The sequence below is a fragment of the Neovison vison genome, chromosome 2 (assembly GCF_020171115.1).
Source record: "Neovison vison isolate M4711 chromosome 2, ASM_NN_V1, whole genome shotgun sequence".
Lineage (NCBI taxonomy): Eukaryota > Metazoa > Chordata > Mammalia > Carnivora > Mustelidae > Neogale > Neogale vison.
In genome coordinates, this window is record NC_058092.1 from 21573614 (window position 1) to 21644361 (window position 70748).

Consider the following 70748-nt stretch of genomic DNA (forward strand, 5'->3'; position numbering starts at 1 on the left):
ATGAGCTTGAGAGAGATTAATTGACTTGCTCAAGGTCACTCTCTGTTCGTTAGAGTAGGAGCGAGACGTGGGATTCACATACAGGTCCTTCAGACTCCAAAGCGGCAAGGGGTGAGGAGGTGACCCCCAGCGGGGGTCGGGGGTGCACCCGAGCCCGCGGAGCATACCTAGGGAGGAGTGGGAAGCTTCTCCGGCCCTGCTCCAAGCTGTTGGTGCAGCGTCCGCCCCCGGTCGCGGGCGCAGACTGGCGGCCGCCTCCGGGCCACGTGGTGCGCGGGGCGGGCGCGTCCAAGGATCCCGCAGCGGCTCGGGCTCAGAGCGCTCGGGGCGAGGAGAGCAGCCGGGCGCCGGGGGGGGGCCGGCGACCAGGCGCGCGGAGGGGACTCGGGGCCGACTGGGCGGCCGTGGCACTGCAGTCCGTGGCGTCGGGGCCGCGCGGCCCTAGCCCTCGCGCGTCGCTCGCGTCGGTTCTCTGCGCCCAGGGCGCACGGCGGGGAGGGACGCGGAACCCCCTGCCCGGCCGCCATGGAGCCGGCCCCCTCTGCCGACGCCGTGCTGCAGCCCCTGCTACCCGCCAACGCTTCGGACGCCTTCCCCAGCGCCAATGCGTCGGGGCCGCCGGCCACCCGGAGCGCCTCGTCCCTCGCCCTGGCCATCGCCATCACCGCGCTCTACTCGGCCGTGTGCGCTGTGGGGCTGCTGGGGAACGTGCTGGTCATGTTCGGCATCGTCCGGTGAGTCTGCTGCGGCCTGCTAACCCCCCCACTCCCCACCCCGGGTGAGAGTGGGGACCGCGGACCGCGGCCCCTGACCTCGGACCTGGGCTCCCCGCACCTCCACACTTCCTGCAGGGGGAGCCCGGGGCCCAGCGAGGAGACCACTTCCATTGAGAGAAGGACGCTGGAGAGATTGAGAGAGAGAGAGTGAGTGACTGTGTGTGTGTGTGTGTGTGTGTGTGTGAGACTAAATAACATTTAATCCTTCGTTCACATTCCCTTGCTTTTGCGGGAGGCTATGTGGGATAGTTTGGCGACAGTCTGTCACAGTGGGTGATTCTGTGTTGGGGACAGTACACAGGAATTGAGGGTTTGGACCTCTACAAGCCTCCTGGGAGGGGGCCTCAGGAGGGCCAGCTGTCCGTGCAGGTGTGGGGATGGGAGAGGGCTGGCGGGTCCGCACCACTCTGTGGACACATTCACAAAGTCCCATTTGATGACCGTTCTCTTAGGGTTCCTATGATGGTGTGTGCTTATCCCACGCCGTCAGTTGGTGATTCTCTCTGTATGAGACCGTGACTATGTGACCGTGTTGTTTTTTGTCAAGTCCCTGAAACCCGTGAGGGAGGAGAGCACCCGGAGTGGCTTTGGAACCTTCTGTTTGTGCACCTGTGTGCGCATTTGCCGAGGAGGAGCCCGTGGCTCCTACATACGGTGGGCAAGGGCTGTGGGCCAGCCAGTCCCTCCCCTGCTTCCATCCTCAGTGGCCATCTGGCCTGGAGCCCTGGGTGTGATTCAGCCAAGTCTCACCCCCTCACAGATGCCCCGTCTCACTCTCTCCTCTTCCCTGATAGGTTTTTCTTTCTGCTGGAGGCAGCACTGGTTTGTCTGGACGGGAGTGGGGTTTGTACTTTTCACCTCAGGAAGCGAAATTCTCTTCTGCAATATCGATGTAGAGTGCCGGGACTTTCTCAGACAATCTAAAACATCATCGGCTTGCCTGGAAGCAGCCTCCTGACCCAGTTCTGCCAGCTCAGACATGGGCAAAAAGGATCGAAAGGAAACTCCTAGCCTTATAACAACAAAGATGCTCTTGTGTTTACTGACACTTGGAAATGGGTCATCCATGCAGGTTGACTGAGGGCAGAGCCCTAAACCTCTCTCTGGGCTGTGGTGCCACCCAGCAGGGCGGAGGGCAGACGGTGGACTCTGAGGTTGGACTTAGATATGAACTGTGGTGTCAGCTCAGTCACTGATGCCCATCACAGTGGGACCCCAGGCCCCTATCCCACCATCCTCCTCATCTGTCTGTTTCCCTGTCTGAAGCGGTCTGTTTCCCAGTCTCCTCAGGTGGGAGTCTGAACTCCAGAGTCTGGGATCTCTGCAGGAGAGAGTGTTGTGCCCTGGAGACCTGGATGAGTGTGTGGGTATTGAGGGAGCATTGGCACCGTTGCTTCCCCAGGATGAGTGGAGGGCACAGGATTTCCTCTGTTTTCAGTGGCTCACCAGCTACGGTGGGAAGATTCCCCCAAGCACGGGCAGGATGGATCTTTGCAGTGCGTTTTGTCAGTGATTCTCCCTACTTTGTCTTTGGAGGTAGTACAGGCTTTAGAGGAGAGCCAACCTGAGTATGAATTCCAGTGACTTGGGTGCATAATTTTCTCTTTTGAGCCTCAGTTTGTTTATCTATAGAATGGGGTAACAATTGAACCTTCTTCAACAAGGTTTTTGTGAAGTGTCAGGGAACAAGCATATAAATTGCAGCTGGCCTGGTGCCTGGACCCAGTAAATGGAAGGTGTCTGTGTTATGACGAGAAGGAATTTTCCAGATTTCTAGTGCTTTTTAAGGAAGGGAGGGTGAAAGAGGCACTTGCTCTAAGGTGGGCCTGAGGATAGCTAAGAGTCCGAGTCCCAGGTTCTGCACATATACCCTCTCTGGGGAGCGCCAGGTGCTGAAGAATGGGGAGAGCTGTGTCAGTGTGTTCTCTCCTGTTCCCAGCTCTTCTCCCGGGACTCTGGCTGTTGGGCTGATGAGCAGAGCTCCTCCACTCCCAGTGAGCCTGGGGATAGCCCCCTCACTTCTGACAGTCCACTTGGGGAATGTTCTGGGCTCAGTTTGCTAGGGCTGCTTCCAGCCAACCTTCCCCAAATCCCATTGTCAAATGCATCTTGCAAGCAGCAGAGCTAGCCCCCATAGGTCCCCATGTTGCTAAGATGTTTCCCGAGCCAATCATGTACGTGATAACTGTCTCTCTAGGTCTGAATGATTTAATCCTCACCTATAAGCTGGTGGCATAAGCATTAGCATCCTCAATATGATCACCTCATTTTGCAGCTATGGAATCTGTGGTTCAGGGAGAGGCAGGATTATTTGTTTTCCAGAGGTCCCACAGCTAGCCCCAGACCTGGAGCTAAAACCCTGTTTTTAGGACTTCAAGTCTATAACTTTTTCAAGAGCTGCCTAGGGTAGGGGAGAGTCAAAGAATTGCATGGAAGGAGGGAGCAGAATTCTGTGCTTCCTTGTGTCTCAGGTCATCTGAGAACAATGGAGACAAAAGGATTGTGAAGCTTCACATTATTTGGCCTAAGTATTTTAGGCTGCTGTCCTGGGGGGAGGACTAATGATGGGGCTGGCACTTAACTCTTGTACCCTGACAGTGAGGCTAAGGGTAGGGCTGCTGCCTGATGCTCTGCTTCTGCTGGCAAAGTCCCAAGAACAGTGGAAGGAGGGCAGCCCAGGATGGAGGGAAGCCCCTGATTTGTCTGGTTTCCTGGCACCCCATGCAGAGCTTGGCACAGCCCCCTGCCAAGCTTGGTAAGTGAGTCACTTGACTGGTTGAACGAATGTATGGTTGAAAGAATGAATTCTGCTTGTCAGTCCTGAGCTTGGGCAGTTGGGGGGCAGGGGCAGGTTTCCAAGGGAAGATCCAGAGAAACTCTTGGGGTGGGAAAGCAGGGTAGTGTGTGTTGGCAGAGATCGGGCTCTGGAGCCAGACTTCTCTAAGTTCCGACCCTGAGTTCAAAACCACTTACTTGCTGTGTGTTTTGGTTAGTGACTTTACTTCTCTGAAACTCATTTCTTCCCTTGTAAAGTGGGAGGAGCAGCAATGTGTCCGAGGCTATGGTGAGGGCTGGAAGGGTTGCAACTAAGCTATTTACCTCCTCTGAGAAAAGGGATTGGCACTCTGTGAAGGAATGAAAAGAATGAACTCATTCAAGAAAATTCTGTGGATACACTGGGCTAGATGCTGAGGTGCAGTGGTGAGGAAAAAAATACACGGTCTCCGCCCTCATGGTGGGAGAAATGACAATCATCAGCTAGTCATCCAACAAACTTGTATTTGTGCTGAGGGAAATGGAGGAGTAGGTGGGCACTTGGGGAGCCCACAGTGTGTGTGTGTGTGGGGGGTCTCACTTGGTCAGGGAGCTCTGAGAAGACCTCTGAGGATCTGCAGGAGAGGAGTGGGTAGCTCAGTAAGTAGCTGAGGGAAGAACCTCTGAAGAGAAGCCTAACACAGATGAGGGGCTGAGAAAAAAGAAGCTCAGAATTCCCCATCATGAGGCACCCTTCATTCCTGCCTCCCCCACACTCCAGCCCTCTACCTACTTCATGGACCCACTTGGGAAGCATCCTTCTGGATGCATGAGAGGGGCCTCTGGGAATTGTGCTTTTAGCGAACAGCCTCTGGTCCCCAAGGCTTCTGTGAAGTATGAGCAGGATTTGGGGGACATATGGTCCCCAGGCAGAGCATCACCACTTAGTCCCACAGTGTGAGTTCAGCCAGTGGTGCGTTCACCACAGCGGTGACACTGTGGGTCCTCAGAGCAGATGCCTGACAAGCCCTCCTTCTGGGTGTCAGTTCCCTGAGCAGGGCCGCCATCTCAGAGTTCTCACTGGTGGCCCACTGGGTAGGGCAGAGTGTGGAGGGCGTAGCAGACCCCCATCTCTGACAGGTGACCCCGGATGTCTTCCTTCTGCATGGCCCAGGACTTCCTGGTTTGCCTGCCCCAGAATCCAGGCAGGAGAACGGAGTCGATGCTTTTCTGCATGGCCTCCTGTCTGTTCCGTAGCCTGCCCTATTTCCCTGCCCGCACCTCTCCCTGTCCTGGATTCAGCAGGCTCGTACCCTGCTGTGTCTCCGACCCCCCTTCCCTCCCCTACCTGCTCCCTGCATGTAATTGGCCTCAGCCTGCCTCTTCTTGACTGTTTCAGGCCCTGTGCTTCTCTGCCCCTCAGTCTCTCCCTTGGCCCCTCTCTCTTCTGACTTCTCCTCAGATTAGATGTGGGCTCTGCTACCTCCCAAGGTTTTTAGTAAGCTGGACTGCCACCCTGCACCTTGGTTTCTTCATTTATAAAGTGTGGATCAGAGTACCTGCCTCAGACAGACAGGACGACATTAGTCAAACAGCACGTTTACCCCTCCCATCGTGAGTGCTTCCCTCCCGGGAGGGGAGGCTGGGCTGGGCAGCCTGGCCTGGGCTGGGGTCATGACAGATGAATGAGGAGCTCTGGCTGTCCCCTCCCTCTACTACTGGGGTGCCAGGGGTTGCTGGGACAGGTGCTCAGGGGTTAACTTTGCAGGATTGGGAGCTCCGAGTCCCCACCGTTTTTCTTTGGAGGCCCAGACCAAGCCCCTTGGCTTCTTGTCTTCCTCCCCTCTCTTACCTGGGGTGGAGTCCACGGACCCAGGGTTCCCAGGCCTGGGGAGACAGAGAGATGCCAGTTCTTAACCTCAGCTCGACCACATCCCAGCGGCGGGCACTGGGGCGAACAGCTTGCCCTCCCTGAGCCTCATGTTTGCCTCTGTCACATCGGGGTGATCAGGGTAGATTTGGGGGAGGGTTAGAGGAACTCGTGTGTGTAAAGTCTGCATCGCAGCACCCAGCACCTAGTAGGCCCTCAGGTGTGCCAGGTGCCATGATGAACCAGTACCCTGCTTCTGTGCCGGGAGGCAGTGCGGCACCCCGGGGCCTCATTCTTTACATTTTCTGTCTTTGGCCCTTGCCTGCTTCCTGAATTATCTGCACATCTGCTTATCCAACATGCATTTGCTGATGCTGAGCCCTGCCAGGCCCGTCTGGCCTCAGCTCACTGAGCCCTGCCAGGCCTGTCCAGCCTCAGCAACCAGGGCCCAGACCTGCAGCTGGAGCTTAGGCACGGCCTCTGGCTTCTCACACCGCCCGGTATCTGGCGTCCTGGAGCCGCGGGGATCCAGGGCAGGCCCCCTGACCCAGCCAGAGGAGGTGTTGCCTGTGCTGCATCGTGAAGGGGCAGGAGCAGTTGACTGCTTGGAGAGGGGTGGAACATTCCTGGCGAAGTCAACAGCATGAGCAAAGAGAGGTTCCCAGGATCTCCCAGCGCTGCAGAGGGCAGGGAATTTCACCTTGGGGCGGAGCTGAGTGAATGCCAGCGGCCAGGGTGTCTGTCAAGTGGGAAGGCTGCAGGGACAAAAACCGGACCCCAAGCAGGTACCCCTTCAGCACGGTGTGGTTGTCAGGCGCACCAGCTGAGCGTTGAGCTTTGGTGTGCCCATTCTGGTGGCGAGGGGCCAGGGACAGAGGAGCGGCCCAGAGTCAGGCCAGCATGGTCATGGTCGTGTCAGGGGCCCGCGGCTGTACTGAGGCAGGAGTTGCTGGTCCAGGTCGTGGGAGCTGAGGCCGGGTGGGCTCTTGGGTCCCATGGTAAGGTGACTCTTCTGGGAAATGAGGGAGCTTTGAACCACAGACCGTGGGGAAGAGGACTTTGGAGGGATCTGTGTTCAAAAGGATGAATGGGGTGCGGGTGGGCCTGGGGTGGGACAGAAGGGGAGGGCCTCAATGAGGGGAAATCCGAGGCCTGGCTCAGGGTGATGGAAGAGAGCTGTGCCACTTTGTCGGGGTCACTGAAACCCTGGCCTCAGTTTCCCCTTTCTAAAATGGAGTGCTAGGGCACCTGGGGGCTCAGTCAGTTAAGTGTCCAACTTTTGATTTTGGCTCAGGTCACGATCTCAGGGTTGGGAGATGGAGACCCGCATTGGGCTCTTTGCTGGATGTGGAGACTGAATAGGATTCTCTCTCTCTCCCTCTGCCACTCTTCCCCTCCCTTTCTAAAAACAAATGACAGGGGCGCCTGGGTGGCTCAGTGGGTTAAAGCCTCTGCCTTCAGCTCAGGTCATGGTCCCAGGGTTCTGGGATCGAGCCCTGCATCGGGCTCTCTGTTCAGCGGGGAGCCTGCTTCCTCCTCTCTCTCTCTCTCTCTGCCTGCCTCTCTGCCTACTTGTGATCTATGTCTGTCAAATAAATAAATAAAAAAAATAAAATAAAATAAATAAAAACAAAATAATAACAAATGACAAACAAAAAACCAATGTCCTTTTAAAAATAAATAAATACATACAATGGAGTGCTGTTAGACCTTCCAGAAGGCAGGAGGCTGGGCCAGATGACCCCTCAACCCCCGCCCCCTGCCTGAGCAGGGAGACAAGCAGTAGCCCCAGCTGGCATCCCCCAGTACTTCCTGGCCTTGTCCCCCTCCCGCGCTTCCCAGTTCTCAGGTTTGTTTCCTGGGGAGTGTGTGTGACTCATAGAGACACTGAAGGACACCCAGAGTCCCCAAGGGCACCAAAAAGCCTCTCTTGAGCCACCGCCGTGGGCCAGAGGCTTCTCTATACCCACGACGGCCCTGCAGTGGGGGCTGTGGGCTCTCATGGATAGATGAGGACGGGAAGGCTCAGAGGGAGCACTGCCTGTTACGGTCAAAAAGGTGCCAACTCAGGTCTTTCCGACTCCAAACCCACTCCATGTCCCCTCCACCACTCGTCCACAAGGCTCATGGAGCGAGGACTAGTGACGTCCAGTTAGAAGAAGGGAGAAGCGGGCAGACTGCAGCCTACAAACCTCTGAGGCCTCTGCGTGGCTTACGGTGGGTGACAGCCTGGACCTCGGATCCAGACTGACCTGGGATCCGGGCTCAGCTGTGCTGTTTCCTGGCAGAGCGAGCCTTAGCCACAGATAACCTCTCTGAGCCTCAGTTTTCTCATCTGTGAAATGGGAGTAGCATTAGAACTTCACAGGGTGGTTTTGAGGCATGATGTGAATGAAGGACTTCAGCACAGAAGCAGGCATTTGGCAAGTTTTCAGTAAACATTTTCTTTTTTTTTTTCCCCTAAAGATTTTATTTATCTATCTGACAGAGAAAGAGAGTGAGCACAAGCAGGGGGTAGGGATAGCAGGAGAAGGAGACTCCCTACTGAGCAGGGAGCCCAATGTGAGACTTGATCCTCGGACCCCAGGATCATGACCTGAGCATGACGCCACCCAGGCGTCCCTCAATAAACATTTTCCATCATCCCCTCCCTCCTTTCCTCCCTCCCTCCCCCTTCCTCCTTCCTTCCTTCCTCTCTCTCTCTCTCTCTTTCTTTCCAGATTTTATTTATTTGTTTGACAGAGTGAGAGTACAAGCAGGGGGAGTGGAAGGCAGAGGGAAAAAGCAGGCCCCCCACTGAGCAAGGAGCCCGATGTGGAGCTCAATTCCAGAGTCCTGGGATCATGACCTGAGCTAAAGGCAGATACTTAGCTACTGAGCCACCCAGGCGTCCCCATCATGTCTGTTTCAAGGGCTTGCTTCTCATTCTTTTGATTAGCATTTATTTTTATTTTTTTATTTTTAATTTTTAAAGATTTTATTTACTGATTTGAGAGAACATGAGTTGGGGGCTAGGGGAGGGGTGGGAGGAGCAGAGGAAGAGGGACAAGCCGACTCCCTGCTGAGCAGGGAGCCTGACACCACATGGGGCTCAATTTCAGGGCACTGAGATCATGACCTGAGCTGAAGGCAGATGCTTAACTGACTGAGCCACCCAAGCGCCCCATCAATCAGTATTTATTGAGCCCCAGAGGAACTGGAATTATTGGGTAGATTGTATAGGGAAGTTTTATTAGCTCAATATTAGAAATTTTCTTTTGCTGTAAAGGTAACACAGTTATTTCAGAAAATATGGAGAGGTTTAACTAGAGACATACATTACCCATAATCTCACTACAAAGAGAAAAGCGTTGTCATTTGGGTGTATTTCCTTCCCATCTCCCTCTCTCTCTTTTTGCCCGTGTGTGTGTGTGTGTGTGTGTGTGTGTGTGTGTGTCTTAATGATACCAGGATCACTGTATTGGAATAGTGATCATGTTATATATTATACTTTGTAAGCTGCTTTTCACTTGACATTATATCATGAGTGTGTTGTCACGTTCTCAAACATCCTTTGAAAACATGATTTTTTGATGGCTGCATTGTATGAATGTGTTTTATTGGGGGGGACTTATGTTTTTTCCAGTATCATGCTGATCTAAACAATGCATCTTGAACATTCTCAAACACTTAGATTTGTGTACGCCTCTTATTATTTATACAAAGAAATTTCCAACAGTCAGAGCTCTCCAGGGGCGCCTGGGTGGTGCAGTTGGTAGAGCATCTGACTCTTGGTTTCAGCTCAGATCATGATCTCAGGGTTGTGAGATCAAGCCCCTGCATCAGGCTCTGTGCTCAGCAGGGAGTCTGCTTAAATTTCTCTCTTCTTCTCTCTGCCCCCACCTGACTTGTGTTCTCACATGTACTCTGTCTCTCTGTCTCTCTCTCTTGCTCGCTCAAATAAATAAATAAATATTACTTTATTTATCTATTTATAATATTTATTTATTTAAGATTTTATTTATCTGTCAGAGAGAGAGAGAGAGAGAGAGAACCCATAAACAGAGGGAGAAGCAGGCTTCCCGCCAATCAGGGAGCTCGATGAGGGGTCAATCCCAGGACCCTGGGATCATAATCCAAGTGGAAGGCAGATGCTTACCCGACTGAGCCACCCAGGTGCCCCTAAAATAAATAAATAAATCTTTAAAAGCTGTCCAAATGGGTGTGGGCTGCTGTGTAATGTAGGGAGCTTCCCATCTCTGAAGGCATGCAAGAGGACCCTGGAAAACCACTGGGTGGAGGCAGGGCACTGGAGATTTGGGTGGAGAAAAGATAAACGTAATTGTAGGCTCCCTTCCCCAGCACTGAGATTCAGAGATGCTGTCATCTCAGATTCCCCTTTTCCCCTTCCTGGCAGATGATGCCTGTCTGGAGGCTATGCAAAGGGCAAAGCATGATTTCATTAACCTCAGAGTCCTGGGACCTCTAAATCCAATTGGCTACCCAGAACATCATAACATGCACAGGAAGAGGGATAATCGTGGGCATGAGCAGAAAGCCTGGCTTAAATTAGCAATTTACCATCATGCAGGCTGCAGCGGCCCTATTACCAGCTGGGGGATATGGGGTGGGATGGGGTGTCTGGGTTGGGTTCTATTGATTTATAGCTCCCAGTGCAGCTGCAGAAATCAACAGCATTGTCTCTGGCCAGGGTGGGTGTATACGGGAAGAATCTTGTCTTCTGGAGCTTTCTGAGTCTTGATACATTGAAAGAACTCAAACTTCAAAGTTCTGTGAGGTCAAAAAGCCCCATCCAGTGAATACAACACAGGGAGAGGTGGAAATGACCTCATTCTTCGCCCCTGCCAAGGTGACCTTTTCACCAAGGTGTAGAGCTTTGAATCATGGATGATGATTCTCTTGACTAAACGCTTATTTTGTGCCAGGCAGTCTGCTTAGAGAGATAGAAGTATTACCCCATTTCATCCTCACAGACCCGTATGAGGTGAGTTTCTTATCCCCATTTATAGGTGAGGACACTTGAGGCACAGAGAAGTTCTGTTACATGCTCCAAGTCCCGTCTGATCTCAGAGCTTACACTCTCAGCCATTGCCCTATCTTTTGCCACCTATATGTCAAATTCAGCCCCTGTGATTGAAAAGTGAGGGAACTGAGGCTTGGAGCAGTTCAGTGTCTCTTGAGTTAGTGGATGAGGCAGGCCTGGAACTTGCCTTTCCTAACCCCTTGTCCCTTTTTTGCATCTCTTTCCATGCTTGGGATTACCTGGGCTAAGGGAGAGCCAAAGGGTAGCTAGAAATAGTCATATCCAGGAGCATGGGGAGTGGGTTCCTGTACAGGGCAGCCCAGTGGGGGGGCGGCGGTACTGACGTCTCCCAGGCCCAGAGAATTCCCAGATTCCTGGGGCAGAGCCAGTATCTGGCGAGGCAGCCTCATCCTTCAGATGCAAAGAGATCAGGGTTCAAACGCAGTTCTGCTTCTTGCTGGCCTCCACCCTTGGGCTCACCTTGCCGAGCCTGTTTTCTCATCTGTACGAGAGGATGATAGAAAACAACCTACCTCGCAGGGTTGTGGCAAACATGTATTCAGCAGCTCCTCCTAATATAGGGCGTTGTTCTGGGGGCTGGGTGTGTAACAGTGATCAAGATACCGTGCCTGCCCTCGTGAAGCCGGCATTCTAGCAGGGGAAAGATAGACAGTAAATGAGTAGATGTTAGGCCAAGGCTATAGGAGACCATGAGAGAGAGCGGTGGGGCTGCGGTTGTATGTGGTGAGGTCGGGGAGGAGGAGACAACCAAGGAGAGGCCTGCCACTGAGAGGAAGTGTTTTAGGCAGAGAGAACGGTGAAGGCGAAGGCGAAGGGAGAAGATGTATGGCCCTAGCTCAGGGCCTGGCCCGGAACAGGAAGTTGTTGGTGATAATGGCGCCTTCTGGCTGGTTTCCCAGCACTCAGGAACTTGGGACAGGATGAAGCCAAGGGAGAGAAACGGCTTCTCCAGCCAGCCCAGATGCCCCTGCAGGACAGATGGAGATAATCTGTTTCCTTTGGTTACAAAAACTCATGCTCCTGAAGTGCTAGGAAGTGCCCCCCATCTGGTGATTTTCCCTTCCTCCCTGGGAGAGGTGGGGCAGGGACACCAAGCAGCCCAGCCTGTGACCAGAGAAGACTGTCCTGCTGGAGGGGCAGGTAGCCTGAAGACACTCCTGTCACCTGTGCAGGCACTGTCATCCCAGCGAAGCGTGGCATATTGACTCCACAGGACTTTACACCAAAAATAGCCCTGCCAACCTTTCTCGAGTGCTGACAAGGTGGCCAGCTCTGTGCTGAGAGGTTCTCTCCTTTAATTCTCCCGACGCTCTGAAGCTGGTAGCACGTTTCTCTCCATTTGACAGATGAGGACACTGAGGCTCAGAGAAGTGAATTCACTTGCCCAGGGCCAGAGTTGGTAAATGGCAGTCAGCCCATGAACCGAGCCTCCCCTGACTTCCAGAGCCTGTGCAAGGAGATTGTGAAGCAGTGCTCAAGAGGGTGGGATTCATGACACCCTCTGATTCCAACTGTGAAAAATGACTTTTTTTGAGCACCCGGGATGAGGAGAGGCCATGGAGCAGGATAGACTGAGTTGTAACATTATTAAAATAATAAATTGTTAATAAATAAAGGTGAAACTTTTGTGTGTCAGGCAGAGGGATATGTGATAAGTAAGGTCCCGCATGGCCAAAGGCCCAGAGGGGAGATACCTGGGTGTTTTGGCACACCTGACTTTGGATCCTGGTTCTGTGCACTCTGTACTCCTAGACAAGCTCATCTGCCCTGTGGGTCATTTGCCTTCTATGAACAAAATGGAAGTATATAGGTACGCACTTCCCACAGTGGGTGTGAGTCGGAGGGGAGAATAGACGTGATGTGCTCTGCACAGGGCTGGCTTTGTCTGTTGTCCTCAAGGAGTGTCCCTTGGGGCCTGGGGACAGGTGAGGCAAACTATATCATCCCCGTATTCCTCATACTGTGGTCACTAAGAATGACAAACTTGCGTGTGGTATTTTTACACGGAATTGTGGGATTTTCACTTGACGATGGTAGGGACCACAAGAATCCATCAAATCCAACAAGGGCAAAAATGAGCGTGTGCTTTGGTAATATCATAAGGCTGCACACAGAGGACCTTGCTTGGAAACTCTCAATCTCTACAACACTTTCCTAGGGGCTGGTGTCTTCGCCCCTTCTCTGGTGAGAACAGTATGTGGCTCTCTGGCATTCATGTTAGCCTAGATCATGGCCTTTCAAGTCTGTATCAGACACGGTCCTACCAGAAAAAAAGAACCATGAGGATATATTTCAGGGAACTGGCTTACGTTGTGGGGGCTGGCAAGGCTGGCCAGCTGGAAGCTCTCGGGCAACAGCGGATTCTGTAGTCAATAGTCAGAATTTCTTCTCCCCCTGGGAAGCCTCAGTTTTGCCCTTTAAGGTTGAGCTTCATTACCAAGGATAACTTCCTTAAAGCCAACTGATGGCAGATATTAACCACATCCACAAAATACCTTCACAGCAACACTGAGATTGCTGTTTGAGTAAATAACTGGGTACTGGAACCCAGCCAGCTTGATACATAAAACTAATCATCACAGAATCAGACAGACTTGGGCATGAGTCCTGGTACTAGAGCCTACAGGCTGTGTGACCTTGGGCAAGTTTCTCTGCCTCGCTGAGCCTCAGGTGCCAAACGCAGTGATAGCACTTACCACGGTCATTTATTGTGAGGAGGAAATGCAACAGTGTAAATCAGGTGCCTTTGCCTGTGCCTCGCATAGAACAAGGGGAGCCACACACAAGTACAGGGTCATGTTCCTGAATCAGTGTTTTCTAGTTGTAATGTAATTGCTCATTCCAGTGTTCGATTTCCCTTTTCCACTGGTTGCTCCTGGAGGGTGGGATCTGTGTCCTGTTCATCTTCTATCCTATTTCCTAGCTCCGTGCCTGACCCGAAGGAGACGTCACTATTTCATAAATATCTAGTTGACACTTTGTTAATGAGGTTCTCTCTATGGAGTACTTGGGATCTATAATAAAAATCCCTCAACAGCAAGACAAGAGGGAAGATGTGCCGGAACCTTGGGCCTCTCTTCTTTCTAGAATAACCCTTTGCTTCTCAGCTTTGCAAACCCCTCCTCCGGGAAGCCTTCTCTGATGCCCCCAGGCCCCCACCGTGTTGCCACAGTGTCCAATGTGTCCCCGATGCGCACATACTTTTTCAAGCACACGATTGCTCATCTCTCCCTCTCTCTCCCGAGGAGCAGGTGTGTGTGTGTGTGTGTGGGCGGGGAATAGACTTTGCTCACAGCTGGAGCCCCAGCCTAGGGTCTGACACTCAGGCAGAAGGTCAGTAGGTGTTTGTAGGAGGGACATGTCCTATTTCCGGAGACCCGTGGGCTGACATGCTACACTTGAGGAACTCTGCTATCTTGGGGCCCCATTCCCTGGCCCAGCCACCCTTAAGCCAGAAGCAGAGCCAAGGCGATGGAGAAGAGCTTCTCTTCCCTGGCTTCCACGTGCATGTTGTGGTCCTTGAGCTGAACAGCCCAGGCTTCTGCCCTGTTTACTGCTGAGCGTGACGTGGCCATCCCGGGCCCCCACTCATGTTCAACTCAGGGCCCTTTATTTCCATGTTCCAGCCTTTAATCTTCTCCATGACATGCCTTGTTATAATTAACCACTTTCCTTCCCCAGGCTGTGCCAAAACTGAGATAGCTAATTAATTTCTGGCGACTTGCCACTCCTGTTAAATGGTGGGCAGGGACAAACCTTGCAGCCCTTGCTGCCCGGCGGGCTTGTTTCCCCAGTGGGAAGAGCAGCCACCCTCTGTATACAAATAGAGGGTTCCCCCAACTGGACCCCGGCTGGTTGGTTGGCAGATGCTTTGTTTAAGCTCTTTATTCTCCACTGTGGGCACAGCATCTGTGACTGGTGCTGTCGCTGTGCCTTGGCTTCCTCCTTTGTAAAACAAAGGGATTGAACTCGATACATAGGGAGAAGAAGATGCGTTAGAGGTTAGGTTGTAGGTTCTGGAGTCCGAGGGACCCAAGGCCCAGCCCCACCACTCCTAGCCCTGGGAATTTTGGTGAGTTACTTCCGCTCTCCGAGCCTCAACATTCCTCACCTGTAGAATGGGGCTAAAGCTCATGCCCTGTGCAGATTCAGCGGGCTCCAGACACACTCGTAGCACTCACAGAGCAGCACAGCTAGTACAGTTGGCACTTAGTAAGTGCTCCGTAAACAGTCTCACCTGCCGCCTTTCCTTTCAGTGCTCACATTCTATATTCCTGATGGGGAAAAAAGTTTTTTAGTTGGGAGAACTGGGGAGTGGTGTGATTTGAACAGACCTGGATTGCTTCTGTGTTTGAGGCCATGGCTAGCAAGATGTTTCACCTCTCTGTATTCATGTCTGCGGGCTGCTGTCACAAATGACCATAAACCGGGTGGCTTGCAATGACAGAAATGTATGCTTCACAGTTCAGGAGGCCCAAAGTTCATGAAATCAACCATGGCAGGCTCCCTGCAAAGGCTCTTGGGAAGACTCCTTCCTCGCCTCACTTCTGGTGGGTGCTGGCAGTCCCTGGCATCCCTCAGACTTGCAAATGCGTCTCTGCACTTGTCGCTGCTGTTTTCCCATGGCCATGTTCCCTCCTTGTGTCTCTGTGTTTCTTCTTATAGGGACACCAGTCATCGTGGAGTTAGGGCCTACCCTGATCTAGTATGACCTCATCTTAATGATGTCTGCAGAGACCGTTTTCAGATATGGTCACATCAGAAGTTCCAGGTCGACGTGAATTTTGTGAATTTTGGGGACACCTATTCAACCCAGGACACTTCCCAAGTCTCCGTACACTCCCTCTTCTGTATAAGGATGATAATAATAGTAGCAATTTCATAGGGTCGTTGGAGTAATTAAATGAGCTAATCTACATGAATGTTATGGTAGAATTCAGTAGAAGACGTCAGGCCCATGTAAGCACCGAGTTGCCATAGCTGCCATGATAGAGATGGCGAAGGTGATGACGGTGATGGGGACGGTCCCATCGTGGACCTGCCCCAAACTGGTTAATCACTGGACGCAGAGACCTAGGATGTAGGCATCTACTAAGAGCCGCCCTCATCAGGAATTCTAAAGCCTTGAACAGGAGCTCCCCTTTTCCCTTTGGCCCCAGCTGCCTTGAGCCCTCATCTGAGAGTTAGCTTCTAGAAGGACAGCTTGGTAGAGAAGAAAGAACGTGCCCTCTCAGGAATCAGGGAACTGACACCCTGAGTCACCTCATGCAACTATCCTTCCCTTTCCGGGCCTCAGTTTCCCAATCTGTAAAGTGGGAGAGCAGGTTGGACCTCAGACCAGGTCCTCAAGTTCCAAGTTACAGACCAGGGATCAAGTTCCAAACAGGGTTCTGAGTCCCACCCCAGTCGTGGCAGGTTACCAAAGGCCAGCACAGGAGTCAGGAGGGAGCTCGGGACTCCCAGGACAGCTCAAGGCATGTCATACCCCTTTTTCCTCCTCCGGACAAGAGAAACTACTATGATATGAGCAGTGTGTTAGGGAAATCATAGGCAGGAACAAATGAGGTTCTTGCCACACCTTCATGTGGTACGATCATTATACCCGGTTCACAGAGGAGTAGACTGAGGCTTGGAAAAGTTAGAACTTGCTCAAGTTTGTGCAGTTAATTAGAGGCAGGGCTGGGGATTTAGTCAAGGTGTATCTGGTGTCAGAGGCTTTGCCCCTGGGCTGCACTGTTCCTATACTTGTTTCCTAGGGCTGCCCTCACACACTAGCATGAGCTTAAAATAACAGAGATGTATCTTGTCACAGTTCTAGAGACCAGGAGTCCACAGAGTGTCTGCAGGGTCACGCTCCCTCTGCAGGCAAATGGGAAGAGGTCTTCCTTGCCTCCTCCAGCTTCTGGCGGCTCCTCGCCTGTCGGGCTGTGTGGCTGCACCCCTCCAGTCTGTACCTCTGTCGTCGCCTGGCCACCTCCTTGTCTCCCCTTCTGCCTGTTTGTCTTTTGCAAGGACACCAGTCCCCGGCGTTAGAGCCTACCCAGACAATCCAGGATGGTCTCATCCCAAGATCCTTAACTTAAACACGTCTTCAAAGACCCTTTATCCAAGTAAAGTCAGTACATTCACAGGCACTAGAGGTTGGGATGTAAACTTGTCCTTGGGGCCACCATCCAGCTGACCATGGTTATTGAAGGCTTGGTGGTGATGGCATCTGCCAAATCCCTAGTCCACGGTGTGGACATGCAGGGGATGGGGAATTTCTGGAGCGGTTTAGAAGGAGAAGGAAAGGAACACAGTTGTGAGCTGAGGAGGCCAGCTCGGGACATGTGTGGCATGGTGGTGCAGTTTAAGCTGTTACTTGCATTGGCAGTGAGCGGTAAGCTCGGAAACACTGAAGACCGCATCTGGATATGGGCACGAACCTGAACACCTGTCCACGGACACTGGCCCTGCTGCCTGGGGTATCAGTCCATGTGAACAGATTCGAGGTTCTAGATCCCAAAGAAGATGGATTTGGCCTCACTTACTTGCCTGGAGAGATGGGAGAAGGCCAGGCCTGAGCACAGTCTGTGTACCCATCACATGGTTGACCTGCGTCATCTTTGGCCCTCTGTTAACCCAAGAGGGTGATATCCTCTGTCCTCAGATGATCACACTCAGGACTGTGCCAGAGCAACCCAAGATGAGGGCACCGAGGAATGGCCATGTGGCCCTCAGCAGGCAGCTAACCAAGCAGCCGTAATGGCCAATGTGGCCCGAGCACTTCCTTGTGTTCACTCTGGCCTCACCACAGCTGCATGAGGTGTGGAATTTAACACCTGCCATTTTCAAACACGTGGAAGGAAAAAGGGTTAGACATTGTGATTCTGTGAGCAGAACCAGTGAGAATCGTACCAGGTGAGAAAGAGGCAGTCCTTGGCTCAAAAAGAGAGAAAACTTGCTTCCTCTGTGTGTGGTCCTAACAACACGGTAGATTGTGCCTGTAGGGGGTGAGTCCCCCATCTCTGGAAATACTCTAGCAGAAACTGCATAGCTATTTGTCTAGAAGGCCTTAGAGGGAATGCCTTCACTGTGAAGTTGCTCTCTAGCTCTGAGCTTCCAGGAACTTTCCCCAGGAGATGCACAGGTATCTGTGTGCACAAGGGTGTTTATCACAGGGTTTTTTGTAATAGCGAAGACGTGGAAACAACCTACATGTCTTTCAATGGGGGATTTATTAAGTAATTTCATGTAGGATCTTCAGTGTCCGTAGGTGAGGCCAGATCCGGCCCACAATCTGTTGTGTGGTCCTTGAGCTATAAATAGTTTTTGTACTTTGAAAGGGTTGTAAAGGAGAAAGAGATCCTCTGTGGCCTGAAAACCTAACATATTTACCCTCTGGCCTTTTACAGAAAATGTCTGTTGACCTCTGGATTAGAATCACAGGCAGGCACCAAAAATTATATTAACTTGTATCTATGGACATAGAGAGATGGTCACAGCATATTTTTGAGAGAGAGAAACAGGTTATAGAACAGTACTAAAGCAAGGTCCCGTTTATGTAAACTGGTATGAGTGTGTGCATCTTATCTGTAACAGTGGTCTGGAATTTGAACAGTGATTTTAATTTTTCTTTATTAAATGATTCTATGTTGTTTGAACTTTTTTTTTTAAAGGAAATTATTCATTTATTTGACAGACAGGATCACAAGTAGGCAGAGAGTGGGGGAAGCAGGCTCCCCGCTGAGCAGAGAGTCCGATGCGGGGCTCGATCCCAGGACCCTGAGATCATGACCTGAGGCGAAGGCAGAAGCTTAACCCACTGAGTCACCCAGGTGCCCCTGTTTGAACATTTTATAGTGAGCAGCTATTATTTTTGAGATCTTTAAAAGGGTTTGGAACCAAGTGAATTCGAAATACGCCAGCAATCCATGCTGTTTGGAACCAAACGAGTTTTGATTGAGCCCGAAACCATTTTGTTCGCTTTGTCCCCGAGGTGCCGCAAGGTCAGTCAGGCTGAGGGTTAGTGCTCTTACCTTGTTGCTGTTCTTGGTTTTGTCTTCAGGTCTCTTGCCCCTGCTTTGATCCTCATGGGCTGTGGTGTCTGGGAAAACATACCCTTAGCTTCATTAGAAACAGATGAGCTACTTTGGATAAATGATTTGACATTTCCTTTGGCCACGGCAGAACTGAGTCACTTCCATCTCAGGCCAAGCGGGGTCAGGCTCAGGGGTCCTTTGGGGGACCCGTGTTTTTCTGGGTTGAGGGAAGGGGGAGGGGGGAGAAGAATTGTCCCAGTCCAAGGTCTTCAGTCTGGGGCTGGTTACTTTCCAGGATCAGACCCCTGGACTCCTCTGTCCCACTGGATGTCCTCCAGTAAACCGTGTCTCCTCTGACCTGGCCCCATGCTGATCCTGGGATACAATACGGAGGGGACATGGTTCCTGCCCGAAGGATGTCCCAATCCAGTGTGGAAGGTGCTTGTGACATTTAGTCATTTACCAAGGGTGTTGAGCACATTATTATTTGTGCGAGGGACTGCTGTAGGTTCTAGGTGCCTAGTGGGGAGCAAGACACACACCATGCCTTCAGGGAGCTTAAATCTTAACTGTCAAAGAGAGTATGTGAGGGGTGCACAGAGCATTTTGGGTCCACAGGGGAGAAGCTGAAATGGAAGTCAAGAGGAAGGCTCTGGGGGAAAGCACTCAGTTTGAATCTCCACTAAGCCTCTTTCTGACTCCACAACCTTTACTGCTCCCTGTTACTGGGGAATCCTAAATTCTCTCTACTCTGTGTGGGTCCTGGGAGGAGGAAATGAAGGAAAATGTTTTCCCTGTACCGGCATGGCATGTCTCAGGCGTAAGGAGCATGTGAACTTGTGCCTGGGAAAGACCTGGCTCGGAGTTGTTGTCCATGAACACCGTTTGCCACCCCGTTGTGACCAGAGGTGTATGTTTTGTTCTGAATTGACCTCTTTCTCTCATGCCTCGCCACGGTGCCTGTGACATTTTTCTGATGTTTGTAGGCCTGTTCTCCCCAGCCCCACCTGGACTGTGAGCAGATTGTCTGTAAACCCCCAAACCATAGCAGGGTGGAGGAACGTTTGAGAAACAAGAAGCCCAGGGAGCCTACCTGCATCCAGATGTGCTGGTCCAGATGTTCGCTCCACTTGGCCTTGGCCTCCAGACCAGGCCCTGCCCCAGGGCCACAGTTTGCTGACCTAGTGCAGGCAGCAGGGGGCCGTGGACTCTGGGAACCCGATCTGAGTTGGCATCCCATCACTGGCACTCCCCAGCCGTGGGTCTCCAGGTGCACCAGCTATCCCCAGCTCCGCTGTGCAGTGGGGACAGCGAGGACCCGGTAGCAATCAGGCTTGCCATGGGGATGAAACACATTCGTGCGTTCATGGTTTCCGGCACAGTGCCTGGCCAATGGAGGAAATGCTCCTCAGAGAACACAAACACAAACAACCCACCCTAAGCCATCAGACCAGTCCCAGGCAGGCCTTGTGCCAGGGAGGGAATGGTTTAGCCTTCCCAGCACCAGCCACTCACTGCTGCTCTAACCGAGTGCTCTGGCTTTGCTGGGAGGAGAAAATTCTACTATGGTCTTAACTTGTCAGCCGAGAATCACAGCTCTCCGGAAGGCCCTGGAGTCCTCCTGGGATGTGACGTGCTTCAGACACAGAGCACACCCCCTCTCGGTCAGGGTGAAGTGGGGATGCTCCCCCCTGCCAGTGGGGCTTGTCTGACAGACGAGGGGATGGGCCTGAAGCTGTGACATGAGCACGGCCCGCCACTCCGTGCTGCTTCTGCAGGAAGCCTCCCCAAGGGCTGAGACATGTGGCTGGGAGCAGGTTCCCTTGCAGCTGCTGAATTCAAGATGACCTAATGGAGGGTTCTGACTTAGAAAAAAAAGCAAAGGATTTCCCAAGGCCTCTCAGAGTCAGTAGAAGTTCACCAGGCTTGCTGTCCTCACCCCCAGGAATGGATCCAGTGGGAACCCTAGGAGAGAAAAGCAGAACGATATCAGGGGATAAAAGCCCAAAAGGGCCGCCTGTTCTTGTCTACATGCCAGCCAGTAAGCTAGACACTTTCCCACATGTTATTCCTAAAAAGCCAATTACATTGAAATTGCCAATGAGGAAGCAGGTTCAGAGAGGTAAAGTCATTTATGCAAGATCACACAGTCCAGTATGTTGTGGAGCCAAGATCTAGAGGGCCTTAAAGGATTCCCACACCACACTCTTCAACTTAGGGAACACACACAGTGATGGCACATTAGTCACGTCTTTTTTGTTTTTTTAATTGTAAAATACACACCACAGAATTTACCGTTTTCACCATTTTTAAGCACATGAAGTACATTTACACTGCTGTGCAGCTGTCACCACCATCCCTCTCTAGAACTTACTTCATCTTCCCCAGCTGAAACTCTGTCCCCATTAAATAACAATTCCCCATTCTCTCTTCCCCCAGCTCCTGATAACCCCCCATTCCACTTTCTGCCTCTGTGAATCGGACTGCTCTATGTACCTCATTATAAGTGGGGTCACACAGGTTTCTGGTCTTTCGTCACTGGCTTACTTCACGTGGTCCGGTGTCTTTGAGGTTCACACCTATTGTAGCAGGTGTCAGAATTTACTTTCTTTTCAAGGCCAAGTTAATGTTCTGTTGTATGCCTAGGCCACGTCTTGTTTATCCATTCATTTGTCAGTAGACACTTGAGTGGCTCCCACCTTTTGGCTCTTATGAAAAGTGCTGGTTTGAATGTCTGCAGACACCTCTTGGAGACCCTGACCTTCGTGCTTCTGGGTATGTACCCATCAGTGGGGTTGCTGGACCTTATGACATTCTGTTTTCAGGTTTTTGAGGAATTGCTATGCTGTTTTCCACAGTGACTGCATCGTTTCATATTCTCACCAACAGTGTACCAATTTCTCCACATCCTTCTCAACACTTGTTATTTTCTGTGGTTTTTTTTTTTTAAGATTTATTTATTTCTTAGAACATATGCACTACCATAAGAGCATTCGCGTGGGTCAGAGGGAAAAGGAGAAAGAGAATCCCAAGCAGACTCCCCTGAATGTGGAGCCTGAATGTGGAGCCTGAATGTGGAGCCTGATGCAGGACTTGATTCCTCCACCCTGAGATCATGCACCTGAGCCAAAGTCAAGAGTCAGATGCTTCACTGACTGAGCCATCAGGTGCCCTTGGTTTGTTGTTGGTGGTTTTTTTTTTTTATAGTAGTCATCCTAATAGGAGTCAGGTGGTATCTCACTGGGGCTTTGATTTTCCTGATGACTAAGATGTTGGGCTTCTTTTCATGTGCTTATTGGCCATTTTTATATTTTCAAAGAGATGTCTATTTAAGTCCTTTGCCCATTTTTAAATCCAGTTGTTTGCTTTCTTTAGTACTGAGTTGTAGAAGTTCTTTTTTTTTTTCTTTTTGAAGATTTTATATATTTATTTGACAGAGAGAGACACATGAGAGAGGGAACACAAGCAGGGGGAGCAGGAGAGGAAGAAGCAGGCTTCCTGCGGGGCTGGGAGTGTGATGTGGGGCTCAGTCCCAGGACCCTGGGATCCTGACCTGAGCCAAAGGCAGATGCTTACTGACTGAGCCACCCAGGCACCCTTAGAAGTTCTTTATATATGCTGCATATTAATCCCTTATTGGATATGTGATTTGCAAACATATTCTCTCATTCTGTGTGATCTTTTTACTCTGTTGACGGTGTCCTTTGATGCACCAAATTGTTTAATTTTTTTAAAAAAGATTTATTGGGATGCCTGGGTGGCTCAGTGAGTTAAGCATCTGCCTCTGGCTCAGGTCATGATCCCAGGGTCCTGGGATTGAGCCCCATATTGGGCTCTTTGCTCAGCGAGGAGTCTGCTTCTCCCTTTCCCTCTGCTACTCCCCCTGCATGTGTGCTCTCTCTCTTTCTGTCAAATAAATAAATAAATAAAAATTTAAAAAGATTTGTTTATTTAGTTTACGGTCAGGAGCAGAGGGAGAGAGGGAAGCAGTCTCCCTACTGAGCGTGGAGCCCAACACAGGGCTCAATCCCAGGACCTCCAGATCAAGCTTAAATCAAGAGTCAGCCACTCAATCAACCCAACTCAGCTGCCCAGGCAGCTGACCAAATTGTTTAATTTTGACATAGTCCAGTTTATCTGTTTTTCTTTTGTTTACCTGTGCTTTTGGTGTCATATCCAAGAAATCATTGCCAAATCCAATGTCATGTAGCTTTTCCTCCAATGTTTTCTTCTATGAGCTTTATAGTCTTACCTCTTACATTTAGGTCTTTCATCTATTTTGAGTTAATTTTTTATATGGTGTAAGGCAAGGGTCTAAGGTCATATCTACACCTTTTTGAAATAGAAAAAAAAATTAGAGACCAGCAGTAGGGTTTTGAGGGGTGGGGCAGTAAATGATTTATCTTTCCAGAAAGTTCAGTCTCTCACTCAACCTCATTCTTCCCTTCCTCTAGCTTCTACACAGTAGTCATAGTGATCTTTTATGAAACATACATAAATCAAACCACATCAGTCCCTTGCTTAAAATCTCCAGTGGCCTCCTGCTGCACTCAGAATAAAATCCAGACTTCTTGCTGTGCATGATTTGACCCTTGCTGACTTCTCCCTGCCGCATCTTCTGTTGCTGCTTCTCAGACTTACTGCCACTTAGTCACACTTAATGTCTGACCATCCCTGCAGCTCATTAAGCGCTTTCCTGTCACAGGGTCTTTGCACATGCTGTTCTTTCTGCCTGAAATATCCTACCTCCTTAACTTCACATGGCTGACTCTTCCTCATTCTTTCCAACTTGGTAGAAATGTCACCTTGTCTTAGCTCAAACCACCATAACAAAATACCATACACTGAGTGGCTTAAACAACAGAAATTCATTTTCTCACAGTTCTGAAGGCTAAATATAGAAGATCAAGGTGCCAGCATGGTCAATTTCTGATGAGAGCTCTCTTTCTGGCTTCTAGATTGCCACTTTCTTGCTCTGTCCTCACTTGGCAAGAAAAGAGAGAGGGAGAGGGAGAGAGGAGCAAGTTTCTAGATATCTCTTCTTATAATTCAGTTCATAGCACACATCTCAGAAAAGCCATTGTTGACCTTCTGGTATAAGCCAGATTCCTTCCACAAACTTCCCTCCCACTCTTGCTGGGTAGTGTCCATTACTTTACCCTGTTCTTTTCCTTCATGGTAAAGCAGTAATAGTGGGTGACTCTATATTAATTAGTGTAGCAGTTTGTTCAAAGTCTGATCCCTCCCTAAGACCATAAATTTCCAGAAACTAGACTGTCATCTTCACACCTATATTCCTTACTCAGCACCTGGCACATACCAGATACTTGATTAATACCTGTCGGAAGAGTGAACAAATAATAAATTCACATTACTTCACTTTTTCACTAACTATGGGACGGGGTGGGGACAGGAAGGGAGGTAACATGCACTGAGGGGCAGTACAGCAAAGTCATTACCACATGTTGGCACTAGACAGCCTGAATTAAATACCAGCGCTGCTGCTTACTGGTCATGTGACCTTGGGCAAATTACTTCCCTCTCTTGTGCCTCAGGTTATGTTCCTTAAGAGATGTCAACACATATTTGGATGATGAAAAGCAATCTGAAGGAGAGTAACAGGCTGAGCAGGGGTGAGGTGTGGAACTGAAAACAGGGGCAGAAGATGGATTATCTATAGAGGGAGCATTGAGACCCTTAGCTCCCCCTCCCCCGCCCTTGTTATGCTGCACAATCAGGTGACTAACCCTCTACTCTGCAAGAGGTTAAGGGTTTTTCTTTCGAGAAGTTAACCTAGAAGAACTCTGAGCGGCAGACACAGAAAGGGTCAGAGTGAGATACCAAATGGAAAGTGCGGTGTGGGGGCGTCCACAGACCCCTCCTCCAGCTCTGCTACCATAATCCTGACAGCTGGAAGTGTGCTCCCTAAGCAGGAGGTTGGAGGATTCTTTCTCAAGGCCCCAGAGAAAACACATGCTGGCACTGATATTTGGATGTTCCCCTGTATAAAAGCTTAGTTTTGGCCCAGTTCCCCTACTGTGAGGCTCACCAGTTGACAGGACCCCCATACTGATGTGTGTACATGTGCACGGACACACACACACACACACACACACACACACAGGGCTGCCATTTACTTATTTAGTGCCTTACTCAAAGATCAACCTGTACGGGGTACCTGGGTGGCTCGGTCAGTTAAGCATCTGCCTTCAGCTCAGGGATTGGGCTGGGATGAAGCCCTGCATTGGGCTCCCTGCTCAGCGGGGAGTGTGCTTCTCCCTCTGGCACTCCCCCTTCTCATGCTTTCTCTCTCTTTCTCTCTCTCTCTCTCAATCTCTCTCAAATAAATAAAATATATTTTTAAAAAACCAACGTTTAGTCTCATATCACTAGATGTTTGAAGGAAGTCTCTAGATAAAAGGGGGGGCGCAAATAAACAAATGTTTGAAGCAAATAGATAATGCAGAAAGCAGAAGAAAATACAAAGCAAAAGTTATTAGTATCCTCAGAGAAACAAGAGAAGATATTGTATTCATGAAATAAGATGCAATAAATGCTATATAAAAAAGAAATAATAAAAGAAAAAGAAATGACACTGGGAAAATAAAATGTGAGAGCCAATATAAAATAAAAAAGTCAATAGAAAGGTTGAGAGGTAATGAAAAGGAAATTTCCCAGAGGATGTACCAAAAAGACAAAGAGATGGAAAATGGAAAAGATAAGAAAATTAAAGGATCAATCAAGAAGCCCAATATCTGACTGACAATTTTCTAGGGATTCCAGAGAAAGCAGAGGGGAGTTAATTATCAAAGAAATGAAGTGAGGATATTTCACACTGAAGGACATGAATCTTCAGAATGAGAGGGCCCAGTACAAATGAAAAAGAACCATCCTAAGGCATATCATCAGAAAATGCCAGAATACCAGGGATAAAGAGAAGATCCTAAAAGTTTTGGAGGTAGGGGGAACGGATTATATACACATCATCAGGAATCAGAATGGTTTCAGATAGCTCAATGGCAGCACTGAAAGCTAGAGGATGAGGGAGCCATGCCTTCAAAATTCTGGTGGAAAATTATTTCCAACATACTATTCCATATATAGTCAAGGAAATTAGAAGTGAGCATAGAATAAAGACATTCTCAGACATGCAAAGATATAAAAATTTTGCTTCCTATGTGCCCTTCCTTAGGAAGTGACTAGAGGATGTGGTTCACCATAATGAGGGCATAGACCAAGAGAGAAAAGACTTGAAGCTGATTCTTCAACATAGTAGAACAGGTATGCAGGTGGCCTAGAAAGCAACCAGTCCCAAATTGAAAGGGAGGAGGAAGGCTCCAGGAGGTGAAGCACTAGGAAAACAAAGGGAGCTGATAGCTTCTGTGACTATGTGGAAAAAGCATTTTACAGATCTCCTAGAATGTTTGAAGAGATTTAGCAATATGTACATAGAACTAAGCAAATGAGGGAAAAAAGGCAACTATTAACTCCAGGAAAAACAAAAATATGTACAGAAAATAAGTGTAATGATAGTATACCATTTGGTTCAGCAATGGACAATATAAAGTCATAAGAAGGTAAACTCTAAAAGAAAGACTGTATAACCCCCAAATTTATTTATTTTTTTAAGAAATTTTATTTATTTATTTGACGGAGATCACAAGTAGGCAGAGAGGCAGGGAGAGAGAGGGAGAAGCAGGCTCCCCGCTGAGCAAGAGTCCGATGTGGGGCTCGATCCCAGGACTCTGGGATCATGACCTGAGGCGAAGACAGAGGCTTTAACCCACTGAGCTACCCAGGCCCCCCTAACCCCCAAATTTAATTTAAGAATTTGGCAGTTGCAATTAAACTATATGAAAGGATGGAGAAAGGAAGTGGAGCTGGGTAGTATAAGAGTTAATACTCATCTACTGTATTGGGAGGGGTTGTGGAAGACATTACTAGTGTTCACTGATACCTGGTCCTTCTTGCTTCGGGCCACATAGAAGACTGTACTTCTTAACCTCTTGTAGTTGGGAGCGGCGCCATGACCAGTCCGGTCCCTAAGCTTTAGGTCGAAATGCTGTGTTGCTTCTAGAAGGAAGCTGAGATGATCCTGCAGCTGTCTCTTCTCCCCCTGTGGTGATCAAGGAGGCCTTGGGTTAAGATGGCAGAACCACAAGATTGAAATGGGGCTGGTATTGCCTCATGGGATATAGTCCCAGAGATGCTGCATGGACTCTGCAAGGATGAGAAAGAAACCTTTATAGTGTGAAACCACTGAGATTTTGGGCTAATTTGTTACTGCCATGTAGCCTGGCTTACCCGATACAAACTTCAACACGTACTGTGTGAAACTGATAAATTAGGAAAATTAAGAAATAGCCATAGAAATGTGTTATTTAGAATTATGGAGATGATCACCAGAAGAATAAAAATATTAAAAGTGGTGGCCTCTGGGGAGCAGGAAAGAGGAGTGAGTAACCTGTATTCATTATAACACTATATGACTTTTTTTTTTTTTACACAATATAATTGTATTACATTGGCAGAAATAACACTTTATAAAATCCTCTGTGTGTGTGTGTGTGTGTGTGTGTGTGTGTAAAGGATTCCCACCAAACCATTACAGTGGCTGGCCATAGCAGGGAGGGCATGCTAGACTGGACATCTGAGGAACCATAGGATGTGGCTGGGCATGGAAGGCCCTGTGGGAAAGGAGGCCACCCGGATGGATTGGCAGTCTGAGGAGTCTGATTTTCATCCAGATGGCGGTGGGGAGCTGTGGAAGAACTGGAAGCAGTAGAGTATCCTGAGTAAATGTACTTTTGTAGTGGGCCCCCTGACTTACCTGGATGATGAATTGTTGGGGAGAGAGTGGGCAGCGTGGTCTCCGTGAGAGCTGACGAGGCCCCCGGACTAAGACCTGGTTCTTTTTTTTTTTTTTTTTTTTTTAATTTTTTTTTCCAATTTATTTATTTTCAGAAAAACAGTATTCATTATTTTTTCACCACACCCAGTGCTCCATGCAAGCTGTGCCCTCTATAATACCCACCACCTGGTACCCCAACCTCCCACCCCCCCGCCACTTCAAACCCCTCAGATTGTTTTTCAGAGTCCATAGTCTCTCATGGTTCATCTCCCCTTCCAATTTACCCAAAAGCACATACCCTCCCCAATGTCCATAAGCCTACCCCCCTTCTCCCAACCCCTCTCCCCCCCGCAACCCACAGTTTGTTTCATGAGATTAAGAGTCACTTATGGTTTGTCTCCCTCCCTATCCCATCTTGTTTCATGGATTCTTCTCCTACCCACTTAGGCCCCCATGTTGCATCACCACTCCCTCATATCAGGGAGATCATATGATAGTTGCTAAGACCTGGTTCTAACAAGTGTCTGTCAAGGGCCTGCTGTTTTCCAGGCGCTATTGGTAAATCCCAGCCATTTAGCAGGGAACAGGAGGGACCGATCCCCCTGCCTTCGGGGAGCATACATGAGCAAGAGAGGCAAATGTGGAGGAAAAAAGTAAAAGTCAGGTGGTGGCTCATGCTGTAAAGAAAAATGCATCAGCTTGAGACAGAGAGATGGGGGGAGGGATACTCTACATAGGGTGGCCTGCTGTGGGCTCCCTGAGAAGGTGACATTTGAATAGAGCCCTGACTTAAGAGAAGGGACAGGCCATGCAAAATGTGGGTTCCGGGCAGAAGGAACAGCAGCCCGGAGGACCCAAGGTGGGAGTAGGCTTGATATGCCAAGGCACAGCAAAGAAGTCCATCGTGGGGTTGCGGAGGCGGGGCCCATCCATCAAGGGGAAAGTTCTGGGACCAATTCATGGAATAGGGAGAGAACCTCAGGGAGCCACTGGTGGGGTTGAGAGCAGGAGAGCAGCCTGATTTGACTGAGGAGGCCAGTAGGGCCAGGCTTGGCAGTCCTTTAGCTGGGGTGGGGGGAGGAAGATTGGCTGGCTTTTTAGGAGGGAGCCTCTGGGGCTCTGCCCAGCCATCAGTGCGGTGCCTCTCAGGCCGCCTGGACCAGCGACAGCAGCTTCATCACCCGCTTCCCAGCATCCCAGCCCCCTCTGGGAATTGAAGGATCCTCACAAATCAAAATAGCAGGCAAAGAACAGCCTCTAATTGTTCTGCGTAAAAGAAGCGAAATTAGACGAGTCAGCTGTGGGCTTGAGACCGCCTCCCACACAGCTGTGATCCCGCACCCCGCGGAAGACAGACTTCCCGAGACTTGAAATTCTGCTGTCGCCCAGCAAAACTTTTTGCTTCTCCAGCCCCAGGACAAATGACAGTTATTTGGGGAGGGAGTGGGACAGATGCTGGCCCTGGAGGACAATGCATGAATCAGAATTTAAAAAAAAAAAAAAAATCAGTCCCTTCGTGAAGGAGCAGCCCTAGCTGGTGTGGATTCGTTCCGTCATTCAGAACACAAGAGTGCACTCGGTGTGCCATCATCCGCTCGCACGGGGGTCCAAGCCTGGGTGTGGTAGCACGGGGTTTCCAGAGCAGTGGAGGCATGTGGTGTGGTTCCACCCTGGGGGTAGAGTGGGGAAAGAGCACTGGTCCAGGAGTCAGGAGGTCTAAGTTCTTGCCTTGGATCTGCCGCTGTGTGACCTTGGGTGAGTCATGTTACCACCTCCATGGGCTTCAGTTTTCCTGTCTTTTCTCTATGGGCTTCAGACCACATTCTCAAACTTTAGAGCCTTTAAGAGTCATTTGGGGGTGGTGCTTGTTAAAGATGAAGATTTCCAGGGCGCCTGCATGGCTCTGTCGGTAGAGCATGTGACTTTTGATTTCGGGGTCATGAGTTCAAGCCCCATGTAGGTAAGATTTAGTAGGTCTGGGGTGGGGTCTACGAGTCTCCTATTCCAGGAATTCTGAAGGGAGTCCTTGGACCACACTTCCATAAAATCATTTTCCCTCAATCTCTCAGGGCTCCTCCTGCTCGGAAATTTGAGGGGTCACTCATGCAGCCCTTCTCTGGGTTTCTCACATCATTCTAGGGGCATGGAAGCAGTCCTTGTCCCCCCTTGATATACCTGTATGTTCCTGCGGTGATCACGCTGCACTGGGACAGTGTGTCTCCGTGTATGGAGCCTCCTCCAGGCTGTCCACTGCCCAGTGCAGGCCCGGTACAGAGGGGGACCATGACAGACATGATGGCCCAGCAGGGGCTAGTGTGGTGCAGGAGGCTGCAAAGCAAAGTCGGGCATGGAGGGGTGTTTCAGGTGGAGGGGGGCTCTGTTGCACACATCTGGCTTGGATACCTGGGCTCATGCCCTGGGTTGGATGTGTGGGTGAGTCCAGCTCCCTGGGGATGAGAAGGTCTGGATGGGACCACAGGAAGAACTGGGAGCCCTGGCCCTCCACAGAGGTCTCACCCAGTCAGCTAGGCAGAGTCCCTTCCTCAGAGCTGGCCAGTCGTATTTCCCAAAGATCAGTGGCAGAAGCCAGAGGCTCAGGTCACTCTGGTCTAGTCCCCAGCTTCATCCTTCATAGATGAAGAATAGTAACTGTCATATACTGAGCACTTGCCAGGGCTTTGGGCTCAGGGCTAAGTAGATCATCCCGTTACATTTCACATCACCACCCCTCCCTCTTTTTTTTTTTTTTTTTTTAACAGTTATAGATACTGATGCTTAGAGAGTTCACATTACTGGCCCCTTGTCCCTCAGTCAATAACTAGTAGAAGTGGGGTTAGAACCTAGACCTGTTTTCCTCTGGAGCCCAGGTTTTTTTTTTTTTAACCATGTTGCTTAGTACCCCTCAGAAGAGGAAGGGCTTTTCCTAAAATACCTTCTGCCAAAGTCAGCCACAGCCAGAGAATCCTTTTGCATCTGTTATAGTGAAAAGGGGGTGATGTGGAGTCAGGTGGTTCCAGGTTCTAGTCCCACCTCTGCCCCTCACCTTTAGCATGACCTTGGACAAATCATTTCTTCTCCCTGAATATTTTTTTAATTTTTATTTTATTTTTTTATTTTTTAAAGATTTTATTTATTTATTTGATGGAGATCACAAGTAGGCAGAGAGGCAGGCAGAGAGAGAGGAGGAAGCACGCTCCTTGCTGAGCAGGGAGCCCGATGCAGGGCTCGATCCCAGGATCGATCATGACCTGAGCCGAAGGCAGAGACTTTAACCCACTGATCCACCCAGGTGCCCCCCACTCCCTGAATCTTAAGTGAAACTGAAATCTGTGAAATGGAAACAATTACACACATGCTTGTTTTGAAGGTACACTAAGATGAAGACAGCCACCAACATCTACATCTTCAACCTGGCCTTGGCGGATGCCCTGGCCACCAGCACGTTGCCCTTCCAGAGTGCTAAGTACCTGATGGAGACATGGCCCTTTGGGGAGCTGCTCTGTAAGGCTGTGCTCTCCATCGACTACTACAACATGTTCACCAGCATCTTCACCCTCACCATGATGAGCGTCGACCGCTACATTGCCGTCTGCCACCCTGTCAAGGCCCTGGACTTCCGCACGCCCGCCAAGGCCAAGCTGATCAACATCTGCATCTGGGTCCTGGCCTCGGGTGTGGGTGTCCCCATCATGGTCATGGCTGTGACCCGCCCCCGGGGTGAGTGAGTGCGGAAGCTGTGGTACAGGCCACTGACCCCCCGGGTTCAGCATGGGGGGCCCCTGTGGGAGGTGTGCTTTCCCGACCAGTGAGAGTGTGGGGAGTCAGCCGATGGAGTGTAAACAGTTGTTGTGAGGATGAATGATTCAGCAACGGACAGATGGGTTGCTGGTCAAAGGAAATGTATGAATGGGGTTGTGGAGAGGTGGGCTGTGGGTATGCAGCCCCTGGCCAGGAGTGTGTGGGGATGACTGACTTAAAGGGGGATAGACAGAGGCCACTAGGGCGAGAGTGTCCCTGACCAGTGAGCCGTGGAGGCCATAAGATCTGCGGTCTCAGCCCAAATGCCCTTCCACCCCAATGTGAAAACCACTGGCCCAGCTGACCAAGGCAAGGCCCTAGAGAATAGCCTGCAGAGAGTGACAGGTGCGTGTCCTCAGAGTGAGAATGGTCACTAACATAGTAGCTGCGTGTATCAGTCAGAGCAGCAGCTGTAACAAGCCATCTCCGGAGTTTAGTGCTGAACGGTACGGAGATTTATTCCTCACATCACCATCGCACGTGAGCTGGAGGAGGAGCTCGATTCCACAGTTCTTCAGGGAACTGGGCACCACGTGGTGGCTTTGGAATCCTCCCCTGCTGGCATCTGGCCAGCAGATGAGTACGGAGAAGGAGTGATGAGAGCATGGCCAGCCTTGAAATGTTATGGCCCATTGCTTCCTAGTGATGGCTGGTTACATTGTCCCAGCTTGACATAAGGAAGCGGGACAGGTCATATAGCAGGGTGCCAGTGACACGGGCCATTGACCTCTCCGAGCCACACAGTATCATGGGGTGTTGAGAAGTTTAAAAGAGACTATATGTGTAAAATACTTAAGACAAGGGACCCCTACCTTTATTTGACCGTAAGAACATCCAGAATCAGAGAGGTCAGGTGGTTTACTTAGGGTCACAAGCAGGCATTTGGTGGAATTTGACCTACAACCCTCGAATCTGACCTATTGCCCTCACGCCTCTTACTCCTGTTGGCCACTGAGGTGGAGGATTGCAGAGGGTCGGTGCTGTGGATGGAATGGGAGTAGGCCTGGGGGGAGGCGTTTTGACCACCCTTAACCCTGGCAGAGGCAGAGCTCCAGGTGCCCTCACACAGCTGCCATGCAGTTGGTCTTGACTCAGCAGTTGGGCTCCATTCCTCACTGTCAGCCTTCAGTTTATGGGTCATTAACTGCAGCCCTGCTGGGGGCCAGACCAGATGGGCCTCCTCACTGCACCCTCCATCCCCTGCACACACTCCCCAACTCAGCATTTGTTGGTTCTGTATGTAACTTGCTGTGTGACCTTGGAAAAATGCTGTTCCTCTCTGAACCTTGTTCTGCCATCTGCTTAAGGAAGTCCTTGGACTCAGTCAGCCCTGGGGGTCCTGCCATCCTGCTGTCCGGAGGACCCCCTGTGTGGATCCCCAGTACCCTTCCTACAACTCTCAGGCGCCAAGTTCACTGCCTGGCTCCTCAAAACCCAAGGTTCTAAGAGACCTTGGGAGTTCCCCAGGTCAGTTTCAGCCCTGTGTCTGAATCCAGAAACATCCCTAAGGTGCTCGTCCAGCCTACACCCACACTCCAGGAACAGGGAGCTCATTCCATTCTGGGTGCGCCTCTGGACAAATTCCGCAGTCAGAAAGTTCTTCTTGCCATTAAGCTGGGCTTTGTCTCCCTGGCTCTAGCCCTGACTTCTGGACTCCTAAATGTATCTGCCCCCCTCTCCTGTGAGTGCACCAAGAGCTTGAATCCCCGCACCCACGCTGTGCTAAATGTTTCACATGCCTGAGCCCGTGGAATCCTCACAACCCTGTGAGGTTTAGATACTCTTATTAGTTCCACTTTATGGAAGTTCTCCTGGAGGCTGAACAGTTTGCCCAGGGTCACACCACACAGCTGGTAGGGCCCAAGTTCTGCCCTTAACTCATCATACTCTCTAGATCTGTCTGAGCAGTGTTGTCCTCACTGGAGCTAGTCTGGAAATGAGTAGGATGTTTTGAGGCCTCATAATGACTGGCATTTGGTGGGTTTGGGCTAAATTATATCATTACTGCGGCCCATGGATGTAGAGGCTGCTAAAGGGAGCTGAAGAAAATATAGAAAGGAGACCTCCTAGATTACAGCCAATCCTGCTGGGGTCTTTAAGGATGAGTAGGAGTTCACCAAGTACGGAGGTGTAGGAGGACATTCCGGGCAGAAGAATCACTCTGAACAAAGGCCAGGAGGAGCTGTGGGACTTGACCAAGCCAAGAAGGGTGGCGAGCAGGCGGGGTCGCTTCTGCCCCCGCACTCCTCACCTGCTGTCTTTCCTTGCTTCCCCCGCAGACGGGGCTGTGGTGTGCATGCTCCAGTTCCCCAGCCCCAGCTGGTACTGGGATACCGTGACCAAGATCTGCGTGTTCCTCTTCGCCTTCGTCGTGCCCATCCTCATCATCACCGTGTGCTATGGCCTGATGCTGCTGCGCCTGCGCAGCGTGCGCCTGCTGTCGGGCTCCAAGGAGAAGGACCGCAGCCTGCGGCGCATCACGCGCATGGTGCTGGTGGTGGTGGGCGCCTTCGTGGTGTGCTGGGCGCCCATCCACATCTTCGTCATCGTCTGGACGCTGGTGGACATCGACCGCCGCGACCCGCTGGTGGTGGCCGCGCTGCACCTGTGCATCGCGCTCGGCTACGCCAACAGCAGCCTCAACCCCGTGCTCTACGCCTTCCTCGACGAGAACTTCAAGCGCTGCTTCCGCCAGCTCTGCCGCACGCCCTGCGGCCGCCCGGAGCCCGGCAGCTTCAGCCGCGCCCGCGAGACCACGGCCCGTGAACGGGTCACCGCCTGCACCCCGTCCGACGGTCCCGGCGGGGGCGCCGCCGCCTAAACCGCGCCGGCCCGGCCCGCCTAGCGCCCCTCCGGGGTGACCTGGCCGGCACCCGGGGCCCGCAGGGGGCGGGGCCGCGACGCGGAGTGGGGCCGAAGGCGCCGCTGTTTTGGAGAAGGGGGTCGAGCGGGAGCCTGGCGGGGGCCGAGAGGCGGGGCCCCTGCGGAGGGGCGGGCCTCCGGGCTGCGGCGGGGCGAGGGGCGGGGCCTTTGGGCTGCCGGCGCGGTCGGCGGTTTTGGGTCTGGTGTCGGAAGCTAGCTAGCGACTTAGGGGAGTGGGGCCTGTGCTAGATGGAACCTCTGCGGCGGGCCAGCCTCAACCTTGGGACAGCCTCGGGTTCTAGCCAGAGCCGGCCTTGCTGGCCTGGGACCTGAAAAAGCCAAGGACCCAGGACTCAGGGGGCCTTGGTGGAGACCGAGGCTTGAGAACAGGGCTGCAAGACTGGGTCTCTCTCTGGTGGTGGGGGGGGTGGTCCTCTTTTGGGGGCAAGAGAGAGGGACAGGTCAGCCAAGCGGCGACAGCTCAAGACTGGGCCACGAGGTAGGCTAGGGCCACGAGATAGGCTGTGTGCAGGGGATGGCGGCCTCAACCTTGGGGTAGAGTCCCAGCCCCGAGTTGTAGCCAGAGGCGGGGTTGCTGAGGTCCAGGTCCAACTGGACTGTCGTCATAAATAGAAAATAAAGTCGAGAAGGAGAGAGAAACAATATGCCTTTTCTGTCCTTGACAGTCGTTTTCTTGGAATGGCCTCAGCATGGATGTCTTGTTTCCCGCACTTTGTGCCAGCGGGGCTTGGGACAGGACAGTGGAGCAGGGCAAGCACCTTCAGGCTAGGATAGCAGGACAGGCCCTCAGCTGGGGTAGGATCCCCAGCCCCGGGTTCTATGGGGCTCAGAAGGAGGAGGGAGGTCTGGCAGCTCCAAAACCAGAGCTGCCAGGTGGCCTCTGTGCCAAGGGTTGGGGGGTGGGCAGAGGCAGAGGCGAGGCTGGGGAACTTCTATTTAGACAGTAGGTCCTCAAGCTTGGGGGCAGACTCTTTTGGGGGTACCCAGGGGACTGACTTCTCTGTCCAGGTACTGGAGGCAGAAGACAATGCTAGCAAGAGCCCCATGCATGGTAAGTGGCACCTGGGACTGGGTGGGGGCATCTGAAGGACCAGTGTGGACTTTTCTTCCTGCCCATCTTGGGTCTCTAAGAAGAACCTCCAGGAGATCCTCCTCCTTCTCCCAACACCTGGACGTGTCCAGTGTGTCCAGTGTTTCCAGGCAGCTGGAACTGCCCACACAGGAGCCTGTCTCTGAAGGAACTGGGAGGAAGAAGGCTTTCCTAACTGATAGGAGTTTTTCTCTTCATGTGTTTGGCATTTTATTCAGGCACTCCCAGATCTTTGCTCTCCTATCAGGGTCTGTCCTTGTTCCCTGTGCCTCCCCCATGCTTCACCTCCTCTCCCCGCCCCCTCCCCACCACAGACACTGCCTCAGTCCCACACCCCTGACTCCCTATTGAAGCAGTGAGCTGACATCCTTGTAGAAACAAATTAATTTTCTTCCCTTTTTGGGACAGATGGTGAGAAACTGACGTCTTTGTCTCAAACCACAAAAAAAAAAAAAAGATACCTTTTCTCCCTTTGACAGTCATTTCCTTGGAACAAAAGCCTTTCTCTTGTTTGGGAGACTGTCACTCCAGCAGGGGCTGATCTAGCGTTCAGGAGGTTGAGGGCTTAGGCACCAGGATGGGTGCTGGGCACATTAGGGATAGGGATACCCTTAGTAGACAAAGCACAGCTCCCCTCTTGGGGTGTGGACCTCAGAAAACCCCAGACCTGGGAATTTGCTTCCTCCAGGCAATGGCTTCAGTAACACTTTCGAAGATGTAGGGCAGTGCCCAGTGCCCCTGGAGACTTCTGTGTTTGAATGGGAGGGGGGTGTATCAGCAAGGCAGGGGACCCTCCTGGACACTCCTCTTCATGTGGGACCCTCTGTCTTTGGGAGATGTCAGAGATCGGGGACAATTTAGGGACTAGGGAAGACTTCTGAAGAAGTTGACACTGGATCCAGGCCTGTTGATTCTCTCTGCAAGGACTCTGTCCTCTTCAACTCTCCCTCCCTGGATCTGTGCCTGCCGTCTCCCATGGCTGTAACAAATCTGACTGGTTTTTACTACTTCTCATACATAAATGTGTCCCGGGGTCCACAGAGGCTGGGTCCAAACCACGTGCATTTAAGGTAAAGTGAATTTGTACCGAAATCAACTTGATGCCAGGCTGTGCACCCCAGGGACTGGGACTCGGAAATAAGTCAGATACAGCCCAGCCCTCAGAAAGTTCATGCCCAGGCTGGGAGACAAGGTGTCAGCAGAGCATCATCTGTGTGTGATGTGTGCAATGAAAGGAAGCCCCAGGGAGGGTGTCTTGGGGAAGTGTGTTTTCTAGCTTTTTACTAAGACACATTCTTAGAAATTCTAGAAGAGGTGGAAAAGAGAGGGGCTTAAAGGATGTGTAGGGGTTGGCCACCAAGAAGAGGGAACAGTGTGTGTGTGCAAGAGCATGGAAATGTTGAGGTACTTGGCAAACCCGAAAAAAGCTGTCCACATCTGGAGTTCGGGGCTTAACCTAGAGCAATTTTGAGTGTCAGGATCTGTGCTAAGCGCTTCATGCACATCATCCCTTCGAGCCTCGTGACCGCCCAGGGGAGGTACTGTTACCCTTATTTTAGACCACAGGCTCAGAGATCAAGCCACTGACCCCTAAGTCACAGAGCCTGTGGTGGCAGCAGAACTCAGGTCAGTAGGACTTCAGGGTCTGAGTTCCTGGTAAATTCCAGGGATCACTGATAGAGAAGAGCCTTAATTGCTGGAACTCTGGAATGAGGATTTTTTAAGATTTAAAACCAGGAAAAATCTGAAGGAAAAGGGCAATTTTCCATGAACTTTTGTTCCTCCTGTAGCTCTCCAAACCTTCACATTTCAAAATGTACTGTGTGTGATACATTTTAAAGCTCCAAACTGACAGTGTAATTCTAGATCATCACAGGGCTCTCAGAACCATGAAGTAGGTTCTGATTCCACAGCTCCCCCCCACCCACCCCACCCCCCCGGTTTCCACTCCTCTCTCTTCAGGAGGTGGAGGCAAGCTTTTGCCTCCAGTTTCAAAATGTCCTACAATTTCCTGACTTTTCTTGTGGTGACAGGAGTAGCGGTGAAAGCTGGAGTCAGATTTGGATTTCCCTCACTGTGCCTCAGTTTCCTCATCTGTAGAATGGATTTCCTTCATGGGCTTGCTGTGAGGACTTAATGAGTTCATTTACAGATAGGGTCCAGATCATAGGTCAGCTCTCAGCACATGGCCAATAGCTGTCATTAGGAGGTCTGCTGCAGCACGAGGTCGGAACTGGAGACCCAGAGGGAAAAGCAGATGAACTTTCAGGGGCAGCAATACAGAGAGAAGAGCCCGGGGACCCAGCCTGAGGATCCCCCTGCTTTCTAGGCTCAGGAGTCACAGCGCAGAGAGTGAGATGCTGCTGGAGAAGCAGGAGGAGGTTGGGGAGAATGTGCTGCCATAGAAACTGGAGGAGGAGGGCGTTCCCAGCGGGGAGGGAGTGATGGATAATGTCAAGTGTCATATAAGAGAGGTTGGTGGTGGGGAGGGCAGGAGGGTGATGAGAATAAAGCAGAGCCTTCAAGTTCAGTTTCCTACATGGCTTGGGAAGCCCCAAATCTGGATTCAAATCTCAGCACTGAAGCTAACCAGCTGTGTGACCTAGGCAAGGGGGTTGCCCTCTCTGAGCTTTTCTTTTCTGTTAGATCTAAGACAAGGGAATGGGTCAGTCTCTGAGGTTTCATCTCTGATAAGTGTCCTGATTTTGCTGGGTTCTTGGCCGCTTGCTAGCAGTGGGAGCTCAGGCCGGTCATTTCACCTCCAAGAGTCCCATCTGAAGGCTAGAGATACGGCAATTGAGGTTCCTACCAAAGTGCCTGGCACCTGGTAGGCCAGTGAATACAGAATTATTCTGTGACAATAGTGGGGAGCTAAGGAGACCTGCTTAGCTTGGAATTTGAAATGTTCCTCAAGGTGGAGAAAGCCACTACCGTCTGGAGAGAACTTGGAGGAGCCACAGTCCAGGCTAGTCCCCCACTAGACCTCTGCCCAAAGGCCAGCCCATCTATTTTCAAATGACAGAGCCTCAGCTGGCCTCTGGCTGCTTTCTCCCACTGGACCTACTACAGATCCAGGCTGGGAACCAGCTCAGAGGCTTCAGAGCCCCTAGGAAGTAACGCTCCCCCCAATCCCAAGGTCATGGTCCTGGCACTCACACGTGAAACACTATACACAACTTTCTTTTCTCATTTATGTATTTATGATTATATTCTCCTTCACTTCATTCCTGGGCACTGAGCACACAGTGCGGACAGCTCCAGGGAGGGAGCCCTGCTCTGAGTTTACAGATGCTGGGAGACCAGAGGAGACTGGGGTGAGGGTCTGGCAGCAAGTGGCTGGGGAGTTCAGAATGGGGCCCTGAGGGGCTGGAGAGAGGCATCGCTTATCCTGACCTGGTCAAGCGCTAGAGCTGGGGGTTGCCCAGGTTCCAGCCCCATCCCTGGCGCTGGCCATGAGCCCCACTGTGGTAATACTAGTATGTGATACACAGCACCCCCCTTTGTTCTAAGCACTTTACATGGTAATTTACTTAATCTTTGCAGCATGACACTGAGGCAGGCACTATTATAATTATTACCCCTACTTTATGGATGAGGACCCCGAGGCTCAGGGGAATGGCCTGTCCAAGACTACAGCATGTCCATGGCTGGGCCAGCTAGGATCACATCTTAGATCTGTCAAGTCCACTTCCTCTGCTCTTCTCCTCCTGCCTCCCACGAGGAAACTGATGGCACAGAGGGCACCAGGGAGACTCCTGTGCCCAGCTCATAGTCCGTGACTGAGCCTTCTCGGTGCTGGGTTCTATGCCTCATCATCTTGGCATCAGACAACTCCCAAGGAATCGCTGTGGTGTTAGGGGGGCCCTCTCTCCATCCACTCCCTCCCTCCCTTGGAAGCCTTGCTTGTTCTATAATTTTTCATCTGCCTGCTAGGACTGTGCTGTATGACCTTGGGCCAGTCACTTCACTCCGGGAGCCCCTTTTCTCGGTCATGGAGGACAACAATAACAAGAAGTTGTGAAGATTTACAAAAAGGCTTGTCTGTTTGATGTCACAAATGTTCCCAGCAAATGGCACTGCGGCTGGCCCACAGTCGTCATTCAACCGAGCGGATGATGAAGGGCCTGGTGCAGAGTAAATGGCTGAAATGTGGAGCTTTTAATGCAATTGAGCCTTTTAGGTTATACCCGCTCTGACCCACATCTCTTAATACTGTAGGCCGGTCAGGAGCAAGGACTTTGTTTCATAACCATCTCCTTGAGTTTCAGAAGATGGGACAGTGTACCCTGGAAAAAGGCATTTTCAAGAGGACATCTTCTCAGCAAATACTTTATACATAGCTTTCCCCTTTTGTCTTCACCAAGCCTTGCCCTTCCTGGCACCCAAGAGAGGGGCACAGTCTGGGAGGAAAGGAAGATCCCTGGGTGGCACTGGCCTGGGCCTTCTGGCCAGAAACTTTGGGTCATGGGGGTGGAGTCCCTTGGTAGGTGGTGATGCAGGTAACATCCACCTGCTAGAGCTCACCTTCCAGAATCTCCTCTTGGAATAAATCCCAAGCTAGGAGATGGAATATGGGCTTGACTCTGTCCTTCACTTCGTTGCTGTGTGACTTTGGGCAGGTCTCTGTCCCTCTCTGGGCTGCTGCCCAATGGAGGGACAGAGGTAGGAGTTGATAGGTTCCAAGGGCTTTGCCACCCTGGGAGAGAACAGAGATCTTTCCCTCATGTTCCTTGATCCCAGCAGCAGACATCGCTGGTAAGATGGACTGGGCATTTGCCCAGAGGCAGAGGAAAGGGTGCCTAGGGGTCTGGTATTTGTAATTGGAGCTGCCCTACTTTTGGGATGAGGTTGGCAAGCATGTCAAAACAAAGCTTGACTCAAACACCTGATTTTTTGCCTATCCCAGGTCCCATCTTGGTACCAAGGACCAACCTTCTGTTTTCCCAATAAAGAAAAACACTATTCTCGGTGTCCACATCTCTGGCTGTTTCTTTTGCTTATTTCTGTGGTTTCCTCATGGTGGGGGGCTAGTCTGGGGCATGATACAGACCTGCCTGCTCTCACTGGGTGGGTGACTAGCTCTGCCTTTGGGACTGTCTCAGAGGGAGAGGCAACACTGTCCTTAAGAACCCTATCTGGGGTTTCCTGGCTGGCTGAGTCTGTAGAGTCTGCGATTCTTGATCTCAGGGCTATAAATTTGAGGCCCACATTGGGTATAGAGATTACTTAAAAAATAAAATATTAAAAAACAAACCCATCTGATGGGAGACATACTCAAGGCAGTTGTAACCACTTCCTAGAGCATGCCCCAAACCAAAGCTGGCTTCTAGAAGCCCCCACTCCCCCAACCCCCCGAATTGGCTCCTCCTTCTCTGTGGCCCACCCCCAATATCTGTCCCTTGTCCTCCAGAACCCTGCCCACCCCATGTACCTATTGGGGCTCCCACTAACTCCCCCTCCTTTTCCCCTCCACCTTAGTCCCACCTCTGTTCCATGCTTCTGTCCCACAGTGACCCTTCTTTGGGCGACAGAAGCCCTAAACCTTCTCTGGGAACATTCAGGGAAGCCCTGGGTGTGGGGATGGATGTCCCAAGAGACCTCCCCCGCACTCTGTGCACCCTTCTTCAGTGGTTGCTGGTCCTCATGATTCATAAGTAATTCTCTGGAAGGACAGTTACTGACCCAGGATCTGCCTTCCCAGCAGGTGTGACCAGGTCTTTAAGAGAGCTCCAGGGTCTGGAGCTGCTCCTCCCCTTCTGAAGCCACCTCCCTTCAGAGACTTTTTTAGCCTCTTTCTGCCCCTGCGGTTGCCCATCCTGGGACCTGCTGTGGGCAGGTAGTGAGCACCAACATGGGTGGGCTGCCCTCACCTGGACTGGGATCCCAGCCTCCCTCAGCTGCAGACTGATTGGATGGGGTTGGGGGCAGGGGGCCTGACTGCCCAGGGTGGGGAGGGGGCTTAGCCACCTGGCCTCACCTTCCTCACAGGAGGGCTCAGGTGAAGACTTCCCAGAGGTCTGGCAGCTCTGCCCGGAGCTTACTCCCCCTGAGGCTGGGAAGAACAGCTCTGTAGGGTATGTGTGTGTGTGTGTGTGAGAGAGAGAGAGAGAGCGAGAGAGCGAGAGATTGCACAGCATGTGTGAGAGCACCTCGGTGTTCATGGAAGTGTGCACGGTGGAGAGTTTCATTCACCTTTGTGTCTGCCTTGAAGAAAAACATCTGCTTGACCACTGCGGGCATCCCTTTCTCTTCTGTAAAATCTTGTGATTATTATAGCTAACTTACCAGGACTCTTCTGAGGACCCAGTGAGGCAACAGCTGTACATGGTAAGCAGGACACAGTATTAGTGATGGGGAAACACAGTCTGCCTTTAACCTTCAATAGCTCCCAGTTGCTTGAAAAATCCAGAGGACCTCTCATGCCCCTTCCCAAAGGGGGATTCTAGGAATCTAAGTTCAATGTTGTCTGCCTGCAACCTCCAAATTCCCTCAGAGGGAGACAAGGCTGCACTTCAGGAAGACTGCTGAGGCCTGGCCCAAGGATGGGCAGTTCTCAGAGAAGTACAGCAAGCAGGACAGACAGCAGTCATGTGCCAACTTTGTCACCCTTCCAGGTCAGCTCCATTCCCTCTGCCTCCAGGAAGCCTTCTCTGATTGCTCTGTTCTGATCCTTTGCCCTGTTTAGACCTCCCACAACTGCTATCTGGGCACCCACAAGCAGGCTGCTGGGCTCCCACAGCCTTGTCAGACATATGGGAACCCTGTCACTCCCCAAGGGGAGAGAAAAGGCCCCTGAAAAGGAACACAGGTGTTTCCCCTCAATAATGTCTACAGTTATTACAGAATACTCATTATAAAAACTGAGAAACCTGGTAAGTTTGGAAAGAACAGGTAAAAACATCATCCATGGTTCCTCATTTTATTGACTTGTGAATGTTCTTCCTCACCCAGGGGAAGCCCTGGGGGGGGGCACAGGTGACCCCAGAGCTCTCTGAAATGGCATATGCACTGTGTGTCACCGTGCGCACACCGGATGTTCCAGGAATCCAGGACCAAAAAGTTAAGAGAGGTTTCCTTGAGTGGGGGGTCCATGCATACAACACAGTCACATGCAAATAGACCCACAGACCTGGAGGCCACACATACACACCAGACTGCACAGACATCCTCCTCGCACACACACTTCCTTATACACACACCTCCTACCGAGGCACACACTCATTATTTATACACCCATGTTCGCATTCGTGAGACAGCCAAACAGCTCGTCCTGGGAGAAACCTCTGTAAAGGGGCAGGACAGGCTCATTTCACAGACGCTGCTGCCACCTACTGTCCATGCCTTGCACCAGCACCCTTACTCACTTTTCCTGGACTGCGGTGGTGGGGGCGGAGGTTCATTTACCACTCCCGGCTCCCTCCATCTCCCCGAAAGCTGTGGACTGGAACTGGTTCCTGAAAGACGCCCTTGAACGAGGGAGGCATTCTGTTGGAAGACACTGGGTGAGTGTGGGCTGGGCGGGGAACGATTAGTGACCGCCCGTTATGTGTCAGGCTCTGCTGTCCTTAACTACTGTCACTTCTTTTCTCAATCCCACGTGCTTTATGCAGCACCTGGCACATGCGAAATCATAACAACTATTACAAGTGAATAAAGCAAGACAGGAAGGTTTTGGTCCCCCCCAACCCCGCCAGGGGAGGTTGTTTAATGTAAGTTTTTTTTTTTTTTTTATCATTTTATTTATTTATTTGACAGAGAGGCAGGTGGGGGGGGGAAGCAGGCTCCCTGCTGAGCAGAGAGCCCAATGCGGGGCTCAATCCCAGGATCCCGAGATCATGACCCCAGCCGAAGGCAGAGGCTTAACCCACTGAGCCACCCAGGTGCCCCTAATGTAAGGTATTTTTAACATATCAGGAGATGGAGGCTCAGGGCAAATGACTTGCCCAAAGTCACACAATAGCTTCCTCTGTTGTTCTGAAGAGAAAGAAAAGGAAGATACAGCAAAGCTGAAAATCTTTACTAAGCTGGAGAGGTCCAGCTCAGATCTCATCTCTAGGGGACCAGGAGAAGTGCCCAGAGGTGGATGAAGTCTACCTGGAGAGATGGTTTCTCTGCTTAGGAAGGTTCCCCTACCCTGAACTTTGGCTTCAAATTCATTCCTTCAGCTAGTATTTATTCACAGTGTGGCAGGCTCTGGGCTCAGACTGAGGATGAGCAGTGCACAAGCAGAGGAAAGTCTAGTCTCTGCCTCATTCCAATGTTACAGCTCCAAAAGGGCCCCTTCCTTGCTCTCTTACCCCCAGGGCCCCGGGACCCCTCTGAACTTCTCTTTGCCAGCTGTGCTGAGTGGATGGGAATCCAGAGTGACAGCAGGGGATGTGAGTCAGGGTGGGAAGGGATGATTCCCACCCTAACTGTCCAGTATTGAGATGAAGCAAAGAAAGCCCTGAACCTACAGTCAGGCAGACCTACATCTGAATCGGCCATGAACTTGTTTCGTGACCTCAGTCAAATTTCTTACTCTTGGGCTTCGGTTAAAGCAAAGAGCTTGAACATCAACAGTTTCTCCAACTCATGGTTCCATAGAAGGGCTGGTGGAGGCCAAACAGGGGAAGGCTGTGGGGGAGGCCAAGCAGAGGACACCCCACACATCCCCTCATGCCCACTGCTTTACTCAGAAGAGCACTGCTTCCCTCTGTTTCCCTCTTTGGGCTTCTGTGGTTAAGTGAGACTGACAATCACTTGGACTAGTTGATCTCTAAGTTATTGTTAGGCCTAAAAGCCTTTTTTTTTGGTAAATATTTTATTTATTTATTTGACAGACAGAGAGATCACAAGTAGGCAGAGAGGCAAGCAGAGAGAGCTAGGGGGAAGCAGGCTCCCCACAAAGTAGAGAGCCCGATGCGGGGCTCCATCCCAGGACCCTGAGATCATGACCTGAGCTGAAGGCAGAGGCCTAACCCACTGATCCACCCAGGTGCCCAAGGCCTAAAAGTTTTAAGACTCGGTCCGGATCTTACTTGATCCCCAGATGACGAGCTAGAGGAGAGCTGGGACTGGGTCTGAGTCGTCTCGCTGTCTTCCCACCCCCATCCCGCAGGCCTGGCTACAAGAGGAGGGGCTCAGGATGTGTCCACCTGGTGAACACATGTGGGTGACATCAGACTGATGGCACAGCAGGGACTCAGCCAACAGCATGGTACTGACCACACACACGGCTGGCACTGCCCAGGGAAGGTAAGGGCAGGCAGGGAAGGCTGCCTGGGGTGGTGTAGGGGTGGGAGGGAGGCATGAACCCAGATGCTGCACCAGCTTCTGAATCCCCAAATCTCCCACAGGGGACCTCAAACCAGACTCACTGGGAGGCTTAGACATCAGTCAAGACTTCACATAGGCCCTAGAAGGATCCTGACTTTGGGTTCACAGGGTCATATATTTCTGTAAAATTTGCAAATGTCAAATATTTTAATTTGCATTGGCTGAGATCTTCCCACTCTGACTTCCTTTCCTTCCCACTCATATCCTACAGCTTTGAATGGCTACAGGCATTTTCTATTCTTAACCCTTCATTCTTCTTCTTTTTTTCCCCCTAAGTAAGCTCCATGCCCTACATGGGCCTTGAACTCACAACCCTGAGATCAAGAGTTGCATGCTCTACTGACCGAGCCAGCCAGGCGCCCTTTCACTCTTTTTGTTAAAGAGGCCCCCAGATAAGCTTTAGGCCCCACAAGCCTGAATCTACCAGGATCCTCTGTTTTCTCTGTTTCAAAGATAGATAAAGGCTGTGAAAGGTCTCCATAGGAGTAAAAATGACTTCCCTGAGTCCTGAAGGCACTGAGAATTGAGAAGCAAGGAGGAGAGACTTGCCTAGGGTCTCAGGATCCAGGACGGTTCCACCTGAGCGCCCAGCCCCCCCTTTCACTAACTCCCTGCTGACCCCGTGATGCCCAGAGCAGCTGCCCCCTCAGGAAGCCCAGAGAGCTAGGCTCTATGCCTCTGCCCCAGTGGCTCTAGGACCACGAGGTGGCAGCAGACACCATGCTTCCTTCTCCCTGGAGCCCTGTCCGCCACAGCTCCTGGCCTCGCAGAGCCAGAATCTCAGTGGGTCCCAAACACCTCCTTTAGCTCTTTCCTGACATCTCAGGAAACAGGCAGTTCTGTTGGCTGTGTACTCGTGAGCGAACACTTTGCCTCTCCAAGCTTTGTTTGACTCAACCATATAATAGGGATATCTTGTGGCTACAGGTTAGTAAAGCTCTTAGCAGATACATAATAAGCAAATCATTAGCAACCACAGCTGGTTCAATGGAGGCTTCTGGAGATGGAGCCTTCTCTCCCAGCGGGAGTGGCCCCCTCCCCACACTTGAGCAAACCCAGAAGAACTCATAGGCAGCAGGGCCTTCCAGAGCCCTTATGTGTTCATTGGTGGGCACGCTCTGCGTCCATGCCTGGGTCCCTCCCTGGACCAGGGCATCTGACGGCTTTTCCTCCATCCTTCTCTTGGAAGGGGAACTCTGCAGCCTCGTGTCCACCTCGATGTCACCCTGGGGCTCTGCCTCTGGCCCAGGCTTCAGATGGATTGTCCTGGGGGTCCTCGAGCCAAGGACTGCCAATTCTCCTTCTCCTCTCAGCTTCCCCCGCAATCAAAGGATTGCCACACCCAGCCAGGACATGGCTGTCTTTACCTTAAAGACCTCCTGGCTGTCCCCAAGTCTGCCACCCCCCACATATGCCCTCATTTAAACATGGCATTCACTCTGGGCCAAATATACCAAACCAGCTTTGGTTCCCAGGGCACAACTTCACCATCCAGGCCCTGATGCAGGCTGTTCCTCCACCTGGAACACCCTCTTCCATTTCCACCTAGTAAACTCACCCTTAAAAGTCTAGCTGGTAGGCCACCTCCTCCAGGCAGCTTTCTCTAATCCCCCAGTTGGGACCCTTTCTCCTCTCTGGGCTCGGGGTATACTGTTTAAGGCCTTTCTCATAGGAGACCACAGATCACACCAGTACCATCCATTATGTCTGGAGAACAACTCTGTTTACAAATGGCTTTCCCTTTTCGTGTCTTGGAGTCAGGAAAGCAGGCAGAGTTGCGCCATTACCTCATTTGACTGACACGGAGACAGGCTAGGAGAGAAATAGGACTGGCCAGGTCCCACGCCCTGCCTTGCCCTGCCTTACGTAGTGGAGTCACAACTGAAACTGGCAGCAGATCCCAGCCACACCCCCTAGTTCAAGCCTGAGCTTGCGTCTCCACCATTCCATGAGGCCTGGTCTTGTGACTCTCTTCCCCTTTTATTTTATTTTTTTTAAAGATTTTATTTATTTATTTGACAGAGAGAGATTGCAAGTAGGCAGAGAGGCAGGCAGAGAGACATAGGAGGAAGCAGGCTCCCTGCTGAGCAGAGAGCCCGATGCGGGACTCGATCCCAGGACCCTGAGATCATGACCTGAGCCGAAGGCAGCGGCTTAACCCACTGAGCCACCCAGGCGCCCTCTCTTCCCCTTTTAGACAGAGCAGTGTATTGGCCTGTTTCTAAGAAGGTGCTCAGTAAAGTTTTGAAGTAACAGATGCTCCCACATTGGCCCTGGCCCCTCGCCCTAGCCCCCAGCCCATCCCCCTGCCTCTTTTTATCACCCAACTCAAGACCCAATCACCCAATCCAAGCTGGTGGCCCTGTTCAGGCGCTGGCAGGATAAGGAGTTGGCCGGAGGCCCAGGAAACTCAGAGGAGGAGGGGGCACATAAACAGGTTCCTTCCCCTGCCCCAGAAGCTTATCAGAGTCCCACAGGCTCCAGGCAAACTGGGTGCTCAGCTTAGGGAGGTGATCTGCCCTCTGTCTGTCACCTTCATGGCTTCCATTGCTCTTCAGCTGCATGACCTTGGGTTGTCACTTCCATTCTCTCAGGTCTCAGACCCTCTTTAGAACTCTCTTGGCCGTAAGGATTCAGCGTGGTCAAATGAGAGAATAAAATAACAGCAATCACCAAATGCAAGTCATCCCTTCCAGAGGTCTCCCCCACAGGTAGCTGCTCAGGTAACAAACTACTCCCTACAGTCTGGGAAGGGAGGTGACAGCTTCAGAGGCAGAGATACTGGGGCGGGGGAGTGGGGGTGGGGGGTGGGGGTGGTGCTGAAGTCCAGGCAGTGACAGCACCCAACTCTCTTCTCCCCACCACCCACCCCCCAGGCCAGTGACTGACAAGGCCAGGTTCACCCACGTAAGTGCAGAAGTCACCTCAACAAGAAACACAAGAGACTGCCTAGGCAGAAAGGCCCCTGGAGCGGGACAGAGCTCTCTAGATCCCCAGGGCCTGGGGACTGGGGAGGGGGCGTGGGCAGAGAAGGGGGGAACATGTATATAAGACACAAAGAGAGAGGGTCACACAGAGTCACGCCCTTTATGCAAACTCACCAGCAGGGGCACACCATGACACAGATGCACGCCCCGACACCCCACCCCCCCACACACACATGCAAACACACAGCGAAGAGTCACACACAAAATCAAGATCACAAACACAACCCCACAGGTACTCCGCATGCACAAACTCAGAAACGCGGAGCCCTCCCCGGCCACCCCAACACACACATTCACCGACACACATACATACACACACACTTATCAGGCCGGGGCAGGCGCGGGTGCTGCTGAGTCACCCGCAAGGCAGCTCGGCCCTGGAAGGTGGAGCTGCGAGCCCTCCCCAATCGGGGAGGGGCGGGGCCTGCGGCCGGGCTTCGCCGGAGCCTCCAGTAACTCCGCGGGGATTCTCCTCGCCCCGCCCCCTTGACAGGGGCGGAGCGTCAGAGCGGCGGGAGGGAGAGAGGAAACCCCTTTGCAGTCACTGAGTCTTGGCATTCACAGTCTGCTCTCTCCTGGGTTGCCTGAATACATGTGGGAGCAATTAAAAAATAACATTGGATGCATTACTGGGTATTTGCATATGTATTTTCATTCTCTCATTTAATTTTCGCAACAGCTCTATATGAAGTTTGGGCCATTATTACTCCCATTTTACCCTCGAGGGAAAGTGACTTGCCCAAAGGCACAAAGTGTCGTAAAATGCAGAGCCCAGACTCAACTGCCTCCAAAGCCTGAGCACTTAGCCCCTGGCCATTATTACCTGGTGGGCAGGTGAAACTGGAAGCAGGTGAAAGGTGTGTCAGTAGGCTTGGGAGACTGCATGTGTGTGACCGCTTTCCCCATGTAGTCTACACAGTTAGAGACCGAGGGGTGCCAAGTGTCTAGATTTCTGGTTAAAGGAACTAAAGCTTCTCTGGTGCTGTGAAGCACCCCCCCCGTACCCCGTATCAGGAAGCATCCCCTAGATCTAGGGGCTCAGTCATACCCTCTGCTAGACTGTGAGCTTCTTGAGGGAAGGTACCCGGGTCCTGAAGCCTAAAACAAGACCTGACTTGGAAGTTGCAGTGAATTTGGTGGGGGCAATACATTAATTTATGACCTTGATATAATATTAACATCAATAATCATAAGTCCTAACACTTTTTAGAGGCTTTTGAGACTGACACTGTTCTTTTTTTTTTTTTTTAAGATTTTATTTACTTATTTGACAGAGAGAAATCACAAGTAGGCAGAGAGGCAGGCAGAGAGAGAGAGAGGGAAGCAGGCTCCCTGCTGAGCAGAGAGCCCGATGCGGGACTCGATCCCAGGACTCTGAGATCATGACCTGAGCTAAAGGCAGCGGCTTAACCCACTGAGCCACCCAGGCGCCCTGACACTGTTCTTAATACTTTACATGGATCATTTCATTTAATTCTCACAACAATCCTTGAGGAGAATACCTTTCAAAAAAAAGGTTTTTTTTTTTTTTTTTTTTTTAAAGATGTTTATTTATTTGAGAGAGAGAAGGGACAAGGGAGAGAATTTCAAGCAGACTCACCTAGAGTCGGGAGCCCCACGCAGGGGCTTCATGCCGGCCTCAAACCCATGACCCTGAGAGCAACCGACAGTCAAACGCTGAACCAACTGAGCCACCCAGGTGCCACGAGTAAAGTACTTTTATTGACTCCATTTTACATCAGAGGACCTAGCTTGGAGAGGGTTAGTAGCTTGTTCAAATCAAGGGCAACGCTGGGGATTGAGACCCAGGCAGTTTGACTCCAGGACCCATCTAATAGGGAAGACCACTGAACTCCCAGGAAGTCACTTGCCTTTACTGGGCCTCAGTTCCCCCCTATTTGCCCCAAAATTAGGTAGCAAGGGGTGGGGGCTTGGACCAGTGATGATGTAAGCCCCTTCCAGTGCTGGTGGGATGGACCATAGAAGGGCGACAGTTTCTGACAAAAGTGGCAAGATGGGGATGGGAGGAACAAGAACCATATTTACTGAACGGCACCTATTGTGTACCAAACCTGTGCCTGGGACTTAACATATATCACTAATTCTCAGTAAAGTGTTGTAAGATTTATAGTTGAGGAAACTCAGATTCGTTGAAGTGACTTGCTCAGGGTCACACAGGACTAAATGGGGAGGGGCAGGTGATGCAGGTGAGTCTCACTCCTTTCCTACCACCCTTCCAGCCCTTAGGTTAGGGGCAGCACCACGTGGCAAATTGCATCATACTTTTACCGTATGACGTCAGACACCACACCACCCAATCCACGAGCTCCCTACCCAGTCCTCCCCTGACCCTCGGGTCAACACCGGGCCGCTCAGAGCTCGGAGACCGCACCTGCAGCCCCAGCCCTTTCCCGGTTGCGACGCTCGCACTTCTCCGCACCGTCCTCTTCCCCGCCCCGCCGATTGGCAGTTGCCTCTGCCAATCAGGAGGCCTCCCGGGACGGGGGCGGGGCCTCACTCCAGAGTTGCCCTGTCAGTGCAGGTGGAGGCCCCCGGCGGGGCAAAGTGGCAGGAACCTCTTAAAGGGCGAGAGCGGCGCAGAGCGAGAACGCGGCCCGGCCCGGCCCGGCCAGGTCCCCGCCCCGTCTGGCCCAGGTGAGCCTGGACTGTCTGGGGGCGATCCCAGGTCCCCGGGAGCAACGGAGTGAGGGACAGATGGACCTACTCCCAAGGGCCTGTGCGGTCCCGGTAGGGGGGAGACCAGGGTCTAAGGGCCAGGGGAGGGGGGCTTTAAGGGTCCCAGTTTCCAAGGTCCGAACTGGGGTCCACAGGGGCCTGGACGTCTGGAAGTTCAGGGTGCAGGGAGGGGCGCGGGCGAGAGGAGAGGGGTTCGGGAACTCGGGTCCGCGGCTGGACGCTTGCGGCTGGCGGTCCCTGGCGGTCCCGGCCTGTGTGGGGCGGGGGTCCTGGGTTCGGTCTCCGCGGGCGGGTCCCTGCAGAGTGCTGCGGCCCCAGGTGCCCCCCCACCAGCCCCGCCCTGTCCCGCCCGTAGGCTCCTGCCCGGCCCGGGCCCGCCGCAGCGCTGGCCGGAGCGGGAGGGCGGGCGGCGCGCTGCGGGAGGGGGCCCCCCCGGGCCTGGAACCCCGCTCCCGGCCCTTACGTAACTGACTTTGAGTTTCGGAACTGAGGGACCCGTGAGCTGGGGTGCCAGCTGTGCCAGCCAGTATGGCCCTTCTGTCGCCGCCCCAGCCCCGCACGCTCCCTTCCAGGCTTGGTCTCGGGGGACTTTCCTCGGTCTCTGGTCTCCCCAGTCTGTCGGTCTCAGATATTCCTGCTTGCTCTCATTCCCCGATTCCCCGTCTCCCTCATATCTCCTCTCTCCGCGGTCCTGTTTCTCTCATCCTCAGTCTTTCCTCGGGAGTTTTCTCGTCCTAACCTACACTTTCCAGAGGACCTCACCTCTTTTTGGTAGAACCCGAGTTCTCCCCTTTAGCAAATTGGAGGTGGGGACTTGTCCAAACAGACCCCAGCCTAAGCTTGCCCTAGAAGGGGAGAAGGTAGGACTATTCCTGAGGGTTGGTGAGGAGGGGGTGTTATTTCAAGGCCCACAGCTTCCCTGGGGTGGGAGTGGCTCAATGTGACCCCTCAAGTTCACGGACTAGGGCTGAAGGCAACCCCTTCTCTGCTTCTGGAACCCTTATCTCCAGAAGAAGGAGGCTTGGGGAATGCCTGGCCAGGCCTGGTGCTTAGGGCAGCTGGGAGTCCCTGTGAGAGCTGCCTAGTGTCAGGTCTAGGTCAGATCCTCAGCGACTGAAGGGGAGTGGGAGGGGCCAGAGCATTGGCACCCAGCCCCTGAGGTTTCAGCAGGCTCCCTACCTTCACCCCAGTTACAGGCCTGGGCAGGAGGCTGGGGATGGGGAGGGGATCAACAGGAGGAGGTCAGAGGACATTTGTGTGGAGGTAGAGAGAGGGTGGAGATAGAGGTGACAGACTGTCAGGTCTGAGGAGCATGTACTGGGGTCGCCCCCTGCCTTTAAGGCCCCTCTGAGTGCCAGTGAGACAGACACCTCAGAGATAACTCCTGTGCCCTGCTGCTGTTGGGAGTGGGTGAACAAGCAGTTAACAGCAGCCACGAGGTGGGAAAGATTAATTCTGACTGGGACTGTGGAAGGAGAGACTTGGCAGAGGAAGGTGGAAGGTTTGGGAGGAAGGGGATCCAGAAGCTTTAGGGAACAGAGAGGGGTAAGGAAAGGGAACTTTGGGTGTCCTGCAGGCTTTGTCTGCAGCAGAACTGGGTTTAAATCTTGGTCCTGGCACTTTGCTGTGTGACCTTGCATGAGTCACTTCCCCTCTCCGAGTCCCCAGCTCTTCCTCAGTCCATAATCCAGACCTCACAGGCGTTAGCATAATCAGATGAGGTAATAAGTGTGCAGTGACCAGAATGATAGCTGGCCTGGAAGCAGGCCAGTGGGAGTGTTTTAAGAAGGGAATGGGGTGAGAATGTCCTGAGGTTTCCTCTGTGTATTAGGAGGAAGGGTTCCGCCGGCCTCCCCGGGGCTGGGTCTGGGAGGAGCTCTGGGTATGCTATCACGTGATCAGATTGCCCACTAAGGGGGTGTCTGCCCTAGCCAAGCCTGGGAGGTAGGGGCTGGGCAGGACCCAGCAATGTGAGGGGCAGCTGGAACACCTGCATGGGGGTGGCGATAGTCAGTGAGGAGAAGCGATGGCACACCCGTTTCTCTCCCAATCAGCCCATCCCTGCACAGCCTAGACCAGGCTGGCCTCCCTCTTATAGGTTGCAGGTGCCTGTAGAAGCTCCCAGGAAGCCCAGGTCGCTGCACCCACTAGACCAGTGGGGGTGGGGCCCCTGGAAGGGCAGGGCCAGCACCCACTCTGCAGAGTGGACCCTGGCCAGGAGCCTGGCTGGCTGTGCTGGGCAGGACTATCCCAGCCTGGCTGGGAAGATGCTGACGCTGTACAGGCCTCCGGAGGCCCACAGCTCTGCTGGCTGCGGCTGTGCCCAGCTGATGGGACCCAGACTTCGGGGTGAGACAGAGGCCAGGGAAGCAGTGAGGAAGGGAGATGCAAGGAGCCACCTGGGGTGGGGTTGAGGAGAGCCTGAGCAGAGCTGCTCTGTGGAGCCGAAGAGGAACTGCATGGGTTTGTCGCTAAGCCCTTCCTGAGCACCATGTATAGGTCTGCTAGCCGCAGAGCTCAACAGGGGTACCCACAAAGGGCTCCCCGTAAAGGTCATGGAGGCCTGATATTGGTTGGAGGCTTGCAGAATGGATCTTTATGATAGTCCCCTAGTGGGGGTGGGGCACTCAGGTTTTTCCTTGGGCCTGGGATTCTGATGTTTATTTAGTAAAGGGGGCAGTGTTCTACTCCCTTATAGTCTGTGGGCCCATCACTTTTCTCCCTGGGCCTCAGTTTCTCTTTCTGTGAAATGAGAAGGTCAGATGAGCCTAGAGTCTCAAGGGTCTTTCAGCACCCATTATTAGAGCCTCCAGGACCTGGTTTACCTGACATGAAGGGAAGGGGGAAGAATGGGGCAAGGGCAAGGTGGAGTGTGATGGGCCCTTGTGTCCTGTTCTTGGCCCGTGTTCTCTAATCATAATTAGAGCCACATTTACTATGCACTGTGCTCTATGCTAAGCCTTTAATATGCAGCATTAACTAATATCCTTATAATCCCATGAGGGACTAGGTATTATTCCTGTTTCTCAGGAATTTAGGGAAGTGAATCTACTTGACCAGAGTGACACAGCTTGGAAGTGGCTGGGCTGGGATTTGAACAAAGCTCTGTCTGACCCCTCTGTCTAGACTCAGCTGAAAGGGGAAGTAACTACCTGGTAGGTCCTACGACTCCCATGATACCCCCTACTTTACCTCTGGAACCTGCCTGGCCCTTACTGCGTGAGCTTGGAGCTCTGGGATATTTATTCTGGGGAGCTGGGGACAGACTGTGCAGGTGCTCACAGGCTTGGTGTATGTGGGGGAGGAAGAACAGGTCAGGGCCTTACTTGGGGTTTCCTCAGTCAGCACCCCCTGACTGCCCAAGGAAATGGTCTGGGTACTGAAAGGGGACCTTGGATGTATGGCTCACCTTTGGACCTCAGTTTTTCCATCTATAAAACGGGGGTTTTAGTAGTTGAGTGCAGACATTCCTTGGCCAATGGATTTGTGGCTGAAGTTGGTAATGAGGTAAAAGGTTAGAGGGAGGGTCAGGGTAGCAGCAGCTGAGCCCATGGAAGAAGAATTTGGGTCAGAAACAGCTCTGATCCTGGGCTGACCATTAGATAAGTATTTCAGATGAAAGGCCTGGTGCTGGAGAGGTTCAGAGTCTTTTCTGGGGCTGTCCCACTAGTAGTACAGGCACTGGGGGGAAAAAAACCAAGGGAAGGTCCGGAGAACAAAATCCAGGCAGATGTCTGTTGGAATCCTGGCTGCTCCACTTAACTAGGCTTGGAAATCTGAAGGGACACAGCCAAGTGCACACAGAGAGGAGTCCTCACTGTCCTCATCTATAAAATGGGAGTAGTAAGAATTTTGCCTTCGTCCACTTCCTGGGTCATTGTGAAGGTCAAAGGAGGTGAAATAGTTGTAGCATCAGGTGGGAACGCTGGTTATTTTTCAGTCCAAAGCTGCAATTCTGGGTGTGTGTTTGTGGGGAGAGGGCACTTCTGACAGCCCCTCGGCTGAGAGGCTGTACCCTGGGGATGAGCTGGAGAACAGCCCGAAGAGTACCACCATCATTTACTGACAGGTTACACGGGCTGGGTACCGGGCCCAGAGCTTCACTTCTATTGTCTCTTTTAATCCCTACCTTGTCAGACAGGTGGTGGCCTGACCCACACCAGGTCCCTCCAGAACCCAGGCCTACAGCTCCTTGTAATGACCGTAGCTGCCAGTTATGACCAGTTTATTGGCACAGTTTACCCTGTGCCAAGCATTGCGCAAAATGTTTTCTACATATTATTTCATTTAATCCTCCTGACAACCCTGGAGGTGTGCACTAAAATATCCCCATTTTACAGATGACTAATTGAGGCACAGAGAAATTAGGAAGACGGGCCCCAGGTCACAAAGCTAGTGAGTGAGAGCCAGGGTTTGAACCCGGGTTCGTAAGCTTCCTCATTGAAACACTCATCACAGTTGTAACTCATGCAGGAGTCACACGCCTGCCCCCTCCCTGCTCTATGTGCTCCTTGTGGGCAGGGAACACCGTCTGAAGAAGACAGACGTGAACAGACAGAAGACCCAACACCTGGCACACAGTAGGCACTCAGTGAATATTTGTCTGCAGGGTTCCGCCGGCCTCCCCGGGGCTGGGTCTGGGAGGAGCTCTGGGTATGCTATCACGTGATCAGATTGCCCACTAAGGGGGTGTCTGCCCTAGCCAAGCCTGGGAGGTAGGGGCTGGGCAGGATGTTTCCCCCCTGCCTGGGACGAAGAGGGGCCCTAAATAGTGTCCTTGTTGGTTGTGCTCATGTCTCATTGCTGTCCTTTGCTTCCATGTGTCCCTGTGGTGATGGCTCCCCCGCTTCTCCCCGACGGGCTGGATGACCCCACTGGCTCCTGCTGGGTGAGTACTGGTTTGCCTGAATGACTGCCTCACGGCCTTGACCTTGATTTGAATGCCTGTCCTGCATCACTGAGGTCACTGGGAGGTGTCCAGGGAGCCTAGCAGTGGGTGGGGGTGGGGGGTGGGTAGAACTGAGGGAGGGCATTCCGCGACGTTTGAATCCTACCATAACCAGCTGACTTCTCCCCACATCCTTAGCACACTGGGTGGTGACTTTTGAGACAGGGGACCAATGCAAAGGTCTCTGGGGCCAGACTGGTCAGGAATCCGTATTCTGCGCCTTGTAGCTGGGGGGGCTCTCCGCAGGTCAGTTTCGCCTCTATAACATGGGAATCTCAGCATGTGCCTGACACAGGATGTTTGTTCTTTTCTTCACGTAAGCCCCAGGAGGCCTGGGATTTTGTGTGTCTGTTCTCTGCTGTATCTCCAGCACCTAGGATACAGGGGCCTGTAGTAACAACTCAGTGAACATTTCTGAATGAGCAAACGTATTTATTTATTCCCTGTCCCTATGTCCCATCACCATGCTTTGTGTTGGGTTAAATGGATCAGTGACACAAAGTGACCATCATCAGAGGGGCTCAGAGAACAGTCGTTCTCTCTTTGCTCACTAGACTGGGAGTTCCTCAGCGGGCTCTGTTAAGTGAGCTCTGGGTCCTCTGAACGGAGGGTGGGGCCGAGTACCACAGCCATCCAACCACCGACTCAGGGCCTCTGCTTAGAAATGGGGAAGGAGCTTTGGGGCCTCCGGTTTCCCCAGGAGAGAGGGGCAGCTGGGGAGGTCTGGGGCTGAAGGTGGGAGGGTTGAGGAGGGACTCTGCCTCCCAGGACTGCCACTTTCCTCACTGTGTGACCTCGGACAAGCCATTGACTTCTTTGTTTTGGAGACCTTGTCTGCAACATGCCTATCATAACATCTCTCCCACAGGCTGTGGGAAGGAGCCAGTGTGAAGTGCCCAGTGCAGGGCCCCGCTTGGTAATTGTTGGTTTCCTCCCAGTCCTGAGCTCATTCTGGGAGAGGGCCAAGTTAAGTGTCCCTCTTTTTGGCTCCTTTCTCCTATTTTAACTTCCCACCCAATTGGGACTAGAATCCGGGAGTTAGGAGCCCCAGACTCTCCAGCAGCCTGGCCAGGGCCCTGGGCTAAGGACTGCCACAGCTCAGTGGAGGTGGAAGTCCCAGTCTTTTGCTTGCAGACTTGATTCAGTAATCTATCCTCTCTGGGCCTCGGTTGCCTCACCTCCAACATACGGTCACTGAAGGACACTTCCCTGGAAGATTTATTTAATGAGCCAATGGGTGGATCAGGCATTATTATCACTATTACTTTTGGGTCTGGCTGAGAAGGCTTCAAGGGAGGGACCTGGAGATTCTTGGCCTCGGGATCCTGGGAGTCTCTATTCACTGTATGTGTTTTTGTCATCTGATGTTTCTTGTGTGCTGGCTGGGTTGTTATATGCTCTTTTATTAGTTTTTTTTCAAGTTTTGAAAATGTGTGACTTTTTTTTTAAGATTTTATTTATTTATTTGACAGAGAGTGAGAGAGATCACAAGTAGGCAGAGAGAGAGGCAGAGAGGTGGAGAGAAGCAGGCTCCCTGCTGAGCAGAGAGCCCAATGCGATGTGGGGCTAGATCCCAGGATCCTGAGATCAGGACCAGAGCTGAAGGCAGAGGTTTAACCCACTGAGCCACCCAAGTGCCCTTATATACTCTTTTAGCTGCATTATCTCATCTAGTCCTCCTGGCAGTCCAGGCATTATGGTCCTTGCTTTCCGGGCATGGGAACTGATACTGAGTAAATCAGGTGAGTTACCCAGAGTCACACAGTTATTTAGGGGTAGACCTGGAGCTCAGACCCAAGTCTGCTCACCCCAGGGCCCTAATTCTTAGTGTAAAACTCTCTTACCTCCCCCAAGGGGCAGAGATGGTGCCTGAGTCTGCTCTATCTCCAGGGCGAGGGCTACAGGACTGTTTCCTGTGCACACACACACACACACACACACCCCTTGTATAACACCCCCCCCCCGTCCCCCCACTGGTGCTCAAAGAGTCTCGAAGAGAGGGAACAAGAGGATGCAGGAGAAGGCCCCATTGCCTATTGGTTGAGAGTCAGACCTGGCTTTGAATTCCTAATCTATTGCTTACTAGTTCTGTGACCCTGGGCAAAACATTTAACCTCTTGGAGTCTTAGCTTTCTTATCTATAAAATGGGCATAATAAAAGAACCTGTGTACCTCTTGGAGTTCTTATGAGGATTAAATAATTCAATGAGGTACGTGATGGGTACCCAATGATAGTAATTATTGTTATTATCATAGTTCTGAGTGTTCTTTTAGGATCACAAAGATAGCCCTCTTGGGACAATGGAGACCGGGTCTGGGAGGGGCCTGCTGGGGACAGACAGGTAGCCAGCTAGTCTGACAGGTTCTGAAAGACACCATTAGGGTGAAGGGAAAGAGGAGGCCTCTTGGAAGAAGGTACCTCCCTTTCCTAGCCATCTGCTTTCCCTCATACCCACCCCCCCGACCCCTGCCAGGCCCTGTGCTGGGCATGGGTCACCGAAATGAATCTGTGGGGTCTCTGCCTCCCCATCCTGCCCCAGTTCAGAGTCTAGTTGGGTGGGGAGGACACAGAACCTCCACCTTTGATCAAGGCACTGAAGTGTGAACTGGGACTATCTCCTTAGGCAAAGCCCAGGAGAAAGGGCATTCCTAGTGAAAGGAACTGTTTTGCCAAGCTACAGAGTCACGACTGGCGTTCGGGATGCAGCTAGACAGACAGACTCAGGAGAGCTAGGGGGACTCACCCCAGAGCCCGTGGGGAGCCATCAGGGGCTTCCCCTGGGTTTCCCAAAATAGGGGAACGATGTGGTCAGGCTTATATTTTGGGAGGATGGTTTGGTGTGGAGGATGAATGGGAGGGGAGAGGCAGGGGCAACTCTGCAGGTGAGCGACACTGAGAGGCAGCCTGGATGGAGCCATGAGATGGGGAGCACTGGGAGGATGTTAGGACCTGAGCCAGCAGGATGTGATCCTGGACTGCAGAGGGCAGGCAGGAGATGCAAGCGGTGAGAGTGAGGTCTTAGGGTCTGTGGGGTTCGGGGGCTCACTAGGGTCTCTGGCTGAGGCACATGTCCAGGAGAAGCCAGAGCTGGAGCTGGATGGGGGGGTAAAGCCACTTGTCAGTCTTTGTCACCTTCTGCCTCAGTTTCCCCAGGCAGCAGTGACGTCTGAGCTGGATACTGGGGCAAGACCTCAGGCCACCAGGGTCCATGCCCCCACTCCTGCCTTGAGTGTCACTTGTGGTGATCCTGGCTGGTGCGGCAGGGATGAGAGAGCTCTTTGGGGCCAGGGGCCAGGCAGGGGCTTGTGGGGCAGAGAAGGCCTGGCTTCTAGCTCCACCAGTGTCACCGAATGCGTGGCTTTGGGAAGTCACTCCCTCTCTCCTGCCCTCCTTTTCTGCGCCTCAAGAGAGAGGACAACAAAACCTGTTTTGCTTGCCTCACAGATTCAGTGATAAAATGCAATGTCTAAAGACAACAAATATTTATTGAGCACTGTGTGCTGGGTTCTCAGGGGGTTCCCGCCACTCAGGAAGCATGAAGCACTTCTGTGTGAGCCCAGCTGAGTGGGTGGTTAACTCTTTCTGGGCATCGGACATTTGAGCTGGGATTTGAAGGATAAATAAAGGCTCTCTAGGTGGGCAGTGGAGGGAACAACTTCATAAGCATGTCGAACAGTATGTGTGAAGGCTTAAGTGCCTATAATGTGCTCAGGGCACGTCCATATGTACTATGGTTTGGTACAGCTGGTGAGGCCGTGAAGGGAGAGGAGGCTGGGCAGGGCAGCAGGGCCTAGATCTTTCAGGGCTTTGGGGACGGTCATGTTGGAGGTGATCACCCTCATATCTCCCTGCTCTCCTAGGACTGCTAGGGCCCTATCTACCCTACTCCCCATCTCTAGTCAGTCCCAGTGGCTGCCTCTCTGGGGAGTCAACAACCTGGGCTCCCTGCCAGGTCTACCACTTGTGAGCTGTGTGCCTGGCTCTCGTCACCTGCCCTCTCTGCACCATTTTTCACCTTAGTAGAATGGGGACAGCAGGCTCTCCACTCAGGCAGGGGTGGTGGTTTCAATGGGATAATCCCCCCAGTGGCCTTGTCCAGTGTCTCCATGTAATGGACAACCATAAAAAGGGGCTCCAGTTCAGTTCTTAGTATTGGGATTCCGCAGTCTCTTTGGTCCCACCCGCTTGCTTCCCCTGCCTCTCCTGACAGCCGGCTGGTCAACAAAGGGAGGAAAGGATTAAGAAACAAGCCCAAATCTCCAGAGGGGTCCTGGCCTACTGCCCAGCTCGCCCCCATCTGCCCCTTGCCCCCATTGGCCTTGGGCCCAAGGACTCTCAGTCTTAAAGCCTGGGCTCCCCCCAACTCCCCCACCCCAGGGGCCTCTTCCTGGCTGGAGGCCAAAGCCAGCAGCAGCCTTGAAACAGGGACAAATATTTTGAAAATCTGTGGCTTTATTTTTTTCCCCTGGAAGCAGATAGCTGGGCCTTTTTTTTTTTTTCCTTCTGGGTGACAGGGAGAAGAGTGTGTGATGTCCCATATCTGTGGGAGGCCCCATAGTCTGGGCAGAAATGGATCTCTGAGCCTCCTGGAGTTTACAGTAGGGACTGCTGACCAAGTCCCTTGTGGTACAGATGCAGGAGCCTCAAATCAGAGTGGGTGGCTCATGGTGTAAGGTCACACAGCAGGGACCCAGGTCTCCAGACCCTTTTGGCACTACCCTACAAATGGTTATGATGCAGGGACCTGGGCTGGCCCTTCATTTTTCCGAGCCTCGGTTTCCTCTGCTGTAAAATGGGGCTGATATTGGGACGCCTGGGTGACTCAGTTGGTTGGATGACTGCCTTCGGCTCAGGTCATGATCCTGGAGTCCCGGGATCGAGTCCCACATCGGGCTCCCAGCTCCATGGGGAGTTTGCTTCTCCCTCTGACCTTCTCCCTGCTCATGCTCTCTCTCACTCTCTCTCTCTCTCAAATAAATAAATAAATAAATAAATAAATAAATGAATAAAATATTTAAAAAAAGAATGGGGCTGGTATTGCTGAGGACTGGCAATGATGTAGTTAGAGCACTTAGTCCGGTGCTGAGCACTATGGGGCTTAGTGGTTGGTCCGTATCGTTAATGCTATTATAAATGCAGCCTCTAAGAACCTTCTTCCTGCGTCTTTCCAGTCTAGGGACTTGATACAGTTTCTTGTTGAACAAAGGACACCCAGTGAACCGGTTTCATCTTTTACCCTCCTCCCCTGCTCCCCTCTCTGGTTGGCTGTGACACCCTATCCTCACCCTTGGCCTGGTTTTGGCCCCTGCCCCCAGCCCGTCCTACGCTCCTGGCACCTAGCCTGCATCGTCTCTCTTCCAGGAACCACAGGAGGAGGACAGAGTTTCTCTTCCGCCTACCTCTGGTTCATGCCACTTGCAAGCGCTTTGGGAAGGCAGAGTCGAAAGGGACTTGCGTTACCTTGGCCTAGGCAGAGGGGGCGGAGGTGGAGGCTGAGCTCCCTGGAACTCTCCTCCAGGAGCTGGGGTGACACACGAAGACTTCTGCGGAGGTGCTGAAATAGGCAGGCCTAGAAGAGAAAACCTGGTCCACGGCCCCCCCTGGGGTGGAGTAGCAGGGATGCCAGACTGGGGGCTGGAGGGCCACAGCCCTCCCCCAGCTCTTCGTCTGCCCTAGCTGAGCCTCTGTTTTCTGGTTTATAAAAGGGGATGGACTGATGTCAGAGGTTTCTACTAATATTACAGGATTAGAAGAAGGGATTTGGGAGCCGATAGACCTCAGTTTAAATCCCAGCTTCACCGTTTACCAACTGTGGGATCTCTAGGGAATTCTACCTCTGTGAGCGTTAGTTTTCTCACTAGTAAAATGGGAAAAATATTAGCACCTTCTCTTACGATTACCTGAGGGAGGAGGCTAAGTTAGGTAATTTGGGTAAAATCCTCAGTCCACAGCTGGCACATTGGAGTTATTGTGGTGGTCATTATACTATGATTAGTAGAGACTAGACGGCCGGCCTGCAAACAGTTCATTGAGAGGGCAGGGCTTGAGGAATTCATTCGTTCATTCCTTTTTCACTCAACAGATACTTAGGATTTGCATGGGGAGGACACAGAGAAGAGAAGCAGGGAGGCCCCAGCAGGCTGTCCATTCCAGTTGTGTGATGTGGATCAGTTACTTCTCTTTTTTGGGTCTCACCCCCTCACCTGGGAAATGGTGAGATGGTGAGCATAATGTCCTAAGGCTTAAGAGAGTTCAAGTACACAGCAGGTGATCAGTCTGCATATGATTCCTTTCCTCTCCAGCTCTGTTAATGACTGGGTCTATGATCTTGGGCAAGTCCTTGAATACACCAGGCATACCTCTACCCCAGGGCTCTTGCTGTTCACTTGCTGTTCACTCAGCTTGGAACTCTCTACCCTCAAATACTTTCATGACTTGCTCTCTCATGTCCTTAATTTTTTTTGTTTAAATGTCCACCTTCTCAGTAAGGCCCTTCCTATCTAACTTAAAATGGTAACACCCTTTCCTGGCACAATATGACCATTCCCCAACTTCCCTCCAGGCCAATTTTTTTTTCTCTCTCTGTAGCACTTACCATTCTTTGACATACTGTATTTTAATGAACATTTGTTTATCATTTATCCCCCACCATTGGAATGGTAAGCTCGGTGGTGACAGTGATTTTTGTCTGTCTTGTTCAGTGTTACATCCCCTGTACCTAGAAGAGTGTTTGGCTCATAATAGGTGCTAAATAAATATTTGTGGAGTGACTTAATGAAAAAAATGAAGCTTCTTCTCTCTGGGTTTGGCATTATACAATGCAGATAAATAGTTCTCAATAAGTAATTGTATGAGTAGCCATCATCCTCTCCATTGGCCAGATAATACTTTGGCTGGGTCAACCCTAAAACCCTTTTGCTTCTAATATTTTCTGCCAGGGCATCAGTTTCAGTTGGAGTGCCCAAATCTTTTGTTCCTGAGCCTGAGCTATGCAGAATTTCTAGTTGGGGCTGTTTGGCTGTTGGGCCCACAATGGTTATTATGTCATTACTGGTAATTAGCAAGTAGGCCCAGAGGATTGAACTTTTTGTTTTTCAGCAGAAATCACAGCAGAGAGCTGTGCCAGCCGGGGAAGCCCAGGCCTCCTGGGCTTCCTCTGTAACACCCCCTTCCCAGCTAGGGGTACATTGCTTAGGCAGACCAAAGCAGAGGTCTCCAAAGCTCCAGGCACCTGGGTAACCAGCTCAACCACTGTCTTCCCCAGGTAGTATCCTGCCAAGTTTCTCCTCCACACCCTCAGCACTCTTTGCCTGGCCTGGTATGGGAGGGGTTCCCCAGTCCCCCTGGGGGAGCTAGGTATAAGGTTTCCAAATATCCAGTTGACAAGGACATTTTCTGATGCGCAGGATTCAGTAGTATGGGTGGGGGAAGTAACCCCGGGTTTAAGACTCAAGGGCCTGGGTTTCAGCTGCTCAATTGTTGGGTTGCCATGGACAACTCACTACCTCTTGCTAGTCCTTGGCTCTTTCCTTTTTCAGAGATAGAGACACCTACTTGGCCTCCTTGGAAAGAGAGGTGGGTTAGTGTAGTGGGCAAAGGAGAGGGTTCTGGAGTCAGACAAGCTCGGCTTCTCAACTATACCCCTCCCTAGCTACATGACCCTGGGTGAACTGCCTCATCTCTCTGACTTCAGCCCCAAAGCTGTAAAATGGGGTTAAAATAGTACCCACTCCACGGGGTTGTTGTGAAAATTAAATAAGAGAAGGCAAGTGAGGTACCGAGGCACCTAGCGAGTACACTGTACATCTTTGCTGGTATGAGTACAATGACCACTGTGGAAATGCAGGCAATCTGTAAACCATAAGAAGAGTGCTAGCAGTAAAGCCTGGCAGATGTGGATTTCCATCTGAACTTGGACACTTATTAGCTGGGTGATCCTGGGTAAGTGTTTTGCTTCCTCATGTGTAAAATGGGAATTATAGTCAAGGGACTATTGCGAAGGTTCCCTGACGTGCTGTATATAAAAAGTCCCTGGTACGCAGTGTTTGGCACATGTTTTCCACATAGTATAGACAAGGAAGAGAGGAGAAGGGACTTGGCATAGACTCACACAGCATCTCAGTGGTGGAACTTTGATTTGAGCCCAGGTCTGCCTGCCTCCAAAGCCCACATTCCTTTTACCTCTTCTTGCCATCACCCATTTATTGGGATGATGGTAATGGTTCATTACCATTACCATTACCAATGGCTTATTGTTGAGGACTCATCTCGTTCATTTGAGACCCCCAGTGCCTCTTCTACGGAGGAAGAGCTCAGTCCTCCCACCTGCTTCCCTGTGGCTCCTCCTCCGCCTCTCCTCGGTGAGGGTGGGGCCAGGCTGACTACCAGTTTTAGAAAGGGCTCAGCTAGCAGGTGGCACTGAGACCCTCCCCGTGTTTCTTGGGAAACCCTCTAGACCTAGAGGATACCTGGGGAGAGAGAATTAATGGGTTAAGCTTGAGTGAGCTGGAGGCTTTGCTGGATCAGAGTCATTAGGCTCACTCCAGCTGGCGAGAGAAGGGGGTTGGGGAGGGTCACGGCAGGCCAGATCCTGTGTCCCCTCTTTGAATGTCCTAGGGCTATAGTCAGAAGCAGTCACAACAGCCTTTCCCTGGGGTCTTGGGACAGAGGTTGGGGTTGCTCATTCAGATCATTTCTAAACTGCTTTTCTGAGAGTGATGTAAAAGCCGCAGAGGACAGTGATATCGCACAGACCTGGTTTAAGCTGTGTAATGTTGGGCAAATCACTTCACATTTTTCACTGCAGTTGAAGATAATATTACTTTGTAGGATCTTTATGAGGCTTAACACAATAAATGCATATAAAGTACTTAGTGTGTACCCTGCATTTAGTAAATACCTAATAAATGCCTTTGCCATTATTTTTATTAACAAGTTATCTCTAATAACTTGGCCCTTAAGTTATCTCTAATAACTGGCTCTTCCAGCCTAGACATTTCTAGGTTTTTCTGGCTGTAGAATTTAGGTTGGCCTGCAGCTTTGAAAGGGAGATGTAGGCAGGCTCACAGGGAAGGCGGGGAACAGACGCCTCCAGTAGTGTGGTTCAGAAGACTTGCGTTCAAGTTTGGGCTCTGCCACTCTCTGCTATGTGACCTTGCACAAGTCCCTTCCAGTTTCTGCACCCATTTCCCAGTCTTTTTAAAAGTTTGCAGCTTGGGCTTGATGATCTCCAAGGGCCTATCCAGTTTTAACATTTTGTGAATCTAGAGGCCTAGAAGAGTGTCTTAGGTACCGTCTACGCAGTCCTCTTACAGTTTCAACTTCCTTCCCTTCTGCTCCTCGTTTCTTGGAGTGTCTTCACAGCAGAAAGGACATCACTTGCCAACTCCAAATTATGTATTTCAGTCACATTTTTTGGTCTTAGTGTGCTTTAGGACCCAGCTCAATGCAATTTTTGCAAGCAAAGTGCACTGTGTCACAGAGGTCAGAGCATGCTCTCTGTTTTCAAATACAAAGACAAGGTATTGTATAAAATCACTGCATATGCTGATTTCTTTGGCCTTTATCTCAGAAATGACCAGAACAGGCAGCCTTGTATGCAATAATTGAAAAAAAACCCAACAACGCTGCAATCAGTGCATCCTAAAAAAAGGAATCATGTATGCTTAGATAAAAGGATGTTTGTTGAGTAAACAAGATAAAGATGGAATAGTAAACCTATATATTGGACATCTAGGTTAACTAAATTATGGTATATCCACTTGAGGGCACTACTAAAAATGGTGATGCAAATGTCCCAATATATTATTAGGTGGAAAAACTCAGTTCCAAAACAGTATGATTTAAGTTTGAAAAAAGCATTAGGTTGAACTATACAGTGTCTGTTGCTTGACCATTTTTAACTTATACAATCAGCAATTTTGTATGACTAAATTTAATATACATAAAAAAGTGTACATATAAGAGAAGGTATTAGAAGGGAAGTCCGCCTCCAAAATATTGGAGGTAGTTATTTCTGATTGATGATTTTAGGATGATTTAAATCTTTTTCTTCTTATTAAACTGTATTTTCTTTCTTTTTTATTGTTAAGTAATCGCCACACCCAACCTGGGGCTCAAACTCACAACCCTGAGACCAAGAGTCGCACGCTCCATTGACTGAGCCAGCCAGGCAGCCCTGATTTAACTATATTTTCTGTGAACAATTCAAGTACTACTACTAAAAATAATTGCCTAGATTGACATACCATTGTATGAACAGTAATTTTCCTTATCTTAGCCTGTTTATCATTTGTGTTTAAAAGGTCTAAAACGGCTGCAGCTTCATGACCATGCGCAGGTTGGAAAGACAATTCTAATCTTCATGTACTTCTGTTACAAAGATTGATTTTTATTCAATAGTGACTGTTCAGAACACTTGCTGGCGGGCCCAGCTTTTCAAAACCCTCTTCATCTCTTGCCACTCTGCACAACAGACAAATGTTTTCCATGAGCCCCATCACTGGGGCGTAAGGCCAGCTGTGTCCCTAATCCGCCCACGTCCCAGATTTGGGAATGGTTCAGGCTCCAACTGTTTTCCCCTCTCTACCCCCACTGTCTCCCAACCTCATCTCTTCCAGGTCATCGGAGGCCCCAGCTACCATCCCTGGCCTTCCCCCCTGGTCACCACCTAATTTCACCACCTAATTTCACCCTCTTCTGTGCAGCTGGTGTTTGAGCTCAGTTTGTAATAGGAAAGGATTAGGACCCTTTCAAGCCGTCTTTTTTCTTTTCTTTTCTTTCTTTCTTTCCCTCTTTCTTTCTTCTTCTTCTTCTTTTTTTCCTTAGTGCCCTTGACCGCTCCAGGGGCTGACAGGCAGCTAGCAGGGCCTGTATTCCCTAGGAAGGAACAGGAGGGGTCTTGGAGGAGGCAGTGGAGGGCTCAGCTGGCAGGCGGGATAGAGATGGCCCCTGGAGACCCCAACCTGGGGCTTGGAGTATGGCCACCCAGATGTGAGCATGAAGCAGGCAGGCAGGGAGCGGAGTTTCTGCTTAGAAAATTAGCCTCAGGGATGGTGCTTGGGACCTTTACCCTTGGGACCCAGGGGGTGCCTCTGCAGCGGGAACTGGAACTGGATGTCTGTATGCAGAGGCCTCTTCTGAGAGGGCAGCTGGGCACAAGACTACGGGTAGTTTGGGAAGCTTCTCTGCCTTCAGACTGGGCATTACTTATCCCCCCACTCCCTACTATGTGGTGGGTCCAGCTACACTCTGGGTAGAGCACTTTGCCTCACAGGTGACAGTGTGTAACTTAATAACAAAACCAGTCATATATGCACAGTACTTTAGAGTTTACAAAGCCCTTTCATCTCCAGGCTAAGAATTGAAAGCGAAGATTGGAATTCAGGTCTTCGTGATTGTAAAAGCCTGGGCCAACAGTTTTTGGTGTGGTGTTGCAGAGTACTCTGATTAGGAGTGGTTTATACATGCCTTAGTTTAGCTATTTTTTTCTTAGCCTGAGACCACTACTTTTTTTTAGAGTGATGATTGCTCAGTACTACGTACTCCATTCATGCAAATGAGGTTTTAAATTTTTTTAAAAATTAAAAAAAAGATTTTATTTATTTGACAGAGAGAGAGTGATAATAAGTAGGCAGAGAGAGAGAGAGGAAGCAGGCTCCCTGCTGAGCAGAGAGCCTGATGCGGGACCCGATCCTAGGACACTGAGATCATGACCTGAACCAAAGGCAGAGGCCCAACCCACTGAGCCACCCAGGTGCCCCGCAAGCAAGGCTTTTTAAATATGATGTGTCTTTGGCTGTGCTTCATGGGATAGAGACTATTGGTTTTTATGAATCTAAATTTGCTGGATAACAAAGTGGTCAGGGTGGGGACTGATCTTCAGGATTAATCCTTCATGGTACCAGATTTCCAGGTCTGATATGAAGGAAGCCTGTGAGGCACAGACACAGTAGGATGGAGCTCCCTGAATCAAATGTATGGCTTAATCGGAAAACCTGAGGCAGGGAACCAGAATATTCAAGAGTAGGTGCTTCATGTCAAGTATACAGAATGACCCTGACCTGACCTTACTAAGCTTCAGCTTCCTTATATGTAAAATGGGGATAATTTGTTCACTTGCCCAACAAACATTTATTGAGTATGCACTGTTCTGGAAGATGGAAGGCAGCTATGCTCACCACTATGCCACCAACGCTGCACTGCTCTGGAAGATAAGAGGGGCAAAATCCCTGTCCTCTCAGAGCTTGTCATTTAGTGGATCTAAACTGCAACAATGTATTGAGAGGAGCAATAAATAAATATACAGAAAGTCAGGTAGAAGTGAGGGCTATGAAGCAAATTAAAGCAGGGCAAGGTAAAAATAAAATCTCAAAATAAAAGGGGGTTGGTGCTTGGCTGGCTAAGTTGGTAGAGCATGTGACTCTTGGTCTTGAGGTTGTGAGTTCGAGCCCCATGTTGGGTGTAGAGATTACTTAACAATAAAGTCTTAAAAAAAAAAAAAGGGCAGGGCAAGGGTATGTGGGTGGAGGCTGTTTTAGACAGGGTAGTCACTCAAGTGGTTCGCTTAGGATGTTTCAAACAGATAATTCATGCAATGTGCTCAGCTCAGTGCTGACAACAATTGAGAGCTTAACAAACATATTATTAGGTCAGCCTGCTCCACACCTCTCAGTCCATATTTTAGTCTCTGAATAGCAGTAATAATGAACACTTATGTAGCTCTCGCTATGAACTAGGCACTGTTCTAAAACCTTTGACATATCTTAACTGATTTAATTCTTAAAATAACTCTTAGGAGGTAGAACTATCATTATCCCCTTTTATGGGGTTAGAAACAGACACAGAGAAGTCCAAACAGTGAGGGAGGGCTGGAGGCTGGGAACTGAACCCCAGCTGTCTGTTTCTAGAGGCTGAGCTGTGGATGGGAGGGGGCTGTGATCAGATACCAGGAGAGAGTGAAGCTGGCATAGGCAGGTTCTGATGTCTGATGGCCTGGCTTCTTATCCTGGCAGGTCTAAACCTCTCTGCCTCAGTGTCTTCATCTCTAGAATGGGAATATTAGAACCTTTCTTCCTTATAGGGACCATGCTTAAAACATGAGCCTTCATTCTGCTGTGTGGGGTCCCAGCCTTTTCAGAGTCCAGCCTGGCAGGGAGTGCGAAGGTTCAAGGGGCCTCTGAAACTTCTGAAAGAAAATAAAGGCACATCAGGCAACTGTCAGAGAGACCCTAAGTTCAGCTGGGGCGCAGATCTTGGAGGCTAGGCCTTTATGATTTTGAGGGTGCCAAGGTGGAACTGGGAGGTCCTTAAATGCAAAAGACAGGTGAAATCTTGGCGTGGCCACAACGTTCAGCTTTCGGGCCTTACACAATTGCCAGGAGAGGTAAGGCCTCCACGAATGTCAGGGTGTGAATGGCACCTAGGGACCATCAAGTCAGTAAATGGGGAAACTGAGGCCCAGAGAAGCTGAGTGGCTTACCCAAGGTCACAAAGTGCATTAGTGGGCAGTCAGCTGGCAGAAGCCTCGGCTTTCCTTGAGGCTTTCAAATCTCAGCCTCCTACCTGGGCGTCCTCTGGGTGGAAAGGGCCTCACCTCGGTCCAGGGCACTAGCTGCCTCATTCCCCACGTGGGTACTGCAGGGGCCTGGAACCCCGGGACTCCCGAGCAAGTTCGACTTGCGCTTGCGCATATGCGGCCAGCCCCTTGCCTTTTCCCCTCTTTTTCCTTCTCTTCCCCGGCCCTTACCCGCCTAGAGGAGGGGGAAACTAGAGAAGCCCAGAACTTGTCCTCAGCCAATGGGCTGGCGGGCCGCGAGCCCGGCCCCCTCCCTCCCTCAGGCGCCGTCCAATAGAAATTTACTACAATGTTGTGGCGAACGGAGGGGGAGGGGCGCGCGCGGGCTGGCTGGCTGCGGGCCGGGCGGCCTCGCCTCACAGAGCGAAGGCGGGAGGGCGCGCGCCGGGGCCGCCTGCTCGCTCGCTCACTCGCTCCCTCCCTCCCTCCCTCCGCCGGTGGGTTAGTCAGTCAGTCAGTCCACCAGCAGCCGGCGGGCCCGCAAGCCGCAGAGGGCCCGAATCTCGGCGCCGGCGCCTTCCCCTGCCATTGTTCGTCGGGCGGCTGCAGCGGCGGGCTCAGGAGCCCGGGCCCCGGGGGCCACCGGTGAGACGAGGCGGCTGCGACCCGCGAGCGGGGTTGGGGGGAGGTGATGGCGCGGAGCTGTCCCCGAGGGGACGGTCCTGGCGGCCGCGGCGGCGCCGCAGCCTCTTTGTCTGCCGCCCCCCGCAGGCCCTGGGCCGGGGGCGCGGGCTCCCGGGCCTCTGCACGCCGGAGGCTGAGGGGCTGCAGCCGGGACGCGGCCGGCCTGAGCAGAAGGAGGCGGGGGCTGGCGGCGGGGGAGCGTTGCAAAGTTGGGCTTGGGGTCTGTTTTTGACGAGGTCCGCCCATCACTGTCCACGGGCAGGAACCTTGGAAGGAAACCGAATGGAGGAGGATTGCGGGTTCCGGGCGGTGAAGGTGTTGGGGGCAGCCGCAGAGCAGTTTCTTCCTGACGAGGTGGCTGGGCTGTCTGCAGAAGTCTGGCACCATCTGAGGGCTGGAGGGAGCCCGGGAAGGACAGGGAGGCCTTCCCACCCCAAACGGCCGCCCGGCTGAAAGAATCCCCCGACCCTGAGGGCTCTGCCGCGCTCCCCTCTAGTCTTCGCGGTTCCCAGGGACCAAAGGGTTAAATCTATTCTCTCAGCATCGTGACCTCCTTTTTCAGTTCCTGCATCTGTCGGCTTGGAAATGTTTCCTCCTGCTTGCTGGGCTGCTTCTACCTGTGGGGAGGCTGGATGTGGGCTCGCGCTCCGAGAGGCACCACCCGGCGATTGTTCCGGGCGGGGGGGGGCTTGCCACACCTGGTCCATCCGCCCCAGGAACGCGCGTCCTCCGGAGGGAAAGTGATCTCACGTGCAACAGACAAATTGCTGACGGATTGGTTTCTGGCCACATGATAGTCACTGTCATCCTGTTGTGCCTCTGTGCCCTACCATGAATGCCTCGTCTGTGGGGACTTGGCGTTTTTTGGCACGTACTGCTGATTAGGAGATAGGTGTTTTGTTTTGTTTTGTTTTAAGAGGTGCCGAGCCCTGTTTTTAGTAGTCTGGGTGATTTCACAGGTGCTATTTTGTTCTTTCTGTTTTTAGGGGAAAATTACAAGAAATGGTTATGTCTTGTGTCTTGGATATTATTACAGTGGATTTATGCTCTCTTGAGGATGCACTGTATATGCTGTTGCTCACTGCTGTTTTCCGTATTCTCAGTCCTGGCAAAGATTTTAGTTCGTTTATGCTTTTATTTATTTATTTTTAAAAAAGATTTTATTGATTTATTTCAGAGAGAGAGCGCCAGCACAACCAGGGGGAGAGCAGGCAGGGGGAGAAACAGGCTGCCGGTTGAGCAAGGGAGTCCTATGTGGCGGTGGATGGTCCCAGGACCTCAGGATCATGACCTGAGTTGAAGACAGAGGCTTAAGGATCTGAGCCACCCAGGCGTCCCTGGTTTATGTTTTTAATCAAGTAGTTGATATACATATCCCCCCTTACTTTTCATGGAGACTTGATATACTCTTCATTTCCCTAAGTTGGAAACATCAGAAGTTCTTTGCCAGCTGTATAATTTTTGGTTTTGTGAATAGTTTTTCGGGGTGTTATTAATATAATCCATGTAG

At 51.4% G+C, this 70748-nt stretch overlaps 1 protein-coding gene across 1 annotated transcript; it reads left to right on the forward strand.

Annotated features, from left to right (window-relative positions):
- Positions 1–525: 525 nt before the first annotated feature.
- On the forward strand, positions 526–33935 carry OPRD1 (opioid receptor delta 1). Its single transcript, XM_044236347.1, has 3 exons — positions 526–734; positions 30684–31033; positions 33394–33935. Exons 1-3 carry the CDS (start codon positions 526–528, stop codon positions 33933–33935), a joined length of 1101 nt encoding a protein of 366 aa, XP_044092282.1.
- Positions 33936–70748: the final 36813 nt, after the last annotated feature.

Bases quoted from the DNA above. Each gene is read 5' to 3' on its own strand.
- OPRD1 (XM_044236347.1), top strand. From the start codon at position 526: ATGGAGCCGGCCCCCTCTGCCGACGCCGTGCTGCAGCCCCTGCTACCC. The intron at 735-30,683 runs GTGAGTCTGCTG...CTTGTTTTGAAG, and splicing joins GTCATGTTCGGCATCGTCCG to GTACACTAAGATGAAGACAG. The intron at 31,034-33,393 runs GTGAGTGAGTGC...CTTCCCCCGCAG, and splicing joins GGCTGTGACCCGCCCCCGGG to ACGGGGCTGTGGTGTGCATG.